General features: G+C 36.1%; 2 pseudogenes; one reads left to right on the top strand and one right to left on the bottom strand.

Annotated features, from left to right (window-relative positions):
• Positions 1–27,622: 27,622 nt before the first annotated feature.
• LOC131625393 (uncharacterized) lies at positions 27,623–29,479 on the top strand (annotated as a pseudogene).
• Positions 29,480–51,503: 22,024 nt separating this feature from the next.
• LOC131625408 (uncharacterized) lies at positions 51,504–55,857 on the bottom strand (annotated as a pseudogene).
• Between the last annotated feature and the right edge of the window lie 16,232 nt (positions 55,858–72,089).

Below are 72,089 nucleotides of genomic sequence, written 5' to 3' on the forward strand. Positions count from 1 at the left end.
CCAAGACCACCACCTGCCTCAGAGATGTGGAGATCCCATTTCCAATACGGAATGCCACCTTCATACTTGACAGGATTAGGAGGAGCGGGGCCTACATACACTACAACTAACCCAACAGCGTTTTCGCCTAATGTTGGTTCGATAGGTCGAAGCGGGCAGAATACGGCTTTCTCTTCCCAAGTACCCCCTTTTACCACAAATAGTCAAGAAGCATTTCGACAAGAAATGGATGCAAGTAACCATGATATGTTAGTAAATCTTGCTAAAGAATTGGGGTCCATTTTGAATCTGTTAGCAACAAACATTGCTAGGACTAACCACGATAATGCGGAAACCTTCCAAAAAATATCATCTCAAATGAATCGAATGGCAGATTTTCTAGGAGTTCCACAAAATAGACGAAGGAACAACCAATCAACTTATCAAGAGGGGCAACCCATTCTAGAACAAGTTAGACCCCCAGTACCGCCACCTAGGCCAACATCAGTCGAACAAAACCAAGTGATAGACTTAGAAGCTTGAAGTCAAATGACTAACGCTGGCCAACAAGCAGTTACCCAGCCACAACCTAATTTAGTGGTGGTAAGAAGAAACGAACATCCTGATGAAGTGGTGCATAGGGTTAGGAGAGACAATTTGGCAACAGAGAACAACCTCACTTCCATGATAGAAAGAATAATGGCTAACAACGGCCTTAATACCGGGCTTCGACGCCCAAACTATACATCCCCAATAGCAGAATATAATATGCAAACGGAATTGCCAAGGGGTACCAAAGTACCAAAATTTACTAAGTTTTCAGGGGACACCAATGAATCTACCGTGGAGCACATAGCCAGATATCTGACGGAAGCAGGGGATCTAGCAGGGAACGAAGACTTAAGGATTAAATACTTCCCTAGTTCGCTAACAAAGAATGCTTTTGTTTGGTTCACTACTTTGCCCCCAAATTCCATAGATGCATGGGTACACTTGGAGAGATTATTCCATGAACAATTCTACATGGGTCAAACCAAGATAAGCTTGAAAGAATTGGCTAGCATCAAGAGGAAGTTCACGGAATCTATAGACGATTACTTAAATAGGTTCCGTTTGTTGAAATCAAGATGCTTCACGACTGTCCCAGAACATGAATTAGTTGAAATGGTTGCAGGTGGCCTAGATTATTCAATTCGAAAGAAACTGGATACTCAATACCTGAGAGATATGGCCCAATTGGCAGACAGGGTTCGACAGGTCGAACGGTTAAAAGCAGAAAAGGCCAGAGCGAGTAAGAGTTATAAGAAGGAGAGAGTAGCATACGTCGAAGCAGACGACGGTGTTGGCGAACCTTTCGAAGATTCATACGACATAGAAGAGGTCGAAATAGATCTTGCTGAGTTAAAAGAAGCGCCACCTTATTCTTGCAAACTGCTTACCCCTTCTAATGGAAAGAATCCAGTAGAGAATGACAAAAGCGATAGATTTCCTAAGAAAACTTATACATTTGATGTCACTAAATGTGACGAAATATTTGATTTATTAGTAAAAGATGGCCAGATGATAGTACCTCCCAATTCAAAAATTCCTCCGTTAGAACAACGGAAGAAGCGAGGTTTTTGCAAGTATCACGGTTTTTTAGGCCATAAAACTTCACAAGGTTTTCTTTTCAGGGATCTAATTCAGAATGCTATCAAGGACGGACGTCTGAAATTTGCTGACAAAACCAAGAACCTTATGAAGGTTGACGCAGACCCCTTGAATGTGGCTGACACTAACTTGTGTGAACCACTTGACGTCAACATGGTGGAAGTATCTGAAATCGATGTTGCCAAGTCGGAGATAATTTCAGGGGGGAAAGCAGGCTACTGAAAGCCTAAATGCCAATTCGATCTTCAATACTGATGTTGAAGGATCCTTTGATGCTGAAATGACTGAAGATCTGAAAGGAAAAACAAGTGAGGCCACTGAAGACCTCACAGTAAAGCTTCAGCAGATACGAATTTCTGAGGTTCCTCCGGCAGGTGTTAACATGGTCAATGTTAGACGCCTTTTATCTGAAATAGAAGAACTAGAAAAATGGCTGATAAGGGAGAAAGGAAACATTGAAATCCCGCCAAGGGGAAACAGTCTGAAGGCCTTGGAGAGGAGGAAACTTGCTGCTGAAAGTATACCCAAGGTCTGAAGAAAGCTTGGTTGGTTTCTTGGTCAGGTGTCACAACGACAACTCTGAAGTTGCACAGTGCCCTAGATGTGGTGCATTCTATGACGAACTGCTAGCAAGATCATTCGAAAGGGTGTATCTTTATATGGGTCGGGAGACTCAGGGACTTCTTCCTAACTTGTATGGGTTCGACAACCGGACCCCATCAAGGAGGCCTGACAGCCCACACCCTAGAGCTCGAAGGGTCACATTCAAAGTTCCTGCAGACATACCCAGGGATAGATGGATGCAAGCTGGTACCAGAACCAACAAATGGCGAAGTTGGGACCAAGGAGGAAGAACTGCAATGGCATATAGGAAGCAATTCCAGACTTCCAATCGAGAGATGTACAGGTTGGAAAACTACAAAGGCAAAAATCCTATGTCCAGATCCCAATGGAGAAGGCACCAGAGGATGAAGAAAGCCCAAAGGGAGTACAAACCAAGGGAGACTGGAGAATCAAGTAGCAATCAGATCCCAATATAGGGGGCAAGGACAAGTAAACCTCCAGTGGAACGTAAGTTGTTCGATTCTGAAAATGAGAAAGAAGAAGAAAAGATGCATTCCAGCCCTTAGAAGGAAGACGATAGGCTGACGAATAACTTCGAATCAGACGGAGTATCGTCTATAAATCTCAATTGCAATGTTGTGTCAGTACTCCCTCATGAGTATAACCAAGAAACAGAAGTCGAAGATTGTGAGGAAGCTGATGAGGAAGAGATGGCAAGACACAGACCTGTGTGTTACTATGTGTTGAACAATGAGGCAGTCGAAGAGCAGAACGCTTTCTTCGAAAGGCCTGATAAAGGTATGAGGAATCATTTGAAACCACTCTACACAAGAGCCAAGATTGAGAATGTTGGCATTAACAAAGTCTTAGTGGATGGGGGAGCAGCAGTGAACCTAATGCCCCAATATATGCTGAAGAGAATTGGTATGTTCGATACTGATATAAGACCACATAATATGGTTCTGTCCAACTATGAAGGCAAGATAGGGCAAACTTTAGGAGTAATTCAAGTGAATTTAACTGTGGGTTCCGTCACCAGGCCAACGATGTTCATGATGATACCAGCAAAAGCTAACTACAATCTTTTGCTAGGAAGAGAGTGGATCCATGGAGTGGCGGCTGTGCCTTCGACGATGCATCAAAGAATAACCATTTGGAGAGAAGATGGCATAGTAGAGAACATCGAAGGATATCAAAGTTACTACATGGCTGAAGTCAATCAGGTCAATAAAACTAGTTTTGACAGGAATCTGGCGAACATAGGACCTTGTCATGCTGCTGAAGACATATACACTCCAAACAGAAATGCTTTGTACTATTTGTCTTTACATCCTAATGGATTCCAATGGAATAGAGAGATAATGGATGGTCCAGAAGATATCCCACCAACGGAGCATTCACCAACAATACGGCCAACAGGCTGGGACGACGACGTTGATCATGTCTGAAGCATCCTTTTTCGAAAAGATTTCGGCTTATATAGCCGAGAATAAAAGAAACACGGCTCTCGAAGCCGAGTTATCACACATGACAATAAGTACGGTTCAAAGAGAAGCAGAAACGAGGGATTCTGGAAGACACCCTACCCCCCAATCCCTCAAAGATCCAGTTCAAGCCAAAGAGATCTCAGGGGAAGAGATAAGTCAAAGACTGGATGCAATCTACGACGAAGAGCCTTTGGGATTCGAGAAAGACCCAATGGGGGCAAATATCAAAATGTTAGCCCAAGATCCACTCGAAGAAGTAAATCTCGGAGATGGAGATCAGAAGAGGGTAACATACATCAGTGCGAAACTGGCGCCAACGCTGAAGGCAAAAGTCATTGCGTTGTTGAAGGAGAACAAAGATTGTTTTGCATGGGACTACGACGAGATGCCTGGTTTGGGGCGAGATTTGGTCGAATTAAAGCTGCCCATAAAGGAAGGAAAAAAGCCCATCAAGCAAACTCCTAGGAGATTCGCACCAGAAATTCATTCGAAGATCAAAGCCGAGGTCGAAAGACTTCTACGATGCAAGTTCATCAGAACCACGAGGTATGACGAATGGATTGCTAATATTGTACCGGTTATTAAAAAGAACGGTTCATTAAGAGTATGTATAGATTTTCGTGATCTTAACGCAGCAACGCCTAAAGATGAATATCCCATGCCTGTGGCAGAAATGTTAGTGGATTCAGCCGCAGGCTTCGAGTATCTAAGCATGTTGGATAGATATTCTGGGTATAACCAAATCTTCATTGCAGAAGAATATGTGTCTAAAATAGCTTTTCGCTGCCCAGGGGCCATAGGCACCTATGAATGGGTTGTAATGCCTTTTGGTCTAAAAAATGCTGGGGCAAATTATCAAAGAGCAATGAATTCTATATTCCATGATTTCATAGAAACTTTTATGCAAGTATACATAGATGACATTATGGTGAAATCTGTTTCGGATAACAGTCATCTTGACCATCTGAGCCAATCGTTCGAAAGAATGAGAAAACATGGCTTGAAGATGAACACCCTTAAATGTGCTTTCTTTGTGCAGGCTGGAGATTTCCTAGGTTTCGTGGTCCACAAAAAGGGAATAGAAATTAATCAAAATAAAACAAAGGCTATTATGGAAACAAAGCCTCCATCCACGAAGAAAGAATTACAGTCTTTACTGGGGAAGATAAACTTCTTGAGAAGATTCATTTCCAACTTGAGTGGACGCACGCAAGCATTCTCTCCCCTACTTCGAATGAAGCAAGGAAAGTTCGAATGGAGTGCTGAACATCAAGAAGCTTTCGAGAAGATAAAGCAATACTTGATGCATCCACCAATCTTATCTCCCCCAAATGGGAAGAAACACATGCGCCTGTATATTTCAGCGTCAGATAATACAATAGGTAGCATGTTAGCTCAAGAAGATGATAATGGCATCGAAAGAGCCATTTATTACTTAAGTAGGGTACTCAATGATGCAGAGACTAGGTATAGTGCAATAGAAAAACTCTGCCTTTGTCTATATTTCTCTTGTATCAAACTAAAGTATTATATAAAGCCAGTTGATGTTTATGTTTCGTCTCATTGTGATGTGATTAAACACATGCTATCAAAGCCTATATTGCATAGTCGAATTGGCAAATGGGCGTTGGCCCTTACTGAGTACTCTTTGATATTTCAACCCCTTAAAGCAATGAAAGGTCAAATCGTATCGGATTTCATTGTTGACCATGCAGTGGTTGAAAGCCCTCAACAATACGTAGAATTGAAGCCTTGGAAGCTATACTTCGATGGTTCAACCCATAAAGAAGGAACTGGCGTTGGAATACTAATAATTTCTCCTGATGGAATTCCAACAAAGCTCAAGTATAAGATCGAAGGTCCCTTATGCTCCAACAACGAAGCTGAATACGAAGCACTGATTGCTGGACTTGAGGCTTTGTTAGAATTGGGGGCAACTAGAGTCGAAATTAAAGGAGACTCTGAACTAGTGATTAAGCAGTTGAAGAAAGAATACAAGTGTATCAAAGAAAATCTGATCATGTATTTTGTCATATCAAATAGGCTGCTCAAAAAATTCGAGTACGTGGATCTAAATCACGTTTCCAGGTTGAAAAATCAAGAAGCGAATGATTTGGCATAGTTAGCTTCAGGATACAGGGTATCAAAAGAGAAACTAGAAGAACTGATCGAAGTAAGAGGCAAGGCAATGGCTACCAGGCTCTCCCCAAGTGACTTGGAGAACTCACAATTAGGTTTTGCCAACAAACAAGAGTTTGAAGTTTTGAATGTAGACTCCTTGGCAGAAACAGACTGGAGAAGTCCAATTGTGAATTATTTGAAAGATCCTTCGACAGATACGGATAGAAAGGTAAAATATCGAGCCTTATCATACTTCTTAATGGGAAATGAATTGTTTAAGAAAACCCCCGAAAGAGTTTTATTAAAATGTCTGGGCGAAGCGGAAGCGTATTTGGCTCTTTCAAATGTGCATAGCGGTGCATGTGGTGCACACCAAGCAGGGCACAAAATGAAATGGCTTTTATTTCGTTATGGAATGTATTGGCCCTCTATGTTGAAAGATTGCATAGAGTTTGCAAAAGGTTGTCAAGAATGTCAAGAGCATGCAGGTATTCAACATGCCCCTGCAAATGAGTTAAGTTCAATAATAAAACCATGGCCTTTCAGAGGTTGGGCATTAGACTTAATTGGAGAAATTCACCCCAAGTCTTCTAGAGGTCAAAGGTACATTTTGGTAGGAATAGACTACTTCACAAAATGGGTCGAAGCGATACCACTTGCGAATGTGGATCAGGAGGCTGTAATTGAGTTTATTCAAAAACACATCATATACAGATTCGGAATCCCAGAAAGTATAACCACAGATCAAGGATCAGTGTTCATTGGGCGAAAGATGCAAGACTTCGCCAAAGAAATGGGGTTCAAATTATTTACCTCTACACCTTACTATGCTCAGGCAAATGGACAAGTCGAAGCAGCAAATAAAATAATAATTGGTCTCATAAAGAAACATGTAGGGAAAAAACCCAAGAACTGGCATAAGACTTTGGACCAAGCGCTTTGGGCTTGTCGAACATCGCCAAAAGAAGCTACAAACACAACGCCTTTCCAATTGACGTTTGGACATGATGCAGTACTCCCAGTCGAAATATACTTGCAATCAGTCAGAATCCAAAGGCAAGCAGAAATTCCTCCAAACACTTACTGGGAATTGATGATGAATGAATTAGTAGATTTGGACGAAGACAGACTTCGAGCATTGGAGATGATAAAAAGACAAAAAGAAAGAGTGTCCAGAGCATACAATAAAAAGGTGAAAGGTAAAACGTTTATTAGTAATGACTTAGTTTGGAAAGCTATTTTACCTATAGATCGAAAGAATCAAGCACTTGGTAAATGGTCCCCACATTGGGAGGGACCCTTTCGAATCTTGAAAGTGTTTTCAAATAACGCTTATGAAATAGAAGAATTGGCAGAAGATCGTAGGATTTTAAGGGTAAATGGGAAGTATCTGAAAAGATACAAACCAAGCATGCATGAAGTAAAGATTCTTGCAAAAACGTAGATATTCGAAGTACGTAACGTAGGCCAAAATGGTGGAACTAACACCAAAATGGTTGTATGTTCAAACAAACATGCATGGTAAGTACAGTGAGAAGACTAAAGAAACGTCAAAATATTTTTTCATTAATACCAAAGGAATACATGCGTTACAGAGAAGTTGGTTCCCAAAAACATTGAAGATTACAAAATGCAAAACATAAAGCCTAAAACAACCCAGATCCTAGTTGATCCTTTGATCTAAACCCTCTAGAGACAGCAGGGGCAAGCTTTCCGCCTCGAACATGTCCTAAGATCCAGAGCTGCGCATCCTTCTCACTATCCCTTTTTTAAGGAACATGTAAGATAAGAGGCTTCCATATGGAAGGCATGTTACTACGCCTTGTCGAGCAGCAGCCATGGAAACTGCTTCAACAAGTCCTTTAAAGATCATTAGAGGAAAGTTAAACTTCTTCCCACGGAGGGCATAGAGTATAAACTCCAAATCCTCCACCATGATGCTATTTTGATCATGGTTTAGTGGACGAAAGTTGCCCACGAGGAGTTGGTGCCAAACCCTGATGACGTTGGCGCTGAAAGGATCATTATCCATAAGAGTCCTCAACATAAGATGAGTGGTCATGTTGAAGGTATTGTCGTCAAAAGTCTCCCCAGAATTGTTGCATCTCAGCAGGTTGGAGATGGTGGAAGGAGTGATAGTGATATGGGCCCTTCGAACCTCAGAGACGATAGTGGTTCTGCCTTTTGGATCTATGCGCAGAGACACAAACATCCAAAAGTCCGCTAACATATTGGGATAAACAGATCCCTCCAGCATTTCATAGTAAGACTCAAGATCTTGGTTAGCAAAGAGAGCACTAAGACTTATGAAGTTTTCATCAAGCTCTTCTTCAGAAAGTTTGAATTCTTTCTTGATGCAAGCCCTGATGTTAGCATGAGTTAGGGGTAGTGCCATTTGGAGAAGAAGAGTTGGAAAAGGTTTTGTCTAGTTCTGTGTTTGAGATAATGCAAGGAGGAACGAAGTTTTGGGGCAAAGAGTTTGAAGAAAGTGTGAAGGAAGAAGTGGAATGCCAACCCTTTATATAGAATAAGTTGGCAGTAGAGGAACGGTTTGTTTTAATGATTGATTGGACTGCGTTTGGTATTCCAAAGAGAAGTTATGGCTTCCGCCGTTTCCCGCCCTTGGAAGTTGAAATATAATCATGATGAGAACTGATGCACGCACGTCTCAAATAGACGTTTTGGAAAAGGTGACGTCAGCTTTCAATGATGGTTACGGCTAAGGGTAATAGAAACGTCAAGTCTAGGCTCAAAGGGCTGCGAAGGATAATCATGTCACGTGGTTACATTTATTAAAATTACTGTGACAGTGGAAAAAGTATATTTTGGCAAATTTTAGAGAATTGCTAAGACATTACTTATGATAATTGCAAAATAAAATATGTGGGGAGATTGAAAGATAAAGTTGCACACACACACACATATATATATATATATATATATATATATATATATATATATATATATATATATATATATATATATATATATATATTCTTGTAGAAATTTGATTACAGAACAAGATAAGTACGCAACACAAAAAGAGTACAAGGTTCGAAGTAACTAATTAAAATCTTTGGGAAGGTTATCTTTTATCTTCAAGTACTGGATCTCCCATAAGGACATATGACGTTCGATCAATGCCTGTTGTCTTTTCAGTTCTTCGATCTCTGGCACTAGCTGCTGTGCCGTCTCGAAGTGTCGAATCCCTGACTGTGCCACTTCAGTTAATTCATCTTGATTGGTTTTTTGGATTTCTACCTGACGAGACTGGGCACCCTTTATATTCCCTTTGAGTTGCTCAATTTCTTTCTTCCAGGCTTTGATATTATTCTCACACTCTTCATATTCCCGTTGGCTCTTTGAACGCTCGAGCTTAAGGGTTTCAACCTTGTTCATTGCATCGTTAGCAGCTTCCCATGAAGAACTGTGAGAAGTCATTTTTGCTGTGAGCTGTCTGTCAATATCCCGCTTTCGAAGGAGATTAGATTGGAGTTGCTCAATTAGAGAAATCAATAAGACAATTACTTCTGAGATTTCCACAGGAACAAGAAGTAAATCCACTTTCTTCAAAAGGTTGTTTAGACCATAATATTTGGTGGAATCCTTGCTGAGAGCTTCGACGAGGTTGGTTTCAAAGAACTTCTCTCTTATCTGACGAAGGAGTTTAGGAATATCATCCTTGTCACCAGCACCTGCCAAGATAGTCGAAGAAGTCCCAAGAGACGAAGCGCTATCGATACTCATCATGGTCTTGAGGAAGCTCACATGATCAGTCTTCTTGAGTTGCTCTAGTTCTGAGGGAGTAGGCACCGCAGGAGCTTGCTTCGAAGTAGTCACAGGACTGACCGTAGTTCCAAGGTTCGAAATTTCATTAGAACCAAGTGTAGCCAGTTTGGAAGTTTCTTCTGCAATGTCCTGTTTAGATATAGTGTCTTCGCTGCCAGTTGGTTATCCAGCTACGTTACCACTATTCGAACATTGCGGATTTTCCTCCATAGTTTCATCTTGATGAGTGGGTGGAGATTCATCATTTGAATGGCTTTCTTCAGCAGATGCAGTCGGAATGATGGTTGCAAGAGGTTGATTGTCTTCGAGGACGGGAGAAAGCACATGAGATTTGTGTTGAGAAACACCTGTGATGGACAGTCAGGATCGATTAAAATGAAAAGGCAGAAAATTCATTTGTCATTCGAAAGAGAAGACATTTACCTCGAAGTTTGTCAAGGTCGATGTGTAAACTTGAGGCTTTGAGATCAGAAGTAGCGGTACCAGCATCATCCTACAATTACAAGGTAAAAATGTGAGCTTAATCATTAGAATTAGAATGTCAAGAAATGATTAAATGATGAAACCCAAAATACCTTGGTCGGAATGTTGTCTGGACTAGAGTTATGACTCTCCATAATGGGGATAGTGCTAGCGGCCTTCAAGGGTGAGTCCTCGGAAGACACCTTGTCACTCGAAGAGGTGAGCTTCGAAGTCCCAGATCCCTTTCATTTGGCTGAAGGGGTAGCAGCTTTTTGCTTTTTCTTTATCGTTTGTCTGGTGCGAGGAGAAGATTTATCTTCATCGTCTGAGTCGGCTGTTGGAGGAGTTTTTCGTTTCGAATGCGCTGGAGGCTTCGAGCTCTGAAGTGCATATTAAAACCAAGTGAGTGACATTCATTAAATTTTATAGGCTAAAATATAAGGTATCCATGTACCGTAGGTTTTTTGCTAGTGGTGACAGAATCACTCCCACTCACCCTGGTATTCCTCGAAGCCCCAGAACTCTTTTGTACAGGGGCCTCCTTGATTTGTCTCTTTCGAGCAACAGCTGCGAACAAAATATCAATCAGTATTTCAATGAAAAAAGGGGGAATTAGTCGAAGGATTATCTAAACCCCAACCTTCAGGCATTGGAGTCAAAACGCGAACATGCTCAATATCTATATGAAGATGTCCTTTGAAAGTATCCAAGGTATGCTTAGTCGGGACCACTCGTTCAGCGCGTTTTTTAGTTTGTTCTTGAAGAATTTTCATAGGATTTCCACACACAAACCAGTCTGGAAAAGGAGGACTTAAAGCCACACCAAAATTAGCACTTGGCAGTGGAGGAAATTTTGGAGGATTAAGTTTGAAAGCCACTTCATAACGCAGTTCTGGTCGAACAGACGGGGGCAGTTTCAACTTATCCAGTTTAGCAGAAAACTTTTCATGTAAAGTAACCGCAGCCTCGCGTACGGTCCGACTAAGGTCATCAGGCCTGCACATAGTTTCAAAGAACTTTTGAAATGCTTGAATTTCTTTAATATGAGTCGAAGTACCTTTCTGGAAATTCTCCTGCACATCAGCAAAAGCTGCAGTTAGTTCCCGAGTAAGGCTGTCAGCATCGAAGATTTGCGTAGAATAATATTCTGTCCACCATTGATGGAAATCTATAGTGGAATAAAAAGCAGGCTCGAAGGAAATAGGAGACAAAGTGGTGATGCCAACATATCGGGAGATTTTTGATTCATATTTATCTTCTGTCAGATGCGAAGTGTGTAGACACATGTGATTCCTTTTGTCATACAAACACTTCGGTTTGAGTTGAACCAGCCCAAATTGTCTTGAAACCAGATTCGGTTGATAGCAGAGGAGACAGCAATGACTTTTTGGAGATCGAAGTCGGTGATATAACAGCTTTGGGGTGAGGAAAGCCTCCAAGATGGTCATAGATTCAGCTTGTTGATCAGGAGAAGTGGCTGGAAATTCTCGAGTAAACCATTCGGGACCCGCCTTACGTTGTACGAATGGAGCCATCGAAGGAGTGAATTGATAACGTTCAGCGAACATCATCATGAATGCCAGGAAAGTTTCACGAAGTTTGCCACTTTCTTCCTTTGGAGTTAGGTAAGCCAACCTGGTTCCTTCTACTGTTCGATCCTTTATGGTTTCACTTTCTTCATCAACGACATTTTTATATGGGAGGTAAGCCTCGAAAGTGGCATTAAGCCATAGTTGCAACAGCCAAAAAGGACCAGCGAAAAGAAGAGTTCTTGTTTTGTAGTTCTTAACAAGGTCCGTTGCCTCACCAAGATTTTCATAAAGAAATCCTAGGATTAACTGGCCTAGGTTTAACTTCATCCCAACATTTAGCTGGTTAGCCATGCAAAGATATCTTTTTGCTACTTGTATGGACCTAGAGCAAAAGACACATCTCGAGAGCCAAAGTGCTAGAAACGCTATGTGTTCTTCGTCAGAAACGTTTGGGTCCGTTTCATTATGGTATTGTTGAATGAAGGCAGTATAGGTGACTGTGGCTTCGTTAAAATTAATGGTGTCAGTATCCATGAAATTAGGGTCGAAGGTTTCCCTAGTTGGTCGAAGCCCTGTAATGGCAGCTACATCGAAGAGGGTGGGGGTAACCATCCCGCATGGAAGGTGAAAAGCATTGTGAGAAGCATCCCAGAAGTAAACTGACGCTACTAACATGGTTTGGTTATATTCCAAACCTGTTTTAGATAATAGGATTAAATCGTAAATCCCTAGCTGTTTCCAGAAAGGCGCTTTTTGCTTTTCTACCTTCGTTAGCCAAGCGTAATACAGGTCAGGATCCTTTGCTAACGGGATTGACCTAAAGACTTTCACAAAATTGGTTACATAGTTTAACCTAATTTTTTCTAAGGCCAAAGGAGTTTCAATTGAGGTCTCTGTTGGGTTATCAGGGTTTGCTGAGACTGGGTGGCCTTCATCGTCTATCTTATCCTTACTAACTAAAGGCCTAGTCTTGTAATAAGCAGGAAAGAATTTATTCAAAGCGGAGTTATTTTCTCCTGGTAAAGGACCCATGAAGGCATGAGTTTTTCCAGAAAGTTCAAAGGGAATGATTACCTGAGAAGCATAGATGGCGCCCGCCTCTGCAGTATTTGGATTTGGTATGTGTTCTTGATCCCCTGTCTGCATAGGATTTTGAAGTTTTAGAACAGGTTGAAGAACATTTGAAGAAGACGCCATGGGGAAATTTGATTTGGAAAATAGGTTTGAATGTAACTGAAGACGTTCTTTTCTGTGAAGAGAGTGAGGAGATAGAAGTGAAAGTTATATAAAGGTGGAAGTTCAAGTATTCAAAGGTTTAACGGAAACCCTTTTCAAATCTTTTGGGTAAAAGCCAAGAGACACGCGGCAGGCGTTGATTTAATCCAATGGCGGTCGAATAATTATTAGCTTTACTCCTAGTATATAGGAGTAATGATCATGAAGTAAGACCAGAACATGGGAATGTAAGTTATGAGAAGACATCTTTGAAAATGACAAGACGTTTTGGAAACAGAGTCATAAATGATTATGACGTCAGTCAATAGTCTTGGAACTCTAAAACGAAATCTTATTATAACAAGAAACGTCTATTTCTCTTGTTTTCGAAACAGGCATTTATTGGGGGCAATTTGTTAGCTGAAGATTTCGTTTGGGAAGAATATCTTTCGAAGTTTGAAATTCGAAGGAAGATGGTTACTGATGACCATCTGTTGGGATCAAAAATGGCTACTGATGGCCATGTTTGAAAATGTTGGTTTAAGTTGGAATGGAGATAGTTCGTATTGAAGCTAAGTTCGAAAAGAATTATCTTTGGGGACTTAAACGTTTCACGAGATATGCAAAGTACTGAAGCTTAGCGTATTTTCGTGGTATTATTGATTCTGATTACTTTGCCACGCGTCGAAAGAGGATTCAGGCGGGATGATTTGAATTTCGAAGTAGTTTTATGTAACCGCACGAAGACAGATGGCATCCCTGGATTTTCTGCGGGCAACGTGGCATTAGATTAGTGTAGGACCGTTAGGGTCGAAACTAGTATAAATAAGGATCTTAATGTTAGGATTCTGTGTGTTCATTTTGTATAAATCACTCACATATTGCTCAAGTATCAAGTGTTAAGAGAACGAGTTTAGCTGAGAAATGTACGTATGACACCACCATCAATTTAAATACATTTGTATTTTCCTTTATTCAAGTATCTTTTGATATTATTGCATTTCGTTTACTTCCTGCCATTTACATTCCTGCACTCTTTATTTTCGTCCTATTTAGTTTCGAAGCATTTAAGTTTCTGTACTTTAAGATTCTTGCACTTTACAGTTTTGTCTTATATTTTATCTTTATTTTTTCTTTCGCTGATGTTGTATTTACGTGTATAACAAGGTGATTGTTAATCTTTATTTCTTTGATTAAGCATTTCTTATTTCGAGACAAGCCAACCATAGACATGATTTGAACTATCATGAATAACAACCTTTTTGACTATGTCCTAGGATCAATCTAGTCGATCCTGCGAGTAACCAAATCATATTTATTATAGTTTGGAAGACTAGCGGTTGTTTACCGGAAATCACCGTAAACACAAACACAATATAGATTATTTGCCAAAGAACACATCGAAACACTAGAAACTACTTTTCTCTACTATTTTTTTAATGGCTAATCTTAACTTGATTTTTTTATGATTTAATGGCTAATGGTAGTTTCACTTTTGTTTAGTGGATAATGATAGGAAGTTTCCTATCAAAACTATGAAATTAAGGTTTCAACAATAAAAGAGAAAGACATTAAAAAACAAACTAAGAAAAGAGAGATAAAAAGATAGCTTTGATTTCATTGATAATTTTGCCATCTCTCAATGAGTACATATATAGTAGTAGTGGATAGTAACTAAAGGCCCAAAACTAATTAAAATTCACCCCAATAATATTTTAATGTCCTAAGAACATTCTAAAAAGCATTACAAATTAAATAACAATAATATAAATTTTACTTCTAATTAATCATAATCGTTACTCAATCATTGCCGCCGAGTTCACTTGAACCTTGTCCTCAAGGTTCTAAAATTACTTCCAGATCCCATTGCTTAAACTGAATAATCATAACAGGAACTTTATCTTGAGTCACTGGTGGAAGGTTTTGTGGCTTCATATTCCTATGCACAATACCAGTGGAGTAAAGACCATCTAATGCAAATAAGAGTTGTCTTATGATTATTTGAATAATTCTATTTTCTCTTTCCAATCCCTTAGGCAAATCTTGTACCTCACCAAGAATCAATGTTTCAACTTTGTAAGGAAATCTCTACTCTGCAATAGATCAGCTAAGGTGGTATCTCCTTCAAACTGCCATATAAGCCAATATTCAGGAGTCTTATTTGTATAACTCTCAAGAAATCCATAAACAAAATTTGCACAACTGTGTGCACAATCTCTTCGTACTCCCTCATTCATTACCAATAAGAGTTTCTCAATACAACTAGCAGCATAAGAATGAACAACAGTTAATTACAGCAAGGAAACAAACCAAATATGGTAAAAAAATTCAATGCAACATGTTCTGATATTTGAGTCTGGAAGTGCACCAGCCTTAAGCATTGAATAACCATTCACATTCTGACTTTGCAGCTCATGGACAATAACAGATTAAAAGAAATTTGAACATTTACAAGATTTGGAGAGACATAACTAGTTCCAACATTCTTGGTTGAAATAGAGACTACCAAGTATATTGCACAATCCTTGGATAGGTTGTCTTTAAGTTTTATTTTCTCTTTCCAACATATCAGTGTAAATGTATTGTTAATGTTTTTTAAGGTTTATATTTTATTCAGTTCATCTGGTGATGATGGCGTTGCTGTGAAGGAGACAATTAAGAGGTCATCTGATAATGATGTCGTTGCTGCCAAGAACACCATGAAAAGTCCATCTGATCATGATATCATAGCTACCAAGGAGATGATGATTAGGTTTTCCTAGAGGTGTGAAAATTTCATTTGAGGAATGAGGGAACGTTTACGAAATCGGGGGAAAAAAAGAAAAACATGTGTTATCGTGTAAATAAGACTGGTGAAGTTGGTTCTATTGTGAATAATGTCCACGAAAGTGGGATTGTAGGAAAGAACAACTTGTTTTTGGGAGTGTACGATAACAAAGTCGAAAACAACTGCAACCAATGTGATGGTAGAATCTGTATCACTCTTACTGACATCATCTATTTTGTGAATTTTTATTGTATTTGTTAATACATGACTGCATTGTTACTATTTATATTTTGCAGCACTTTCTCAATTGTGTAAGCAAAAAATGCCTCAGGCGTAGGACGAAGGAGGTTAAATTGATTGATGTAGACGATGATCAATGTTATAGCTACAATATATATATAGCTACAAGAAACAATCAAGAAATGGATAAGAATGAAATGTATATTGGAAGGGTTGGTATGAATTTGCGGGGAAAAAAAAAGCTTCGCAGTGGGGATATGTTGACTTTCAGAATGTGTCGGTTCCAAGGTTCACGTTTCTTTATTTGAATAGTAAATGATGTTTGTTGTTGGAAAGTTTCTATGTGTTCCTGCTATAATGGATTGTTTTTTATGTTTTAGCATGTTTGTTTGGGTATCATGTTTATCATTCTCTAAATTATTCATAAATTTTTCATTTTGTTTTTTTGTGTTAATCTTGGACACCTTATCAATTATGTTAGGATTTATGTAATTTAATATAACTTGATATGTAATTAACTTATTACATAATTTGTTTTCTATAGTATTTCAATTTTTCTATTTTCTATATGTGCCTTTACGTTTTTCTTAGCTTAATTGTATAGAAAAAATATATAATTGAGTTCTCTACGATGAAAATAAAATAGAGATTACCTCAATTGAATGTTGTCATATAGATAAAAAAAATATCATTCAACAGCAAAATTTTGAGACTTTATAAAATGTTGTAGAAATTAATTGGTGCCTTTTATGCTTTGTGGGCATATTTTCTTCGGTGCTAGGTCACTATAACACAGGAAAGATAGCCAAAAATAGCATTAGGTATGTTTTTAATATTGAATATGAAACAATGAAGCTATCTTTTTTCAACTGCATTACAATTATATTTGAATAAAACATCTTTCTATTAGTGTTGATTAATATTTCCGTTTCCTTTACAACAATTCATGTTTTTAATCAATATATAAACTTTTCTCTATAACATTCCATACAGTGTTCCATTTAACTAGATATATTTAAAAAGAAAATATCATAGCTTAAAATAATGATAAAAAAAATATATAGTGACAATATAAAATATTTTACACTATCAATCAATTAAAATCATGTTAAATGTCAAAATCACATTGGTTTAACATCCTCGCTGGTACTGCCAAATGATCAATTGCCAGGAGAGGCTTTAGGGATATTACGTGCCACTCTTGATCTTCTGGTTGCATGAAAATATGTCCAAAAAGTTTAATGAACATGTGAAGACCCTCTCAGATTGATTCTGCTGTTGATTTTAGGAAAATATTTGACTGATCTTTTTCGAATAATACTAAAGCAAGTGAGTCTTCCTTATTAGAGTGTACTGTTATATTATATTTGTTAGAAAACATTTGATTTAGATGTGCCAATGGCTGGCTCAATTAAGGATATAATGCTTTTACGAGTCGCACATGTTAGCTGAGCTTTTATATATTAATTTGCAGATTCTGGGAGAATGAGAAGGTCCGATTGGATTAACGGCCGGTGCATTTGAATACATTGGATGATGAGGTTGAGTCATTCCCTTCTAAAGCTCGTGTGTATTAATTAATATAATATTAATAGATGGCTCAGGCATATTGTTTCCACTTGTGCACAAGTGAAAAAAGATGCAATAAAAATGTCTTGAGATCTATGATTTTGATTTGATGGAAATTGTTGCATTCATCATCGATTTTAACTAATGTTCACAACGTCTCCAAATAATACTCTTTGTATTTGCAGAAGAGAAAGCAAAACAATAATTTCATTGTTTTGTATGTTGTTTAGTTGTTACTTGTACTTATGTACTCTGTATGTTATGTTGTGCAAAGAGAGTAATTATGTTGTAAGCTTTTGTAAGTAATTATTTAAATAAAATTTTGCTTAAGGGTAAGGAAGCAAGGATCAATGCTGATAGAAGTTCTTATCATTGTTACTCTTCTTTTAAAAGAAATTGATGGTAAGGAAGCAAGGATCTATGCAATGTGATGTGCTATATTGATGATATAACATAAACATCAATAGTGTATAGCCTTCTAAAAATAAGTGTGTACTATAATTATTTTTTTAATCATAATTTTTTAATCCTCCTATTATTTGAATAAAATATAAGATGTTTGGAACAATTTATAGCCTAATATGTATTATACAATACAATTTATTATTTCATATTTTATAATTATATTTAAGTAAATTATATACCAATTAAAATTAAAAACTACTCATCGAAGAAGTTTTCACGGGACACTATCACCACAATACGTTTTTTTATTTTATTTTAATCAATAAAATATTATAAATATTTATAATTAGCGTAAACTCACTATTTTCACGAGACATTATCACTATAATACCTTTTTATTTAATCAATAAAATATTATAAATATTTATAATTAGCGTAAACTCACTAATTTCACGGGACACTATCACCACTACCTTTTTTATTTAAACAACAAAATATATTATAAATTTTTAACCTTATCAATGATATTTGTAAATATTTATATTTATTAGTCATACTTGTAAATACTTATAGTTATTAGACATATTAAATTTAACATTCCTCATTCAAATTTTTAAATTAACATTCATCATTCGGGTTTTAAATTAATATTTCTCATTCGAATTTTTAAACTTTTTTTCTTACGTTTGTAATAAATTATTCATCTTAAGATATGAATTACCCGTGCGGACGCACGGGTCTTCTAATAGTTTAAAAAAAGTTAGATAACATCTTTAACCTCCGTAAAAAATTATAAATTTATTACTCCGAGTGACTAGTACAGAGAAAACATGGCTTATTAAATTCTAGCAAATATTAGGAATCAGGATTCCCAATGATCACCACACAAATTACTTCCACCACTAATCATATAAACCACTAATCATATAACTTTTTATGACAAAATGAAGAGAGAGGAAGTGTTTTAAGCTCTACCTTCTCTCTAGTCTTTTTTCCTTTCTTTTACCTGTTTGTTCATGTTGGCTATGGCGTGGTAGCATGCACACAAGAGGAGTTCCAGGAACACTTCAACTAGATGGGATGCTTTTCCTTACGGTGGGATGCAGGCGAGGGTTGGAGAGAAAATCTCTTCGTTCTATTTCTCTGAATTTCCTGACAGATGTAGGGCGGTGGATATTTTTAACTTGTTTGTTTGTGTGGGGGAAATCTTGGAGGTGGTGATACCTCCAAGGCGTAACAAATTCGGGAAACGCTTTGGGTTTTCTAGATTCAAGGAGGTGAAGGATGAGAGATTGTTGGCGGTGAAGTTGGATAACATTCAAATTGATGGTAGAAAAATTCACGCTAATCAACCTAGGTTCATTAGGAATGAAGGGAAAGAGGACCCGGTTAAATCTCAGAATCGTGCTGGAGGCAGGAGGGAACCGGCTCAGGTGAGGGATTCGGCTCAGGTGAGGATTCATAGGTGGGTGGACAATTCTAAGTCTTTTGCTGCAATTGTCCAAGGGGGAGGAGAGAAGAATGTTAACCATAATCATAAGATGAATCAGAACCATAAGACTGTTTTCTCTTACTATTCTCAATCTGCGTTGAGGGATCGATGGAGTAAGGCGTTTATTGGGGAAGTGTTATTCGCAGGAGAATCGTATAATATCCAAACACATATGGAGATTGATGGGTTCTTTTCTATAAAAGTTCATCCTCTTGGTGTAAATCTATGTTTATTAGAGGAAATAGAGGAAGAAATTATTCAAGAACTCATTAATGAAGGAGAATGGTGGTGGAAACAATGGTTTAAATCGATCAGGCCAAGGAATCCGGTGGATGTTGACTGTGAAAGGGTGGTTTGGGTGAGAGTTTATGGTGTTCCCTGCCATGTTTGGGGTACTGATTTCTTTGAATCTCTGGCAAATCAGATTGGTTCTTTTATCTGTGTGGATGATAACACTTTATCGGGTGTTAATATGGATATAGCAAGAATCATGATGAGGGTACCTTTTAACTTTGTTCTAAAAAACTATATGGAGGTTTCCATTGATGGGGAGTCGTTTAGCTTGGTTTTCCGTGAAGACACTTATGGCCCGGTTAGAATTGCTGCGAAGAAGGTTTCTACGCCGAGTTTACATTCTAATTCTTCCTCAAACTCTAATTCTGTTTCTTTGGCCGAGAACCATGGGAGTGGGGAGGAGAGAGATGATGAAGATGGTGAAGTGAATTACACAACGGTTAAAGATGCAGAGCTCCTCGGCAGAAAACGTGAGGGATCTGATCCAATCTTACACGTTTCTCCACGTGATGTTGTAGGATGTCAGCAGAATAGGGATAACTCTTTGGGTGATGAATCAAAAAGAAGGGAGGTGGGCGCTACTTTTGATAATGCAATCTAGAATATCTTAGAGAAGAAAAGGAACATTCTTGGAACATGTTCTCAATTTTCTGCTTCTTCTTCTGATCGTACGTTATCAGGGCTGCCTTTTTCAAAGGCTAAAACCTTTCCACCTTCTGTTCGTTGTGGGGCCACGTTTTATTTAGAAGTCGGTGATTCACTATATTCCAGGGTTGGGGGAGTACCGAGGAAAAAAAGGAAAAAGAAAAAAGTATCTCTTAATTCTCTTACTTTTTAGGTGGGCCCAGGGAGTTTCTAAAGGAAAGCCCATTAGGAAGATTGTCAAAAAGGCTGGTTTTTTGGCCACCGGTGGTGAAGAGGATATAGAAGGCCCAACACAAGTTTTCCCTCTTAAGTGTTTTCCTTCTGTTTCTTTACTCTCTTTCGGTAACAGTGGCAACGATGCGCGTGGCTCTTTTGTTAACAAACCTGGAGATTCTGATATAGAGAGGTGTAATTTCAGAACTCTTTCAAATTTTGGCATTTCTTGTGATGGTAAATTGAACGAAGCTATCTCTAAGCTGGGTGTGGTTCCCAGCCTGAACTTGAAGGATTCTCTGAACTGTTTCCCAGCATCTCATTCTTCTGAGCCAGTAGGGATGGAAGGTAAGAAGGCGATTTTAAATTGTTTTAAATGATTATTGGGAGTTTTAATATAAGGGGTGGTGGTAGTTTGATTAAACGAAAAAGAATTAGAAGATTTATTGGCACGGATAGGGCGGATTTTTTTCTAATTCAAGAAACTAAATTGGTAGAAGTGTCTGAATCCATTGTTAACAGTATGTGGGGTTTGAATGAAGTGGGTTTTTCTTATTCTGGTTCGGAGGGTACGGCAGGGGGTCTTTTGTTGATGTGGAATCCTAATACTGTTTCTGTATTGACTGGTTTTCGTGGCTCGGGTTTTCTCGGATCGAAAGTGGTTTGGAAGGGTGATGTCTATTATATTGTGAACGTTTATTCTCCTTGTTCTTTGACTTTAAAACGTCAATTATGGGCTCGCCTTTTGGAATTGAAAAATTCTAACCAAGATGGGGAGTGGATTATAGGCGGGGATTTCAATGCCGTGAATAAGCGGAGTGAGAGATTTGGGCTTTCTTTAAGAAGTGGCAACGTGGAGTGGGAAAAATTCTCGGATTTTATTGTTGATAGTGATTTAGTTGATGTTCCTTGCAAAGGCAAGAAGTTCAGTTGGTTTAGTGGGGATGGTAAATCTAAAACTAGAATTGATAGATTTCTTGTCTCCGATATTATTATCGCAAAGTGGGGTGTGGTTGGTCAATGGATTGGATCGAGGGATGTTTCCGATCATTGTCCGGTGTGGTTGTTGGTTGATAAAGAAGACTGGGGTCCTAAACCGTTCAAATTCAATAATGAATGGTTTAGTCATAAGTCTTTCTTTTCTTTTGTTGAGGAAGAGTGGAAGAGCTTAGATGTGCAAGGGAGAGGAGATTATGTTTTGAAAGAGAAGTTTTGATTAAAGATAGGTTGAAGTGGTGGGAAAAGAATGTTTTTGGCAAAATTGATTTGGATGTTGAGGAGGGGGTTAGAGTGTTGAATGATAATGATGATAGGGAGTATTGGGAGGAAGAGACTCACTTAAATAAGATTAAAGCTTCAAAGAGTATTTGGTTTAATCTCAAGTTAAAGGAGAACATGCTTATTCAAAAAGCAAGATTAAAGTGGATTAATGATGAGGACTCTAATAGTCGTTATTTCCATAGAACTATGAAAGAAAGGAGGAGGAGAAATCACATTAGCTCTTTAAATTCTAATGAGGGGGTAGTGAACTCGATCAAAGATATGAAGAAGGTTGTGAGAGATCACTTCGAAGCCAAATTTAAGGATGAGCATCGTGTTAGACCTTTGTTGGATGGTATTGGTTTTAAATCTTTGAGCGAGGAAGAAAGTCTATCTCTTGAGGTTCCTTTTTTGATTGAGGAGATAAAAGAGGCGGTGTGGAGTTGTGACGGCTCTAAAAGCATGGGTCCGGACGAGATTTCTCTTCTTTTTATTAAGAAGTGTTGATCTTTTTTAAAAGAAGATGTTCTATCTTGTTTTAATGATTTCTTTTCCGGTGCGGTTCTTTCCAAATGTATTACTTCCTCGTTCCTCTCTCTAATCCCGAAGAATGATAATCCGTTAGGCCTTGATGATTATTGTAACACCCTTCTAAACCCCCGCAGAAATATAATAAAAATCAGAGTAAATACACAGCAAGGATGCTACAATTAATAAAAGAAATAGAATACCAAGTCGTTTGTCATGCTTTATTAGCAATAATCCAAAAATATCAAAATACATGTTCAACACAGCGGAAGCTCATTCAACAATGTTATAAAACATTTCTGATAAAATCAACGGTACATTATACAATAATGGCAAAATAGTGTATCACAAGTAAACTCTAAGACTATCGTCCCCCAGTGTTACAAGATCAGAGCATGACCGACACGACCCAACATAACCGGATAAACTCTACGAGTCATCCTCACCGATTGCTTAGGCCGCTACTTCAATCTGAAATCATTAAAGTAAGGGTGAGACTACATCATAATTAAATAGCATTATAAATCGTCCGATATAGAATTCATAAGCAATTATCCACCCTACTTAGCATATTCAGATTTATCAATTCATACCAATCACAAACACAAGTCGAAAGTATGCACCAATAACACAACACAATCATAACACCGGAATTCATCCTGACATGTCACAATTTATACAAAGACCATGCAGACTTTTATGCATGTGGTACCATACATGGGATACACCCATCCAACTGATCTTTTTCATCACCGAGATACAGTTTAACCAGCACAAATTCCACACAATGGGAATTATGCCCACCATTTTGATCCATTTCATCACCGGGATCCATCACCAAAAATGCGTATGAATGAATGCACACATATGACATACTTACAACATCACCAATCCGATGAGCAACATCGTCTCACATAACTCAACATAGTTATCACCAATAAGTATGTACATGTATCATGCATCATTCAAAACAAATCAATCATCATTATGCGATCACAACAATCACCACATGATCAAAATGAACAATGTCATTACCAATAACTCACCAAAAGCAACACCAAATAATATATTCGATTTCAGCACCATCTACAATTATATCATATATAATTCACACCACATATAACGTCAAATCACAGTTATATCATTATAACGTCACCACATTGTCACATTAACCAAATCATGCACACAATGTACAAAACACGCCACAAACGAAATAAATCAAGATTTCCAAAATAAAATCAAGTTATTGTTGTTTCCTTTACTTTATATTATAGAGTTTTTAATTTAAGAAACAACGTCCAAAACGGCGTCTAAAACGGACTTACGGTTTGAAAATTAGGGCTGTTTGAAGTTAGAACAGTTTTCAAAACGTGCTGCTGGAATTTGTACTGGAACCCGGTTCGTCCCACATGGGAACCGGTTCCTGGACCCAAAAATGCTATTTTTAACGTTCTAACACAGTGGAACCCGGTTCCTCCCACATGGGAACCGGTTCCCACGAACCCAGAAGCTGAAAAACATGATTTTTAAGGCTTTTATGCATCCCAAACACATACCAACTCATACCATTACGAAATTGATCACCAATAACATCAAAATACTCCATATACATTATTCTAATGCACAAACAACATACCATAACACCATGTAACAATACTACATCATCAATTGCAGTCAATTCATCAAATCATACATGTCGGTGTTGGTATTTCACAAAACCTAACATCCCAAATAGAGATTCTAATTCCTTAATTCAATCCTATCATCATCAAAATCATAATACCATATAATTAGAGTAATCACCCCTTACCTTGGTCAAGGATTCTTGATTGGTCTTCTTCCTCTTTGTTCCTCTTCACGTATCAACTTCCCAATCTCTCGTCTCTTCTGTTCTGCTTTTCACGTTCCTTTTTCCTTTCCTCCAGCTCCTTATTATTTTATAAAAATAACATTAAATTAGTAATGGGCTTTACTAACTTAACACCTCCTTCTTACTAACATCACACAGGGTCCAATAACTATTTTCCAATATTTCTCAATGTTCCTCATAAAATCAATTATTCCAATTAAATAATTTTCCTATTTAAATTAAATAATTAGAAATAATTTTCGGGGTGTTACAATTATCGTCCCATTTTCCTTATGGGATGCATTTACAAGATTATTGCGAAGCTTTTGGCTAGTAGGATAAAAAAAAATTAATCTTCGATTATTTCCAATTGTCAAAACGCTTTCGTCCCGGGGAGACAAATGATTGATGGTGTGCTTATTGCTAATGAGGTGGTGGATTATGCTAGTAAGGAAGATAAGGAGTGTCTTCTCTTTAAGGTTGATTTTGAAAAAGCTTACGACAAAGTGAGTTGGATTTTCCTTAGGTATATGTTGCGGAGGTTGGGGTTTGGGAAAGTGTGGATGTCTTGGATGAAGGTGTTTACGGTTATTTCCGGTAAACAACCGCTAGTCCTCCAAACTATAAAATATACTTTGGTTACTCGCAGGATCGACTAGATTGATCCTAGGACATAGTCAAACAATTGTCTTTTGATATGATTTGGTTCATGTTTGTTTGTTCTGGCTTCGAAAAACTCGTTTGTAATATGATCGTATGACAATTCATGTGAAACAACACTCGTTATACATGTTAATATAACTTTCGACAAAGAAAACATAAATAAAAGCGTGTAGATTGCAGAAATGTAAAGTGCAAGAATATAACGTGCTAGAATGTTAAATGCAGAAATGTAAAAATGCTTCGAAATGAAAGGTAAATGAAAAAGATAAAGAAATTGAAAAGATACTTGAATAAAGAAAGATACAAATGTATTTAAAATGGTGTTGGTGTCATACGTACATTTCTCAGCGAACTCGTTCTCTTAACACTTGATACTTGAGTGATTTGTGAGTGATTTGTGAGTGATTTGTACAAAATGAACACACGGAATCCTAACATTAAGACCCTTATTTATACTAATTTCGACCCTAACGGTCCTACACTAATCTAATGCCACGTTGCTCACAAGAATCCCTGGGATGCCATCTGTCCTTGTTCGGTTACACAGAATACTTCGAAATTCAAATCCTCCCGCCTGAATCCTCTTTCGATACGTGGCAACGTGATCAGAACCGAGAATGCCACGAAAACACGTTAAGCTTCAGTACCCTTCGTATTTCGCAAAATGTTTAAGTCTTAAAGATAATTCACTTCGAATTAGCTCTGATTCTAACCATCTTCACTCCAACTTAAACAAAATCCTCGAAACATGGCCATCAGTAGCCATTTTTAATCTCAGAAATGGTCATCAGTAACCATCTTTCTTCGAATTCTAACCCTTCAAAGAATATTTTCTCTAAACGAAATCTCCAGCCAACAGGAGGCGGTGGTTTTCTCGAGTAAAATGTCGATTCTTGTTAACGGTAGCCCAACTAAGGAGTTTGTCGTGGAAAGGGGAATTCGTCAAGGAGATCCGATTTCTCCTTTTCTTTTTGTTATAGTAGCGGAAGGTTTAAAGGCTATGGTGGGAAGAGCGGTGGAAAACGGTGATTATGTAGGTATTAATGTGAACGGTAGATGCTTTATAGATATGCTCCAATTTGCGGATGACACTTTGTTAATAGGGGATGGGAGTTGGAAGCATCTATGGGCTATAAAGTCGGTTTTGAGGGGTTTTGAAATGGTGTCGGGATTGGGTATTAACTACCATAAGAGTAAGTTGATTGGTATTAACATTAATCCTCACTTTATGGGAGTTGCTACGAATTTCCTTTCTTGTAGGACGGAGGATAAAAAGTTCAAATTCCTCGGGATTTATATTGGTTCAAATCCTAGGAGGGTTTCTTCTTGGAAACCTCTTTTGGATAATGTTAGGAGGAGATTGAACTCTTCGAAAGGCCGGTGGATTAGTTTAGGAGGGAGGAACACACTTCTTAAATCGGTGTTGAGTAGTTTGTCCATTTTCACCTTCTCTTTTTACAAAGCTCCTAAGAAAGTGATCGGAGAATTGAATAAACTGCAAAGTAACTTTTTGTGGGGTGGAACAGAGGAGAAGAGGAAGGTGCATTGGGTGAGTTGGAACGACTTGTGTCTTCCAATGGATAAAGGGGGGCTTGGTTTTAGAAGGTTGGAGGAGTTTAACAAAGTCCTTCTTTTGAAATGGAATTGGAGGATTTTTGGTGCTTCTAATGAGTTGTGGTTTCGGGTTTTAAAGGCGCGGTATGTGGATGTGAAATTAAGGGCAAGCGGTGGAATAAATTATTGTGTGAAGCATAAAGCTTCTTCGGTGTGGTGGGCGGATTTATCTTCGTTGGGTATTAAGTTACCAAACGATTTTTTTACTAACAATTTTATTTTTCAGGTTGGAAATGGTTTTTGTACTTCTTTTTGGCATGCTAATTGGTTGAACGGAGGAATTTTAAAGAATCTCTTCCCGGATCTATTTAATGTATCTCTTTGACAAGGTGCTTCTATCGGTGCCATGGGTGGTTGGAGTGAGGGGAGGTGGCTCTGGGGGGATTTTGGTATTCCGGCAGCCTCTTTGATTCACCCGAATGCTGAGTTGATTCGGTTGTGTATGATGCTGGATGCTGAAGCTGTTTTGCGGCCCGACAGCCCCGACACGGTTAGGTGGCAGCATTGTGAGGATGGGATTTTTGTTGTATCTTCTTGTTATAATTGGTTGAATTTGCAGCATATTCCTCTTGGCCCGGAAAATCGCTTTCAATCGGCTTTTAGTGCTTTATGGAAGGTGGATGTGCCTTTAAAAGTTAAGGCGTTTGGTTGGAGGTGTTTCCTCAATAAGCTACCGACGAAAGACTCGCTTTTGTGTAAAGGTATTCTTAATTCTTCCTCGAATTTAGAATGTTCTTTTTGTGGTGATTGTCATGAATCGTTATTGCATTATTTCTTATCTTGTCGGAATTCTGGTATTGTTTGGAGGGAGTTGTCAGTTTGGATAGGAATGAATTATCAAAGCTTTTCGAATTTTAAGGATGTCATTGGAGTTCTTTTTGCCGATATAAGAAAGTTAAAAGAGGAAAGGAGGGAATCATTTGGTTGGCTATTATTTGGAGTCTTTGGCTTCGTAGGAATGATATAGTCTTCAACAATACTTCTTGGAACTCGAGGGACGTGGTTTGGAGTTGTAAGGCCCTAATTTGGAGGTGGTCGTTCATTGGGAAAATTACACATTCCAATTGTATTTTTTATGAATTTAGCAATAACCCATTGTTTTACTTATCTTAAAGTTCCAATCGGTTTGTAATTTTCTTTGTTTTTGGTTTTGTAACTTTGTACTTGTTGGTGGTTGATCTATAATATATTTGTCTGTTGCTTTAAAAAAAAATGGCTTATTAAAGTTGAATATTTTGGTTATTTGGGTAAAAATTCCCAAAATCTTTATTTGATGGTCTCTCTTTTTTAATCCATTAAAAACACCTTAGACCAAAATTTGGCATTTCAATCTTTCTAACCTAACCCATAAAATCTGCCATCGTCACAAATGGCGTGACCACCATTGAAGTAGCCAAGTAGCCGGAAAACATAATGGCGGCAGAAGCATATCTTCATTTAATGGCGTGACCACCACTGAAGTAGTCGAGTAGCCGGAAACCATAATGGCGGGAGCAGCAAATCTTCATTTACCTGAAGAGTGTTGGGAATGCATCTTGAAATTCCTCAACGACGACGAAGACGATAAACACAACCACTACTTCAAGTCTCTCTCCCTAGTTTCCAAGCAGTTCCTCTCCATCACCAACCGTCTCCGATCCTTCATCGCTATCCACAACACAACACTCCCTTTCATCCCTCTCCTATTTCAAAGATTCCCCAACATCACACATCTCAACCTCAACCCTAGCTTCCGTGCTGATTGCAACGCGTTTCTCCACCAAATCTCTCGTTTCTCATTGAAACTAACTTCTCAAAATATTACAACTCTGACATCTCTCAATTGTTCCAATATGGATTCTATCAAGACCACTGACTTGTTACTAATTGTCGATTGCTTTCCTTTCCTCGAAGAACTTGAACTCGGCAGAATTGAAATGTTCTTCCGTCAGACTAGCTTCATTGATGCCATAAAGACTCTCTCTTTTAAACTTTCCAAACTCCGCAAGTTTAATCTCTCTACTCATCCTTACATGAACCATCAATTGCTTTTCCATTTGTTCTGCAACTGTAAGTTTCTTGAAGAGGCCATCATATTTGACTGTTTTAACCTAACCATCGACGGAATCCTATCTGCTATTCGGGAGAGACCGAAATTCAGGTCTTTACACTTTACTAATAAAACAGACAATTGTTCAAATTTGTTTGTACTCCTTAGAAACTGTCCTTCACTTAGCTCTATCAGAATGGAATACCCTCAATTGGATGATTCATATATGCGGGAAGAGAGTGTGGATAATTCTATTTCTTTAATGATTGTAAGTCCTCAATTGAAGTCTCTATGTTTGGTTGGAATACATGGTTAAGTGATGAAAGCATCATACTCTTTGCTTCCATTTTCCCCAGTTTACAACTACTTGATTTAAGTCATTGCAATCAGATATCTCAAGGAATTTGTGAAGTTTTAAGGAGATGTGTTAAAATTAGGCATTTGAACCTAGCCCATTGTTCAAAAGTGAATCTGCTTGGAATGAGCTTTGAGGCTCCTAAATTGGAGGTGTTGAACTTGTCACACACAGGAGTTAATAACGCAGAACTCCGTGTGATCTCAAAGAGTTGTCCCGGGCTTTTCCATATGTTACTCACAAATTGTATTAATGTCTCAAATACGGGAGTGTGGCATGTGGTGGAAAACTGCACACGACTAAGAGATATTAATTTGAGAGAATGCTATAAAGTGCGTCCTAAGGTTATTTCCTCAATGATATTATCAAGGCCATCATTAAGAAAAATAGTTGTTCCACTGTGTTATCGCTTCAACGACGGAGAGAGGGAACTCTTGAGTCATGGATGCCTTCTCTGCTAGTATTATGAAACAATGTTGTTAAAGTTTGAGCTCTCAAATGTAAGGTGTTTTTGTTTTCAGATTTACTTTTGTGGAATAACTTCAAAAAAAATTGTGTATGTTTGTTCAAATTATTATGTAATGCAAGCAGTTGGATGTTATATGCAGTTTTGAATTGTATAGTTTTTCATTGCTTTGTTTTGACTTATATATTACGTGGACAAGATTCTTGTGTTGTACTCAATAGGTTTATTCTCATTGAAGCAAAACTTTGCATGATTATTGCTTGAAACAAATGGGGTTGTTAGTATGAGGTTCTAAATCTTTTATAATTTATGTTGCAAAAACTCCACATCTCTATTTTCTATTAGCACGTAGAGCTAATAATTCCAACTCAATTATGGTTGGTGGGTAGTCCTAACAATATGTTCACAAGTTGAGGGTAATTTGATCTACTTTGCATTGCTGCAATTTATATTCTGATTATTTTTTTTCTGGAATTCATTCTTGATTGTTGAGGTATCTCATTTATGCTATTGTTGTTGTTATACAATGCCTTCTAGTGGTGAAGTTAAAAAATGCTGCTCATTGAAGATTGGTGCAATCTTGTTCATATTATGATGTGGACTGGTCGAAATCCAATTTGTTCAACTCATTTTGGAGATTTTCATAATCTTTACTAAGAACTGAATTGAAGTTTGTGAGTTGTGACTCCTATTACCCGGGGCAGGAATTCAAATATCTTGTTCAGCATTCTGAAACTTTCATCAATAGAAAACTAAAATATATTGTTTCATCTAAACGTTGTTTGGTATACAACCATGCTTACTCGCCATTGTTGAAACAAGCAGGACAACTCTATAATGCTTATTCATTTTCAAAATGAGTTTGATTAGAGTTCTGCTGCATATATTGTTTCTTAAAATGATATATTGTTTCTTAAAATGAAACAGATCAAACAATCAAATAATTTTAGTTTCTATTTTTGATAAAGTTGGAGTATGAAGTTATTGGCAATGTAAGTGATAAAAGTGGAATATTTCGGATAAGCATTCATATGTAGTTTTTGCTCAAATTTATTTATATAAAAAAATAAACATAGCATTGGTCATCTGAATAGTTAATATTTTCTACTGCCACCAATGAATTAAGTGTTTGAGATCTTGAAAATACTGCTTATGTTAAATAAATAAAGAAAAAATCATTTATTGAAAACACATCAGATTAACAACATATGAGTTCTGCTTATAGATGTTTATATCATTCCAATTTCAGGTCACCAACAGTGTACCACGGTTCATTATAAGACTCACTTAATGCAATGTGGTCATTTATTCTTTGTAAAAATGCTGCATAATATATTGTAAAATTAATGGCAATTTCTTTTGGGAATTTCTCTTTACACCCTTTAACCTTCTTCCAGATCTCTCGTGAAAAGTTTAAAATGTCTTTCAAAATTTAGAGATATATTTTCGAACACACCATTTTGTAATTGTAACATAAAATTAATTTGGAGATGCATATGCAAATGTATATTTTGGAGATGTATCTCCGAAATTACCTGATATTACAAATCAACAAAAAAACCAGAAACATGACAGTAGCATTGAATTAAAAACGAAACAAACACCAACATCAACTTGACATTAAATTAAAACACTCAACATTACATAGATAGTCATTAAAATAAATTCAATATTACATATTGTTATAACCGGGATGTTGCAACATAATGATTATATCCTAGACGGATCTTTGAATCTCTGCATCCACTTCATTCTGACACTTTGATTCATAACGGGAAAAAACACTCCACGTAAGTTTTAAATCTTCACCCATCTTCAGTTCAAACTTAGTGAAATGTATCTTCCCATTGCTGTCAAATGAGGGTGACCCGATACTCGAGTTTGACAACTCCGCAATTTTCTGAAAAAGCGCAGGAGAGTATTTAGTTTGGATATCAGATATGTGAGGGATGTTTCCTCAGTGATACTAAATGAAAGTGGCAGCTTCTCGCCATTGAAATACAAAAAAACAAGGTGGGGATATGAATTCATTCTCTGGTTTTTGTGTGTTGTGTAGAAAAAATTGATTGAGAGGCACCCTATACGTTTCAGATATGTATCTCCGAATAAATCACAATTTTTTTTACAAAAAGGGCGACTTTAGAGATGAATATCTGAAAATGTTCCTGATTGTTTTTTAATTACATGAGGTTTATTCAGATATGTATATCTGAAACATACCTGCACCATAATCAAATCAGAATCTTAGTATACTAGCACATACAATTTAAATCATAAGCAAACCATAAAATTTAATCAAGAATTACACCATCATTGTTGAAGTTATATATTACTTATTTATTAAATTGTAAAGGCTCGCTCAAGCTCGCTCAATTTGGCGAATTCTTCCATCCTCTCTAGAAATTGATTCGACCAAGTTTTCGCCTCATTTGTTGAATGTTTCGTCCACTCCAACGACGTAGCTAGTATTGGACACTCAGGTTTGAAATAAACCTCAACAAAATATAAAGATTTTGAAAGCCACCTTATGCACATGATGCATCCAGAAGGGTCTTTAGGTGGACCACTCTGAAGTTGAAAAAATGTCTTCGAGAGAAGTGCATCCATTTTGAAAAGGGTGCGGGACGACTAACATAAGGAATAAGTGCATGTTGAATTGAATAAAAAGTATTTTGTCCAGTATAACTTTGTGTAGAATTCCCTATGCATCGTCATCTCTTTAAAAGGGCTATACAGACAAATTGGTGATTCTCTTCTCCTTTACTGAGCAATCCAGATACGGCCCCAAAACTGCAATTACCATCATCCTTAACATTCACTACCCGCATAATGTGTTTGTGCATAAAAAACAACGTTTCTTCAATAAATTGAATCTTCGACATCGATGGTGAAGGAGGTGGTTTGCTGATTCGAGCACCCTTGTGCACACTTTTTGAGATTTCAGAGTTGGAGAATTTGGAAAATGTGAATCAACATGCTCAAAGTATGATGGAGACCGCTTTGTTGAATTGACATCTTGAATCAGTTTTACCTTTTTAGCGGCACCTTTGGTTTTAACCAGTTTCGAAAGAGGTTTCAAATATGTGGTTTCCAAATAGGCAATCTTCCTCAACTACTCATTGTTGTGCAATTTCATGGTGTCATATGTAATTCCCTAGATTGCTTTCTGGATTACTGACTGACCCGATAAACCAACACGGGTCTTTTCAGCATATTTTACCCTCACTCACACGCTTTCCAAGAAACTACCCAAAAGATTACCCATCCAAATACTACTCCAAGTCAAGCACGCTTAACTATAGAGTTCTTATCTATTAGGCTACCGAAAAGAAGATGCATCTTGTTGGTATAGGTAGTGCCAATCAATCGTTATAAGCCTTACTTCAACCATGCAGTCTCATACCTACATAGCCCCAGGATCCCTCTCATTCTGATGTGAATTCGGCGACCAATCCTCGCCCTCTTCAGCCCGGGAGTGTCTCAATGTCATGCCTCGTGCACCGACAACCACTCCCCACCCTCGTTGGCCTTAGGTGTTACATCATTTGTCTTAAAAAATTTATCTTGGATTATTTACCACTCTGTCTCGATAGTTATACATGTTTTACCATCATTTATTCCACCGCCATCATCAAACCAAAGTCTTTTCCAATGACTGTACATTTCATCCATACGTATCAGGGAATTAATCTTGATTTTTTTTTTTGCAATGAGACAAGTACATGGTAGAACTTAATTCTTCCTAGTTGTACATCTATACTTTGCCTTATCCGTACCTGTCTGTTCTGCTCGCATCACTTCATGAAAGATGAAATTCAATCCCGACCGAGAGACACACCTAACCAATAGTGAATAGAGAATGTTGTCTTTGAATCGGTTTTCTTGCACGGTAATGCTCCGACCAAAAGTAGTTTTTATTTCAGTATGTTGGTTTTGGAGCATTTCGTTCACGGCGTTCCACTTTCTAAAAAAATCACCCTTACTATCACCCAACCATTTCTTCAATGCCGAATGTGCAAACTCGACTCTATTGGTTGTTGTGTTGCTGAGGTGTCTAAACTGATCAGTCCAACCATAAACAATATTTTCCTTCACTTGGTCAAGAATAATACTCTCAACGTATTTATGGAAATCTGGATATTTGGAACACACACTCCTCAAATGCATTACAAAGGCAACATACAAGTCTTTAGTGGATGAATTTAATATACTTGTCTATGTACCCATTATCTTTTTCACTACCACACCTAGTTTGACCATTTTTTCGTCTTCAGTCTTGATTTATTTGGTGCCTACCGCGGGTTTGAGCTGACTCCTCACATTTTTTGTTATGTGATATCAATAAAGTAATGCGTACGATGTAGGAAACACCTTTGCAACCGAATTCACTAGTTCCATGTCTCTATCGGTGACAATTACTTTCGATATGTTTCTTGATCCTTCAACAAAGTCTTGCATATTTTCAAGGCCTATGTAATGTTGACCTCTTTTTCAAATTCCAAAAATGCAAATCCCACTGAATAAGTATTCTCTATAGAAGTACCACCAACAATTTCAAGAAGTGGAAGCCTATACTTGTTGGTCTTATTGTTGTAAATAAATGTCACTAGAAAGGGGGGGGTTTGAATAGTGACCTCTTAAAATTTTAGTTTAAGTGTGAGAGAAAGATATAAGGAAATATAAGACTGGTAAAAAAGAACACACAAAGGTTTATACTGGTTCACCAAAACGGTTAGTCCAGTCCCCACACACAGTGAGATTTTCTTATATCTTACACTTTTATCCTTTAAACCAGGGATAAAAATGTTATGCTTTACACAACCTCAAAAGGCTTTTACACACACTAAAGTATCACTTTAGAACTTTCTTTCTCTTTTGTTACAAACAAGATTTTATATCTCTTAAGGATATACAAAGGTGTTTAATGTATGATTTGAAGATGATTCACTATTTGGCAGTGATAAGTATTTCTTCCTCTTCTTATGAATAAGATAAGCTTTTTGACTTTGATTCAAAATGAGATTAGGCTTGGATGAGAAAGTTATGTTTTTCTTAGCAAGAGGTGCTTGTTATATAGGAGCTAGAAGGAATATGACCGTTTGTACTTGCAAGATAATAAAATATATTTTCTTAGCTTGATGTGTACTTTGAGGAGACCAGAAGCCAGTCTTTTGAGTAGATGAACAATCTGTTATAGCCGGCAGTGTACTTTGAGGAGACCAGAAGATAGTCCTTTGAGTAGATGATCATTATCTTTTGAATAGATGCTCGTTGGTTTATTTTGATGTGATGGAATATGCTGTCAGTTGTACTGAATGCTTTTCCCAATGTTTTGATAAGATCAAGTTAAAGCTAAAACATACTATATGAGATCTAACAATACGAGGACCTGCAAGAACACTTGCTATATGGGAACTTGTCGGTGTGTTTAAACTTTGCGTCTGATGCTTGCGTTTGACAAGTGTTAAGGTGATAAAGTTGCGGTAGACTTTATGTTGGACTCGCATAAGTGATTAACGGACATAGTCGATGTGTAAGCGTGTTGAATAAGAACGGTTATTACCGCTAATGTCTGAAGCGAAGTTAAGCAAAACTTGTTGTTGATGATTAAGATGAGATAAAAAGATGTTCGGTATTAAAGATGATTTGAGTACTGATGACTTTTAAGGAAGAGTGAAGTAGTAGCGAAGAAAAAGTCAGACTTAGGGATGATAGAAGTCGTATTTGGGATGCCAAAAGTGGCGGCGTGTATAAAAGAAGGAGTGTATGGAATTTTCTATCGCCAGTTTATCGGGTGGAGGACTTCGGTTGAGACGAAACAAACTGTGTGATGCTACTCATGTTATTGGATTTAAGAGGAAATTCGGAAAGGGCGCTGTTATGATGTAACAACGATTTATACTCCACAATGGTTGTCGAATACTAAATTGACAAATTGGGGAACTGATCACCCTCAATCTATTGTTAATAGTAGACGAAACTCGTGTTGGATGTTATAGATTTGTCTTGTTGTCTTAAAAGTGTGGAAAGAGTATTTATATTTTATCGTGAAGATGGTCGTTCATTGGTTTGTGTAGCTCGATAAGAGGGATGGTTGAGTTAGAATTAGATGAGATTAACAATCGGTGTGGTACGTTTTATGCAAGCAAGTGCCACAAAGTGAAAGATTGGAATTATCAAGTAAACAACGATGTGGAGATGAGTATTGAAGAAAGTTTGTATTGGATCGAGAATTTGTGAACCATATAAGTGGACGGAATTTTATCGAGAATGGTGACTTAAAAGAGAATTATCAGAGTTGAGCAGCGGAAGCCTTAGGTGACACTGTTGTTGTAAGGCTTGAGGGAGTAAGAAACTATATGCCAGAAGTCGGTAAAGATGAGTTATCTTGATATTTGGGTTGATGAACTGTTGAAATAAGTGTGATGCGCCAAAATACTGCATTGAGTCGTTGATTATTGCAAAACTGGTAAGAACTGTAATGTGTTTATGTTCATGAGAATCATTGTTGTGACGAAGAGGTAGTGACCGAAGTGTTACCAAACGCGATTTAGAGATTGATATTTGGATACGAAGTTTGTGTTTGGATGGTGTTGAGCCAATTTTCGAGGACGAAAATATTCTAAGTGGGGGAGAGTTGTAACACCCCGAATTTAATTAAATTGATTAATTAAATTATTGAAGGATTTAAATATTTGATTTAGTTGAATTTGGATTGTCGGTGTTATTTAAGAGCATATTTGGAATTATATAAATTGAAGTCGGATAGTCGGAAAATAATATTAAGAATAATATTATTTATAAGTCGGAATTATTATATTGAAGGAATTATTATAAGTGATATAATTGATTATTTGAGTTATATCTCTTATTGGGCCTAAATTGATTTTGGAGGATATTAAATAAAGAGAGGATTTAAACACTAAGCCCAATTGGTTTTATATTAGGGTTTTAGAGATGAGAAAGAGTAGTTGTCATTTTTGGAGAAAACAAGAATAGAAGAGAAAGAGGCAAGTTTTGGAGAAGATGAACAAAGCTTGAAGATTTCCATCTATGGTGCCAAATTGGAGACCCAACAAGTTGCCTCAAATTGAATAAGGTAAGGGTGGGGTTCTCTTCCTATAATGGGGCTTATGAAATCTTGTATGTGGGGGAATTGGGTGTGTAAATTATTGCATTAACTTGTGTTAATTATTGCTGGAAATTAGGGATTTAGGTTTTGTGGTTGTTGTGTTAAATTGCTCCGGAAAACTGGAATTTATGTGGTTGTCGTATGTTGTTATTTGAGTTGCTGTATTAACAGGCCCATTGAAGGGCGGTAATGCTTGCACAGTCGTCACTCCGGTGCTGCTGTTTGTGTGTTGCTGTTCATGTTCATATACGTGATTCTACATAGAGAAACATATAATATTTTAATTTAATGTTCATATAATATATGTGTTGCTGTTCATGACATTTTCCAATATTAGAGAAACATGTATATACATATCTATCTATCAGTATATTATATTTTGAAATGTAAATGAAGTATATTATATTATGAAATGTAAATGAAATATAAAACAGTCTCGTTTGATCGAAATAGCCGAATTAAGCGGTATAGTTAGTTGTCCGGAATTTGATGAAAATTTACGTGGTAGCTAAATTTAATTAGTAGATTAACATGGTGGTGTTATTTTGTTGAAATTGTGATATTTTACGAATCGACTGAAAATGTGTTTGGTTTAAATATTCTTTATAAATAAATTATAATAATTTATAGGATTGTCAATAGAGTTGTTAGAGTTGTCAATAGAGTTGTTAGAGTTGTCAATAGAGTTGTTAGAGTCGACAACAAGTTGTCAGAGTTGTTTTGAATTATTAAAAGTCATATTTTTATTTGTTTTGAGTAATTCTGACATGTTTAGAGTTGTCAGTATATAACGTCGGTGTTTGTTTTTTTTATTGGAACTTTAACAGTTCATATCTTTTGAACCGTAACTCCGTTTGAGTCTCCGTTCGAGGCGTTAGAAAACTAGCGTGATATTCTTTTCAATAAAAATGGTCTTGAACAATAGAATGCTAGAAATTGGAAATGGAGTAGAAATAGAAGTGAATTAAATTAATATAGTGTGATTATTAATTGGTTGATTAAATTAATAGTTGAATTAATTTCAATGTGTTTAATTGATTAGAATATAATTTGGAATTAGATTAACTATTTGGTTTGTCGGTAAATTACGATATTTTGAGAATTTATCCGTAATTGTGTTTTGACTTGAATATGTATGTTGAGAAATATATATTATTATGTCAATGATGTTGTTTTGATATTGATTCTCTGTGGGTAGTTGGATAGCATTAATTTTAATGATTAATTGCTTGATTTTAAATGTGTATGTTCATATATAATTGGCAAAATGAGAATTAACATGAGATAGTATGGTTACTAGTGTTAATTGGATTTTGTGAATCGTAATTGATTAATTGACCTTTTATATGTGAATGATATGTATGTGTTGTGAATGTTGTGTACAATTGGTGGATAATTCATCGAGTTGAATTATTGTGATATGCTAAATATTAAGATGGTAGAGATGATCTTAATTGCATATGTTTGTCAACATTGTACATGCATTCATGTCATGGTGTGCCTTGAAACAAAGGTGGTTTGCTTTGAAACAAAAGCGGGGCTTGAATTCTAGAGTGAATTCGGAAAGCGGTAAACTATATGTTTACATTTGATGGCTTTGATCTTGTCCGGATCTGAAGCGTGGCTAGATTCTATATGAATCGGAAGCGGTGGAACTTTGGGTCCACATTGGGTACCACATGCATAGAGTCACATGTCTTGCATTGAGTCACATTGAGGTTAAGTGATGTTTGAATATATGCATTTATGTGATTGTCATGTGTACATGAGATGTGATAATTGAAATTGGTGATGTTTTGATATATAATTGGTTAAACGTGTGAATATGTGATAATGATGGATTGTGTTATATTTGGGATAATAGTATTGAATCTTTTGAGTATTATACTATTGAATTTTGTGCTTAATTGAATATGTGAAATTTATTAGATGATACTATTTACATGATTATGACTTGTTGTGTGATGAAAAGTATGTGAGATTAATGAACTGTAGAAGTATGATGTGTATAGTAGCTATTGATACTTGTGATGTGATGATTTTATATGTCTGAATCCTAGCATGCAATTTATCATACGCCCACTTATATGATTTGATATCTCACCCTTTTCTCTTGTTTCGCCGTTGCCTTTATATTGGCAACGTGCAGGTATTCAAGTATGAAGATTTAGTTGCCGTTACTCGAGTCGGTTGTCGCTCTGATACGTAGCACTCTGGGGGGAACGATTTATACTATTATTGATGTTGCTATTTAATTGTTTCATTTTGGTTGGACAAAATGTTAAGTTAACTGAAGATATTTTATTGAATACATTCTTAAGTGATTCCGCTGTGTTTTAATAAAATAAGTTATTCTATTTCAAAGGTGCTATGTATCCGCTTTATGCGACGAGGTGATTTGTTTTGTTTTGATTATGTGACGCCTCATTTGTTTATTGAGAAATTTTGAAAAACTCTGATTTATATATATTTGTCGGGTAGAAATGGGGTGTTACATTAGTGGTATCAGAGCCTGGTTGGTCTGTCCGGCCAAGTTGTCGAGTCTGTTGAGTTGTGCGACAGTTGAATGCTGGCAGTGTTTTAGTCTTTAGTACACGACACGTGTGTGAAACACTGTCGGCACTTGTTTGTTTTGTTGCAGGAATTGGTTTGATTCCAAGTGGGGGAGAAGTGTTGCTTCTCGATGATGTTTCTGTTGTAAGAGAGGGTCTGGTATGCTGTCGATAAGCGACAAATGCAAGTGTTGTTGAGAGTTTTGGATATTAACCACAGTCGAAGACGATGTGAAGTTAAGGATAATTTTGGGGAGACAGAAGTTAAAGAGTGGCGATGTTCAGCACGATTGAGGACTGGGAACTTGTCGGTGTGTTTAACCTTTGCGTCTGATGCTTGCGTTTGACAAGTGTTAAGGTGATAAAGTTGCGGTAGACTTTATGTTGGACTCGCATAAGTGATTAACGGACATAGTCGATGTGTAAGCGTGTTGAATAAGAACGGTTATTACCGCTAATGTCTGAAGCGAAGTTAAGCAAAACTTGTTGTTGATGATTAAGATGAGATAAAAAGATGTTCGGTATTAAAGATGATTTGAGTAATGATGACTTTTAAGGAAGAGTGAAGTAGTAGCGAAGAAAAAGTCAGACTTAGGGATGATAGAAGTCGTATTTGGGATGCCAAAAGTGGCGGCGTGTATAAAAGAAGGAGTGTATGGAATTTTCTATCGCCAGTTTATCGGGAGGAGGACTTCGGTTGAGACGAAACAAACTGTGTGATGCTACTCATGTTATTGGATTTAAGAGGAAATTCGGAAAGGGCGCTGTTATCATGTAACAACGATTTATACTCCACAATGGTTGTCGAATACTAAATTGACAAATTGGGGAACTGATCACCCTCAATCTATTGTTAATAGTAGACGAAACTCGTGTTGGATGTTATAGATTTGTCTTGTTGTCTTAATAGTGTGGAAAGAGTATTTATATTTTATCGTGAAGATGGTCGTTCATTGGTTTGTGTAGCTCGATAAGAGGGATGGTTGAGTTAGAATTAGATGAGATTAACAATCGGTGTGGTACGTTTTATGCAAGCAAGTGCCACAAAGTGAAAGATTGGAATTATCAAGTAAACAACGATGTGGAGATGAGTATTGAAGAAAGTTTGTATTGGATCGAGAATTTGTGAACCATATAAGTGGACGGAATTTTATCGAGAATGGTGACTTAAAAGAGAATTATCAGAGTTAAGCAGCGGAAGCCTTAGGTGACACTGTTGTTGTAAGGCTTGAGGGAGTAAGAAACTATATGCCAGAAGTCGGTAAAGATGAGTTATCTTGATATTTGGGTTGATGAACTGTTGGAATAAGTGTGATGCGCCAAAATACTGCATTGAGTCGTTGATTATTGCAAAACTGGTAAGAACTGTAATGTGTTTATGTTCATGAGAATCATTGTTGTGACGAAGAGGTAGTGACCGAAGTGTTACCAAACGCGATTTAGAGATTGATATTTGGATACGAAGTTTGTGTTTGGATGGTGTTGAGCCAATTTTCGAGGACGAAAATATTCTAAGTGGGGGAGAGTTGTAACACCCCGAATTTAATTAAATTGATTAATTAAATTATTGAAGGATTTAAATATTTGATTTAGTTGAATTTGGATTGTCGGTGTTATTTAAGAGCATATTTGGAATTATATAAATTGAAGTCGGATAGTCGGAAAATAATATTAAGAATAATATTATTTATAAGTCGGAATTATTATATTGAAGGAATTATTATAAGTGATATAATTGATTATTTGAACTATATCTCTTATTGGGCCTAAATTGATTTTGGAGGATATTAAATAAAGAGAGGATTTAAACACTAAGCCCAATTGGTTTTATATTAGGGTTTTAGAGATGAGAAAGAGTAGTTGTCATTTTTGGAGAAAACAAGAATAGAAGAGAAAGAGGCAAGTTTTGGAGAAGATGAACAAAGCTTGAAGATTTCCATCTATGGTGCCAAATTGGAGACCCAACAAGTTGCCTCAAATTGAATAAGGTAAGGGTGGGGTTCTCTTCCTATAATGGGGCTTATGAAATCTTGTATGTGGGGGAATTGGGTGTGTAAATTATTGCATTAACTTGTGTTAATTATTGCTGGAAATTAGGGATTTAGGTTTTGTGGTTGTTGTGTTAAATTGCTCCGAAAAACTGGAATTTATGTGGTTGCCGTATGTTGTTATTTGAGTTGCTGTATTAACAGGCCCATTGAAGGGCGGTAATGCTTGCACAGTCGTCACTCCGGTGCTGCTGTTTGTGTGTTGCTGTTCATGTTCATATACGTGATTCTACATAGAGAAACATATAATATTTTAATTTAATGTTCATATAATATATGTGTTGCTGTTCATGACATTTTCCAATATTAGAGAAACATGTATATACATATCTATCTATCAGTATATTATATTTTGAAATGTAAATGAAGTATATTATATTATGAAATGTAAATGAAATATAAAACAGTCTCGTTTGATCGAAATAGCCGAATTAAGCGGTATAGTTAGTTGTCCGGAATTTGATGAAAATTTACGTGGTAGCTAAATTTAATTAGTAGATTAACATGGTGGTGTTATTTTGTTGAAATTGTGATATTTTACGAATCGACTGAAATTGTGTTTGGTTTAAATATTCTTTATAAATAAATTATAATAATTTAATAGGATTGTCAATAGAGTTGTTAGAGTTGTCAATAGAGTTGTTAGAGTCGACAATAAGTTGTCAGAGTTGTTTTGAATTATTAAAAGTCATATTTTTATTTGTTTTGAGTAATTTTGACATGTTTAGAGTTGTCAGTATATAACGTCGGTGTTTGTTTTTTTTATTGGAACTTTAACAGTTCATATCTTTTGAACCGTAACTCCGTTTGAGTCTCCGTTCGAGGCGTTAGAAAGCTAGCGTGATATTCTTTTCAATAAAAATGGTCTTGAACAATAGAATGCTAGAAATTGGAAATGGAGTAGAAATAGAAGTGAATTAAATTAATATAGTGTGATTATTAATTGGTTGATTAAATTAATAGTTGAATTAATTTCAATGTGTTTAATTGATTAGAATATAATTTGGAATTAGATTAACTATTTGGTTTGTCGGTAAATTACGATATTTTGAGAATTTATCCGTAATTGTGTTTTGACTTGAATATGTATGTTGAGAAATATATATTATTATGTCAATGATGTTGTTTTGATATTGATTCTCTGTGGGTAGTTGGATAGCATTAATTTTAATGATTAATTGCTTGATTTTAAATGTGTATGTTCATATATAATTGGCAAAATGAGAATTAACATGAGATAGTATGGTTACTAGTGTTAATTGGATTTTGTGAATCGTAATTGATTAATTGACCTTTTATATGTGAATGATATGTATGTGTTGTGAATGTTGTGTACAATTGGTGGATAATTCATCGAGTTGAATTATTGTGATATGCTAAATATTAAGATGGTAGAGATGATCTTAATTGCATATGTTTGTCAATATTGTACATGCATTCATGTCATGGTGTGCCTTGAAACAAAGGTGGTTTGCTTTGAAACAAAAGCGGGGCTTGAATTCTAGAGTGAATTCGGAAAGCGGTAAACTATATGTTTACATTTGATGGCTTTGATCTTGTCCGGATCTGAAGCGTGGCTAGATTCTATATGAATCGGAAGCGGTGGAACTTTGGGTCCACATTGGGTACCACATGCATAGAGTCACATGTCTTGCATTGAGTCACATTGAGGTTAAGTGATGTTTGAATATATGCATTTATGTGATTGTCATGTGTACATGAGATGTGATAATTGAAATTGGTGATGTTTTGATATATAATTGGTTAAACGTGTGAATATGTGATAATGATGGATTGTGTATATATTTGGGATAATAGTATTGAATCTTTTGAGTATTATACTATTGAATTTTGTGCTTAATTGAATATGTGAAATTTATTAGATGACACTATTTACATGATTATGACTTGTTGTGTGATGAAAAGTATGTGAGATTAATGAACTGTAGAAGTATGATGTGTATAGTAGCTATTGATACTTGTGATGTGATGATTTTATATGTCTGAATCCTAGCATGCAATTTATCATACGCCCACTTATATGATTTGATATCTCACCCTTTTCTCTTGTTTCGCCGTTGCCTTTATATTGGCAACGTGCAGGTATTCAAGTATGAAGATTTAGTTGCCGTTACTCGAGTCGGTTGTCGCTCTGATACGTAGCACTCTGGGGGGAACGATTTATACTATTATTGATGTTGCTATTTAATTGTTTCATTTTGGTTGGACAAAATGTTAAGTTAACTGAAGATATTTTATTGAATACATTCTTAAGTGATTCCGCTGTGTTTTAATAAAATAAGTTATTCTATTTCAAAGGTGCTATGTATCCGCTTTATGCGACGAGGTGATTTGTTTTGTTTTGATTATGTGACGCCTCATTTGTTTATTGAGAAATTTTGAAAAACTCTGATTTATATATATTTGTCGGGTAGAAATGGGGTGTTACATTAGTGGTATCAGAGCCTGGTTGGTCCGTCCGGCCAAGTTGTCGAGTCTGTTGAGTTGTGCGACAGTTGAATGCTGGCAGTGTTTTAGTCTTTAGTACACGACACGTGTGTGAAACACTGTCGGCACTTGTTTGTTTTGTTGCAGGAATTGGTTTGATTCCAAGTGGGGGAGAAGTTTTGCTTCTCGATGATGTTTCTGTTGTAAGAGAGGGTCTGGTATGCTGTCGATAAGCGACAAATGCAAGTGTTGTTGAGAGTTTTGGATATTAACCACAGTCGAAGACGATGTGAAGTTAAGGATAATTTTGGGGAGACAGAAGTTAAAGAGTGGCGATGTTCAGCACGATTGAGGACTGGGAACTTGTCGGTGTGTTTAACCTTTGCGTCTGATGCTTGCGTTTGACAAGTGTTAAGGTGATAAAGTTGCGGTAGACTTTATGTTGGACTCGCATAAGTGATTAACGGACATAGTCGATGTGTAAGCGTGTTGAATAAGAACGGTTATTACCGCTAATGTCTGAAGCGAAGTTAAGCAAAACTTGTTGTTGATGATTAAGATGAGATAAAAAGATGTTCGGTATTAAAGATGATTTGAGTACTGATGACTTTTAAGGAAGAGTGAAGTAGTAGCGAAGAAAAAGTCAGACTTAGGGATGATAGAAGTCGTATTTGGGATGCCAAAAGTGGCGGCGTGTATAAAAGAAGGAGTGTATGGAATTTTCTATCGCCAGTTTATCGGGAGGAGGACTTCGGTTGAGACGAAACAAACTGTGTGATGCTACTCATGTTATTGGATTTAAGAGGAAATTCGGAAAGGGCGCTGTTATGATGTAACAACGATTTATACTCCACAATGGTTGTCGAATACTAAATTGACAAATTGGGGAACTGATCACCCTCAATCTATTGTTAATAGTAGACGAAACTCGTGTTGGATGTTATAGATTTGTCTTGTTGTCTTAATAGTGTGGAAAGAGTATTTATATTTTATCGTGAAGATGGTCGTTCATTGGTTTGTGTAGCTCGATAAGAGGGATGGTTGAGTTAGAATTAGATGAGATTAACAATCGGTGTGGTACGTTTTATGCAAGCAAGTGCCACAAAGTGAAAGATTGGAATTATCAAGTAAACAACGATGTGGAGATGAGTATTGAAGAAAGTTTGTATTGGATCGAGAATTTGTGAACCATATAAGTGGACGGAATTTTATCGAGAATGGTGACTTAAAAGAGAATTATCAGAGTTGAGCAGCGGAAGCCTTAGGTGACACTGTTGTTGTAAGGCTTGAGGGAGTAAGAAACTATATGCCAGAAGTCGGTAAAGATGAGTTATCGTGATATTTGGGTTGATGAACTGTTGGAATAAGTGTGATGCGCCAAAATACTGCATTGAGTCGTTGATTATTGCAAAACTGGTAAGAACTGTAATGTGTTTATGTTCATGAGAATCATTGTTGTGACGAAGAGGTAGTGACCGAAGTGTTACCAAACGCGATTTAGAGATTGATATTTGGATACGAAGTTTGTGTTTGGATGGTGTTGAGCCAATTTTCGAGGACGAAAATATTCTAAGTGGGGGAGAGTTGTAACACCCCGAATTTAATTAAATTGATTAATTAAATTATTGAAGGATTTAAATATTTGATTTAGTTGAATTTGGATTGTCGGTGTTATTTAAGAGCATATTTGGAATTATATAAATTGAAGTCGGATAGTCGGAAAATAATATTAAGAATAATATTATTTATAAGTCGGAATTATTATATTGAAGGAATTATTATAAGTGATGTAATTGATTATTTGAGTTATATCTCTTATTGGGTCTAAATTGATTTTGGAGGATATTAAATAAAGAGAGGATTTAAACACTAAGCCCAATTGGTTTTATATTAGGGTTTTAGAGATGAGAAAGAGTAGTTGTCATTTTTGGAGAAAACAAGAATAGAAGAGAAAGAGGCAAGTTTTGGAGAAGATGAACAAAGCTTGAAGATTTCCATCTATGGTGCCAAATTGGATACCCAACAAGTTGCCTCAAATTGAATAAGGTAAGGGTGGGGTTCTCTTCCTATAATGGGGCTTATGAAATCTTGTATGTGGGGGAATTGGGTGTGTAAATTATTGCATTAACTTGTGTTAATTATTGCTGGAAATTAGGGATTTAGGTTTTGTGGTTGTTGTGTTAAATTGCTCCGAAAAACTGGAATTTATGTGGTTGCCGTATGTTGTTATTTGAGTTGCTGTATTAACAGGCCCATTGAAGGGCGGTAATGCTTGCACAGTCGTCACTCCGGTGCTGCTGTTTGTGTGTTGCTGTTCATGTTCATATACGTGATTCTACATAGAGAAACATATAATATTTTAATTTAATGTTCATATAATATATGTGTTGCTGTTCATGACATTTTCCAATATTAGAGAAACATGTATATACATATCTATCTATCAGTATATTATATTTTGAAATGTAAATGAAGTATATTATATTATGAAATGTAAATGAAATATAAAACAGTCTCGTTTGATCGAAATAGCCGAATTAAGCGGTATAGTTAGTTGTCCGGAATTTGATGAAAATTTACGTGGTAGCTAAATTTAATTAGTAGATTAACATGGTGGTGTTATTTTGTTGAAATTGTGATATTTTACGAGTCGACTGAAATTGTGTTTGGTTTAAATATTCTTTATAAATAAATTATAATAATTTAATAGGATTGTCAATAGAGTTGTTAGAGTTGTCAATAGAGTTGTTAGAGTCGACAATAAGTTGTCAGAGTTGTTTTGAATTATTAAAAGTCATATTTTTATTTCTTTTGAGTAATTCTGACATGTTTAGAGTTGTCAGTATATAACGTCGGTGTTTGTTTTTTTTATTGGAACTTTAACAGTTCATATCTTTTGAACCGTAACTCCGTTTGAGTCTCCGTTCGAGGCGTTAGAAAGCTAGCGTGATATTCTTTTCAATAAAAATGGTCTTGAACAATAGAATGCTAGAAATTGGAAATGGAGTAGAAATAGAAGTGAATTAAATTAATATAGTGTGATTATTAATTGGTTGATTAAATTAATAGTTGAATTAATTTCAATGTGTTTAATTGATTAGAATATAATTTGGAATTAGATTAACTATTTGGTTTGTCGGTAAATTACGATATTTTGAGAATTTATCCGTAATTGTGTTTTGACTTGAATATGTATGTTGAGAAATATATATTATTATGTCAATGATGTTGTTTTGATATTGATTCTCTGTGGGTAGTTGGATAGCATTAATTTTAATGATTAATTGCTTGATTTTAAATGTGTATGTTCATATATAATTGGCAAAATGAGAATTAACATGAGATAGTATGGTTCCTAGTGTTAATTGGATTTTGTGAATCGTAATTGATTAATTGACCTTTTATATGTGAATGATATGTATGTGTTGTGAATGTTGTGTACAATTGGTGGATAATTCATCGAGTTGAATTATTGTGATATGCTAAATATTAAGATGGTAGAGATGATCTTAATTGCATATGTTTGTCAACATTGTACATGCATTCATGTCATGGTGTGCCTTGAAACAAAGGTGGTTTGCTTTGAAACAAAAGTGGGGCTTGAATTCTAGAGTGAATTCGGAAAGCGGTAAACTATATGTTTACATTTGATGGCTTTGATCTTGTCCGGATCTGAAGCGTGGCTAGATTCTATATGAATCGGAAGCGGTGGAACTTTGGGTCCACATTGGGTACCACATGCATAGAGTCACATGTCTTGCATTGAGTCACATTGAGGTTAAGTGATGTTTGAATATATGCATTTATGTGATTGTCATGTGTACATGAGATGTGATAATTGAAATTGGTGATGTTTTGATATATAATTGGTTAAACGTGTGAATATGTGATAATGATGGATTGTGTATATATTTGGGATAATAGTATTGAATCTTTTGAGTATTATACTATTGAATTTTGTGCTTAATTGAATATGTGAAATTTATTAGATGATACTATTTACATGATTATGACTTGTTGTGTGATGAAAAGTATGTGAGATTAATGAACTGTAGAAGTATGATGTGTATAGTAGCTATTGATACTTGTGATGTGATGATTTTATATGTCTGAATCCTAGCATGCAATTTATCATACGCCCACTTATATGATTTGATATCTCACCCTTTTCTCTTGTTTCGCCGTTGCCTTTATATTGGCAACGAGCAGGTATTCAAGTATGAAGATTTAGTTGCCGTTACTCGAGTCGGTTGTCGCTCTGATACGTAGCACTCTGGGGGGAACGATTTATACTATTATTGATGTTGCTATTTAATTGTTTCATTTTGGTTGGACAAAATGTTAAGTTAACTGAAGATATTTTATTGAATACATTCTTAAGTGATTTCGCTGTGTTTTAATAAAATAAGTTATTCTATTTCAAAGGTGCTATGTATCCGCTTTATGCGACGAGGTGATTTGTTTTGTTTTGATTATGTGACGCCTCATTTGTTTATTGAGAAATTTTGAAAAACTCTGATTTATATATATTTGCCGGGTAGAAATGGGGTGTTACATTAGTGGTATCAGAGCCTGGTTGGTCCGTCCGGCCAAGTTGTCGAGTCTGTTGAGTTGTGCGACAGTTGAATGCTGGCAGTGTTTTAGTCTTTAGTACACGACACGTGTGTGAAACACTGTCGGCACTTGTTTGTTTTGTGGCAGGAATTGGTTTGACTCCACGTGGGGGAGAAGTTTTGCTTCTCGATGATGTTTCTGTTGTAAGAGAGGGTCTGGTATGCTGTCGATAAGCGACAAATGCAAGTGTTGTTGAGAGTTTTGGATATTAACCACAGTCGAAGACGATGTGAAGTTAAGGATAATTTTGGGGAGACAGAAGTTAAAGAGTGGCGATGTTCAGCACGATTGAGGACTGGGAACTTGTCGGTGTGTTTAACCTTTGCGTCTGATGCTTGCGTTTGACAAGTGTTAAGGTGATAAAGTTGCGGTAGACTTTATGTTGGACTCGCATAAGTGATTAACGGACATATTTTATTGAATACATTCTTAAGTGATTCCGCTGTGTTTTAATAAAATAAGTTATTCTATTTCAAAGGTGCTATGTATCCGCTTTATGCGACGAGGTGATTTGTTTTGTTTTGATTATGTGACGCCTCATTTGTTTATTGAGAAATTTTGAAAAACTCTGATTTATATATATTTGCCGGGTAGAAATGGGGTGTTACAGGAGTGCCATTCAAAGAAGGCCTGATTTTGTCTGCCAAGACTAACCACTGCTTTTTGAAGAGCAGACAAGTCATCCTGGGATGAGCTTGAGTTATCCAAGTGATCCTCTTTGAAAGCTTTAAAAGAGTTTGGAGCAGGATCAACAGAGGTGGTATTGAACCACGACAGATTTAGAGAGCCAAAGGTTTCTTGATTTGTTTCTTGTGGAGAACCATACGAGTCATAGATGGGAGCTTGACTTAGGAATTCATTGAAGGTATTTTCTACGGGGGGACTGCTGAGTATAGGTGATGAAGTGGGAGCAAACGGATTTTAAGTGAAGACAAACTCATTGTTGGGGACAACAGTAGGAATGGTTGAGTAGGTGCTTTGAAGGACAGGTGGAATGAGGGAATACAGGGTTTCAGCATTGGGATCAAAGCTGCTAAAGAGAGATAAGCATTGAGATTGATTGAGAATTTGATGCTGAAAGAGTAAGGAATCCAGAGCATCGTCCATAGGAGGAGTAATATTGGAGGCAATGTTGAGATTTAGTTCAGGTGAGTGTACGGGAGAGTGATCAAAAACTAGAACATGTGGGATTTTGGAGGCTTGAGATTCAGAAGCTTGGGAAGAAGTATGGTCAGCCACATTTTTAGGAGGTGAGGAAAACAGGATGTCTTCAGATGGTAGAGATTGCTCAGGAGGAGTTGTGACAGATGGAATTGGTGAATGGATCTCTTGTGGGATATTTGGTTCAGTGGGTTCATGGAAAGGGGAGACGGGTTCCTTGATGGGGGATTCAGTTTTTTCAATTTTTGGAGAAGGATTTTTAGAGGCTTCAGTATTAGTAGGTTTGGACATGAAATGACCAATTTCTGGTTCAGCTTGGTCTTTTGTGGTGAAGGTATTGACCTTTTTCTTGACATCAGCAGTTTTGACCAAACGTTTTCGTTTTTGAAGCACAGGAATTTGAAGTACAGGGAGGTTCATTTTGGAGAGCCTACATCCATGAATGGATCCAGCACCCATGAAAGATGTGGCATCATCAGTAGGGATTTTAAAGTGTCTAAACACTAGTGACAAAAACCTTCCATAGGGAGCAGTTCTACCCTTTCTGCATGTGTGTTTCATAAAGTTTAGGATTAGGTAACCTAGGTGAAGGGGACGATGGTTTAGGAGATGAAAAATCACCAAAATGTCATACTTAGACAGTTTTTCTAGGCTTCCTGCTTGAGGGATGATGTTGTGAATTGACATTTTGTGTAGAATACGGGGGATAGGGTTCAGATTTGAAGACACTAGGGGTTTAGTGGTATCAACAAGTAGCTCCTGGTAAACACTATCCATAGTGGTGTTGTACAATCCAACCCATTCTTTTGCAAAGAGATGAGTGCCAGAATCAAGAATGTTAAGAATTTCACAAATTAGAGATGGAGTTAGGGTTATGGTTATACCTTTGATGGTAGATTTGAGAGTCAAATCGTTGGTGTCTTGATGGATTGCTGCATAGAAGCAACGAACTAGTTTTGGGTAGGTTTCGATTTCTAGGGTTAACATCTTTCTCCAACCTTGAACGAGTATGAGCTCTTCAATGTTGTAGCCACGGGCAGTGAAGCTTTCAAAGTCCATGGGTTTTCCATAAATCACACTTTTGTTCCTCCATTTAGAGTTGAAGAGGTCGATAGCACGCTTGGAGGAGAAGATGACATCCTGAGTTGATTCGACTTCAACATCTTCTGGACAAGTTTCTTCATCAGAATCATCCGAAATTTCAATGGTAGATTTCACAGGTTTGGTTTTTTTAAGACGAGAAGACTTGCGGATTCCAGATGTCTTAGCAGATTTTGCAGGTGATTTGGGATTTTCTGGAAGGATGAAGGAGATTGGTTTCTCGTTTAGGATGTCTTGGTTGGTTTCAGATGAAGACATAGTTGGTTGTTGTTTAGGGTTGATATCTGGTTTAGGGTTGATGTCTGAAAAAGCCATGGTTTTGGAGTTTGCAGAAATATTGAAGAAGATAATTGTTGGGATACGAAAAGCTTGATGAGATGAATGAGAAATTTGGGTGGGTGATAAAGAGTGGAGTGTAGGCGTGGGGGAAGATGAAGAGTACAAGTAATGATGCATGGTTACTATTTGATTTTTTGAAACCTGTGCAAAAAGGGATGGGAAATCGTGAAGTAGGTGAAGCTAGCATGCTTGGAAGGTATCAAAAATGGAAATAAGATTTTTTCAATAAATGCAAAGATATTCCTTTTTCACCTTTTTTCTTAAATGATTAGACATAAATGTGATGTTAATAAGAAAAATTTTAATAAAAAAAATGGAACATTTTTGCCTATGTGTCGCTTCAGACAAAAATGTACTTTTCCTTTTGTCCCCCCCCCCCCCCCCTCTTTTTTTATTAAATGAGGTTTTAAAAGGATTTTTGAAGAATTTTTTTATTTTGAGGATTCAATAGGACAAGCAATGATTTTTAACTTTTGTTTTAAAAAATTGAATCTCTCTTCTATCAATGGTTTGGTAAAGATATCAACTAGTTGATTTTGAGTTTGTACAAAAATTAATTCTACTTCTTCCTTTTGAACATGGTCTCTGATGAAATGATATTTTATTTCAATGTGCTTAGACCTGGAATGTTGTATAGGGTTCTTTGATAAATTTATAGCACTAGTATTATCACAATAAATTGGTACCTTGGAGTAGTTTAGAGAGTAGTCTTCCAATTGATTTTTTATCCAAATGATTTGTGAGCAACAGTTAGCTGCTGACACATATTCAGCTTCAATTGTGGAGAGTGCAATAGTACTTTGTTTTTTACAAGACCAAGTTGTAAGAGTATCTCCTAGGATTTGACATGCACCACTAGTACTCTTTCTTTCTACTTTGTCTCCAGCATAGTCAGCATCACAATATGCTTTTAAGTCAAATTATGAACTTCTTTTGTACCAAAGAACAATGTTAGTTGTACCTATAAGATATCTGAGAATGCGCTTTACAGCAGTAAGATGAGATTCCTTGGGATCTGTTTGGAATCTAGCACAAAGCCCAACTGAGAAAACAATGTCAGGACGACTTGCAGTTAAATAAAGTAAAGATCCAATCATACCACGATATTCCTTTTCAGATGTATTTATTCCTTGTTCATCTTTATCTAGGCTAGAAGAAGGATGCATAGGTGTAGACATTATTTTTGCATTTTTCATACCATATTTTTTTAGAATATCTTTAATGTATTTTTCTTGAAAGATAAAAATGCCTTCTTCTGATTGTTTTATTTGAAGTCCTAGAAAGTATCTCAATTCTCCCATCATGTTCATTTCAAATTCACTTTTCATGAGGTTTGAGAAATCATCACACATTTCTTCATTTGTTGATCCAAAAATGATATCATCCACATAAATTTGAACAATTAAAAGATCTTTCTTATATGATTTTTTAAACAGGGTAGTGTCAATTTTTCCTCTAGAAAAGTTATTTTTAAGTAAGAATAGACTAAGTCTTTCGTACCAAGCTCTAGGGGCTTGTTTTAGAACATAGAGAGCTTTTGTTAATTTAAAAACATGATTTGGAAATTTTGAATCCTCAAATCCAGGAGGTTGTTTAACAAAAACTTCTTCGTTTAAAAAACCATTTAGGAATGCACTTTTTACATCCATTTGAAAGAGTTTTATACCTTTGTGTGCTGCATAAGCAAGAAGGATGCGTATAGCCTCAAGTCTAGCTACTGGAGCATATGTTTCATCATAGTCAATTCCTTCTTGTTGATTATACACTTGAGCAACTAGTCTAGCTTTATTTCTTATGATGTTTCCATCTTCATCTAGCTTATTTCTGAATATCCATCTGGTTCCAATAATAGTTTTATCAAGAGGATTTGGAACGAGATTCCATACCTGATTCTTCTCAAATTGTGAAAGCTCCCCAGTCATGGCTTGAATCCATGAATCATCTTGTATTGCATCGTTTAAATGCTTGGGTTCAATTTGAGATATCATTGCTAGGTTATTGTTTTTGTCTTTGAAGAATTGTCTTGTACGTACTTGATCAGAGGTTTCACCAATAATTACATCATGAGGATGATATGGTACATGTTTCCAACCTTTTGGAGGAGTTGGAAGTGATTCTTCCATAGAGTCTACGTGAATTTCTTTGTTGAGGATTTCCTCCTGTTCATCTAATTCATCATCAAGACTTTCAATGTTTGAAGGTTCATTAGTTTCATTAAATATAACATGCATGCTTTCTTCCACACATTGATTTTTGAGATTGTAAATTCTATATCCTTTTGAAGTTTGAGAGTATCCAATAAATATCCCTTTGTCAGATTTAGAATCAAATTTTCCTAGATTATCTTTGTTGTTTAAGATGAAACAATAACATCCAAACACACGAAAATATGAAATATTAGGAGTTCTATTTTTCCATAACTCATAGGGAGTTTTGTTCAAAATTTTTCTGATGGTAACTCTCTTTATAATGTAACAAGATGTATTAACTGCCTCAGCCCAAAAATATTTTTCTACATTTGATTCATTTATCATAGTTCTAGCCATTTCTTGAAGACTTCTATTTTTTCTTTCTACCACACCATTTTGTTGAGGTGTCCTAGGACAAGAAAAATTGTGAGTAATTCCATTTTCCTCAAAGAATTGTTTAAAAAGAGAGTTTTCAAATTCTCCTCCGTGATCACTTCTTACAGATATGATTTTAGAACTTTTTTCATTTTGGACTTTTGTGCAGAAATTTTTGAAAGCCTCAAAAGAGTCATCTTTGTGTTTTAGAAATAGAACCCAAGTGAATCTGGAGTAATCATCTACAATTACGAACCCGTATCTTTTTCCACTAAGACTTGAAGTTTTGACAGGGCCAAACAAGTCTACGTGAATGAGTTCCAAAGGTTTATTTGAAGACACAATATTTTTTGATTTGAAGCTACTTTTTGCATGTTTTCCTTTGATGCAGGCTTCACACACAACATCTTTATTAAATTTTATTTTAGGAATGCCTCTTACTAGTTCCAGTTTTATCAAGTTTGAGATAGTTCTCATGTTGGTGTGGCCACAACGTTTGTGCCAAATCCATTTTTCATTTTCATGAGATGCAAAGCAGGTTTCAGATGAAATTTCATCTAAGAAAAGAGTATATAGATTTTTGTGTCTGGTTCCACAAAAAAGAGTTTCATTTGTAAGAGGATGTTTCACAATGCAAGTATTTTGTTTAAATATAACTTCATAACCATTATCACATAGCTAACTTATACTTAACAAATTATGTTTTAATCCATCTACAAACTGAACATCTTTAATTAAAGCAGAACCATTCTTACCAATGGTTCCAATACCTTTTATTTTGGCTTTTTCATTGTTGCCAAATGTGACTGATCCTCCATCCTTACTTTCTAGAGATATGAAGCAGTCCTTATCTCCAGTCATATGACGAGAGCAACCGCTGTCTAGGTACCAAACCTTTTTCTTTATTGAGAGAAGGCATTCCTGTAGAAGATGTTAGCATTTTCTTAGGTACCCAGATTTGAGTGGGTCCTTTAGGGTTAGAATTTTCTTTAGAAAGAACAACATGTATGGGTTTGGAAGCTGGTACAACTTTTATGGGTTTGGATAGAGATTTCTCTTTCCATGTAGGAATTATATGGTTTTGTTTTTTAACATGGTTTTGTTTAAATGGTTTTTTAAAATAACATTTTGACTCCTCGTGATTTTTTTTTTTACAGTAGCAACATTTTTTTATTTGTATTAGAGTGGTGTTTCCTGAGTCTGACTTTTTTATATGACGTGTAAAAAACGTTTCATACAATTTTTTGTTTTTTGAGGATTTGAACCCTATTCCTGCTTTATCAAAAATACCTGATTGTGATCCCATTATGTTTTGAAAAGTTTCAGTAGACTTAACAAATTTTGTGATATCCTGAGTTAGATTTTCTATCTTGTTTTCTAAAGTTTTTATTTTTGGAAGATTTGTTTTTTCAAGTAGTACTTTTTGTTTAGAGGAGAGAGAGGAGTGGGCATTGTATAAATTAGTTATTGTGATAGATTGTTTATCAATGGTTTTTTTTAAATCTTCCTTTTCTTTGATTAAGTTTGAAATTTGTTCTTTTTGGAAAAGACATTTTTGAGTCAAAAGGTTTGAATCCTCTAGCAGATTGTCAAACATAAAATTCATTTCATGACAAGTACTACAGGATATAAGAGGACTTACTTCAGTTTCAGAGGTAGTCATAAGGCATAGATTTGCTTCTTCTTCGTCAGTGTCTGAGTTTGAATTTTCAGAGTCATCCCATGAAGCCATCATTGACTTCTTCTTGAATGGAGTTCCTTTGACGAACCTTTTTTGTTGAGGACATTCAGTTTTGAAGTGTCCAACTTTGTTACATCCAAAACATGTGATTTTGCTTTTATCTATCTCAGCCTTTTGAGTATCCCTTCGAAATGGTCGTTTGTTTTGTCCTCTTCGAAATACCATTTGCTGAATGCGTTTAGATATGAGTGCTAAATCATCCTCATCTTCAGAAAGTGATTCATTTGACTCCTCAATTTTTGGTTGAGTTTCTTTTGAGTTTTGAACAGCCTTGAGAGCAATTGATTTTCCTTTCTTTTGTGGTTTATCTTCTAGAATGATACATTCATGAGCACGAAGAGAACCAACAAGTTCCTCAACTGGTAGATTTGTCAGATCTTTAGCTTGAGTTATAACAGTGACCATTGGTCTCCATACTTTAGGAAGACATCTAAGTAATTTTCTTATTCTCTCATGAGGAGAGTAAGTTTTTCCGAGAGATCTTAATTCATTAATAATAATTGTAAAACTGGAGAACATTTTGTCTATGGTTTCATCTTCTTTCATTTCAAATGTTTCAAATTTTCTTACTCCCATATCTATTCTTTCTTCTTTAACATGACTTGTTCCTTCATGGTAAATTTTGAGTTTGTCTCAGATCTCTTTGGCAGTGTTACATTCTTCAATTCTATCATGTTCTTCTCTGCTAAGAGCACATGATAAAATAAATTGAGCTTTTGAGTTTAAGAGTACCTGGTTTTTCTCTTCAGGGGTCCATGACGCTTGAGGTTTAGGGGCAGCAGGAGCAACGTCAGTTGGAGCAGTCACTGGAGTGAAGTTTCCTGTTTCAATGATGGACCACATATTTATATCTTGAGATAAGAGAAAGAGTCTCATTTTACCTTTCCAGTAGTAGTAGTCAATTCCATTAAAGAGTGGAGGTCTGTGGGAAGATCCTCCTTCAGCAATGAATTTTGTTTGGTCAGCCATTCTTTGGGTTGTTGTGATCGTTTTACTCTAACACGGTTAAGTGTAGATTTTTCAGAGCCCGGGATCTGATACCAATTGTTGTAAATAAATGTCACTAGAAAGGGGGGGTTTGAATAGTGACCTCTTAAAATTTTAGTTTAAGTGTGAGAGAAAGATATAAGGAAATATAAGACTAGTAATAAAGAACACACAAAGGTTTATACTGGTTCACCAAAAGGGTTAGTCCAGTCCTCACACACAGTGAGCTTTTCTTATATCTTACACTTTTATCCTTTAAACCAGGGATAAAAATGTTATGCTTTACACAACCTCAAAAGGATTTTACACACACTAAAGTATCACTTTAGAACTTTCTTTCTCTTTTGTTACAAACAAGATTTTATATCTCTTGGGGATATACAAAGGTGTTTAATGTATGATTTGAAGATGATTCACTATTTGGCAGTGATAAGTATTTCTTCCTCTTCTTATGAATAAGATAAGCTTTTTGACTTTGATTCAAAATGAGATTAGGCTTGGATGAGAAAGTTATGTTTTTCTTAGCAAGAGGTGCTTGTTATATAGGAGCTAGAAGGAATATGACCGTTTGTACTTGCAAGATAATAAAATATCTTTTCTTAGCTTGATGTGTACTTTGAGGAGACCAGAAGCCAGTCTTTTGAGTAGATGAGCAATCTGTTATAGCTGGAAGTGTACTTTGAGGAGACCAGAAGATAGTCCTTTGAGTAGATGATCATTATCTTTTGAATAGATGCTCGTTGGTTTATTTTGATGTGATGGAATATGCTGCCAGTTGTACTAAATGCTTTTCCCAATGTTTTGATAAGATCAAGTTAAAGCTAAAACAAAATATATGAGATCTAACAATACGAGGACCTGCAAGAACACTTGTTAGAGGAGTTAGGATGATATGTTGTCCTTAAAACTCAGAAGTGTTTCAACACTTATATGTTGAATCGATAATGAGGACAATGGGAAATACGTTGAACAACTTAATACTTTTGGGATGAGTACAAAATATGTCACAAACTGTGACTTTATCATCACAAACTATGTACCTAGAAACATAGTAGTTTTCATCCAAAAGTTTCAAAAGTGGTTGCATTTCAAATCTTGGAACCCTTATCTCCATGTTGTTTCGATGACGCGCATTGTATATCTACTTGATATTTGAAACACTTTATGGTTGTTTCCGTTTCAAATTTGCAAGTATGTTTCTGGTGCCACTCTAATTAAAGACATGTTCGAAACAATTACCTTAGCCTCCGATTTAAGGCAACATACGATGGGATGATTAACTAGCTCTGTTTACAAGGCATGGTTATGTATTCCAGAAATCAAATTAAATTTCCACATTTCATCCATGTTACAATATTCACGTAATTTAAACGGACAACCATATTTTCTCATTCCGGTGTCATAATGTTTCAAATGATTCAAATTGGAGGAATGTATATGCCACTTATTTTGCATCTCATGTTTACCTATGCTTTCCTTTGTTTAGAACCATTGTCTAACCTTATAATTACAATGCCAAACCTCAAATTCATGGCTACAATGTGGACCCATTGAAGCATAAGTTCGCGAGCAGTTCATAGTTGTTCATTTATGAAACACTGACCAACATCTATCTCGACAAGAACTGGTTTAACATCATTATTCACTTCATTCGTTTTTACATCATACTTCAACTCATCTAATGTAACCAATATGAGGATGAACGATGATGGAAAAAATATCAACCGTTATGATCAAAGCATAATATTTGAGAATATCTCAAAGTTTATGGTCTTTAGTGATCAGTTGAATGAATATGTATGTAATGGACTTATCCATTTTGTGGCTTTTATCAACTTTGACATCCAAATATGTGTAGAGGAGGATACACCATATGATGTTCTCCCTTTTGGAAAAGGAAAATGATTATTAGTAAGAAAGTATGAATGCAAGAAAGGCAAGAATTAAATCTCAACCATTCATTACTACCACTATCTCATGATTCCTATTAAAAAGGAAATTAAATTTAAAATAAATTTAAAATTATCCTCTAAAATAATGACAAGTATATATTCTTGTCTTTCTTGCTCAAATGATTCTTACTATATAGCATTACTCTTTGGAAAATATTTATCAAGAGTTCTTGATAAAAGAGTTACACATTAGTTTAAGGATGCAATAATTAGGAAATTTTGATTAACCCTTTAAAATAATGAATTTAATTTTTTTTCTTATTTAAATAAATCTTATTTCTAACCCCAAAGATTAATGTTCCGGTGTTGTTTCTGTCTCACGATGTGAGGCTTGGAACCAACGAGACTGATATGGTGTGGTTATATCTTTATATTGCGCTCCCTTCTTCCTTACGATATCTCCTTCGGTTGGATGAGACATCAAGGCATCCCGCCTTATTTTTCCCCGCTTGCATATCGTTGGGTGGTTGACTTCATCGAAGACGTAGCTTGAGGACAATTGTTGAAAACTTAGGACCATGGAATTGCCTCTATTAAATGCTCCGGTGGGCATATTCTAATCATTAGGGCGGAAACATCCCTATTCCCTTCCTCTCTTTCTAACCAAACACACACATACACACAACAACAACTTCACCAAAATCTTGAAAATATCTTTCATGAATAATCTTGAAAAGAAATTTTTAGATATGACAAATGAGTTGATTCAAAAGAGAAGTTATTGCTTACACTACAACGCGGAAGGGCTTTAAAAGCGCTTTTTTTGGGCTTTAAGAGCGCTGCCAAAGCCAGCGTTGTCGTAGGCTACGAGAGCGCTTTTGAAAGCGCTCTGGTAGACCCCCCTATAGCAGCGCTTTTTCCAGGCTCTGGTAGGCCCCCCTATAGCAGCGCTTTTTCCAGAAAAGCGCTCTCGTAGCTTGCCCTATAAGAGCGCTTTTTCAGAAGCGCTTTCGTAGGTTGCGCTTTTTTTTATGCTTTTATTATATTAAACAAATAAAAATTAAAAAAAAATTTAATATGAAACATTTTATGAATTGAATATATAAGTATTGCATATATTTATTATCAAAATACAAATAAAACATCACCAATTTTATAAGTGCTCTAGAAGCTAAGTTTACAATCAAATTCTCAAAACACAGAATACAATAGAAATATATATATATATATAATCAAATTCTCAAAACACAGAATACAATACAAATATATATATATATATATATATATATATATATATATATATATATATATATATATATATAAATATATATATATATATATATATATATTGATTTGCTCTCTAAGAAAACTAGTTCTCTACAGTCGAACGTGACTCCTAGATGGTCATAATTAACTTTCCAACAATGCGCAAATCAACTTCTAATTTATCTTCAATTGCCCACGCATGCTAAACCTACATCAGCAAGGGTAAATCAAGTCATAACAGAAAAATTGGAGAGTTTAATTATATACGAAATAGAGAAAAGGGCTACATTTGATTTTACATAACACATAATTGCATAATCAATATTTCATAACTAGCTAATTTACATATAGTGTGCATCTTAATACCGACATTATACATACAATGAGACAAAACACAATTAACACCAAAAGATTTCATAAACTATTAGCTAATAAACCATCTTTACTTTGAATTAGAAAACTAACCGTCAAAAGACTACAAAGATATAAGATTAGGAATTGACACTCCGTTCCATGTACATTCTAGTTTTTACAAAGATGGCAATTACATGTATATTCTAGTTTCTAAAAGGATACAATTTACAACAATAACAACAACAATAGCTTATATTTTCTCATAGTGAAACAAAGATACATGGTTTCTTGTGCATTACCTTTAGGAAGTCAATGTGCTCATATATGAAGGTAATTGGTAGCCATCATTAACTCAAGAGTAGATTTAGGCGCAATGTGAAACTATGTCCTTTCTCCTGGAAAATTCAAGATGCCTATTAAAATATTGTTAAATCTTCTCAAGAATGGTAGAACTAATTCCAGCAAAAGTTACTTCTCCATGCTGAATTTCACAAAAGAAAAATCAAATAAACAAAAGAAAAATCACTAATTGCAATTCCGAACAAATAAAAATAAACACAAAGCAAAGGGAGATAAAGAGAGACTGTGCTTTTAGAGAATGCAAATGGGTGAGATTTTGTTGAAATCCTTGAAATAAATGGCTTAAGAACACATAACGCTATCTAAAAAATCTAACCAATCAATTTAAATCTACTAATACAAGGAAGAAAAAAAATTAGATATTTTAGTAAGTGTTTACGATGATTTCCGGTAAACAACCGCTAGTCTTCCAAACTATAATAAATATGATTTGGTTACTCGCGGGATCGACTAGATTGATCCTAGGACATAGTCAAAAAGGTTGTTATTCATGATAGTTCGAATCATGTCTATGGTTGGCTTGTCTCGAAATAAGAAATTCTTAATCAAAGAAATAAAGATTAACAATCACCTTGTTATACACGTAAATACAACATCAGCGAAAGAAAAAATAAAGATAAAATATAAGACAAAACTGTAAAGTGCAAGAATCTTAAAGTACAGAAACTTAAATGCTTCGAAACTAAATAGGACGAAAATAAAGAGTGCAGGAATGTAAATGGCAGGAAGTAAACGAAATGCAATAATATCAAAAGATACTTGAATAAAGGAAAATACAAATGTATTTAAATTGATGGTGGTGTCATACGTACATTTCTCAGCGAAACTCGTTCTCTTAACACTTGATACTTGAGCAATATGTGAGTGATTTGTACAAAATGAACACACGGAATCCTAACATTAAGATCCTTATTTATACTAGTTTCGACCCTAACGGTCCTACACTAATCTAATGCCACGTTGCCCGCAGAAAATCCAGGGATGCCATCTGTCTTCGTGCGGTTGCATAAAACTACTTCGAAATTCAAATCATCCCGCCTGAATCCTCTTTCGACGCGTGGCAAAGTAATCAGAATCAATAATACCACGAAAATACGCTAAGCTTCAGTACTTTGCATATCTCGTGAAACGTTTAAGTCCCCAAAGATAATTCTTTTCGAACTGAGCTTTAATACGAACTATCTCCATTCCAACTTAAACCAACATTTTCGAACATGGCCATCAGTAGCCATTTTTGATCCCAACAGATGGTCATCAGTAACCATCTTCCTTCGAATTTCAAACTTCGAAAGATATTCTTCCCAAAAGAAATCTTCAGCTAACAAATTGCCCCCAATAAATGCCTGTTTCGAAAACAAGAGAAATAGGCGTTTCTTGTTATAATAAGATTTCGTTTTAGAGTTCCAAGACTATTGACTGACGTCATAATCATTTATGACTCTGTTTCCAAAACGTCTTGTCATTTTCAAAGATGTCTTCTCATAACTTACATTCCCATGTTCTGGTCTTACTTCATGATTATTACTCCTATATACTAGGAGTAAAGCTAATAATTATTCGACCGCCATTGGATTAAATCAACGCCTGCCGCGTGTCTCTTGGCTTTTACCCAAAAGATTTGAAAAGGGTTTCCGTTAAACCTTTAAATACTTGAACTTCCACCTTTATATAACTTTCACTTCTATCTCCTCATTCTCTTCACAGAAAAGAACGTCTTCAGTTACATTCAAACCTATTTCCCAAATCAAATTTCCCCATGGCGTCTTCTTCAAATGTTCTTCAACCTGTTCTAAAACTTCAAAATCCTATGCAGACAGGGGATCAAGAACACATACCAAATCCAAATACTGCAGAGGTGTCATACCCTAATTTTTGACCCCCCTGAGATGACATATCTTCAGGATTTTTCATCAGGTCAAGACAAGTACCCAGAGCAGTCATTTCTCCATCTGGTACCTAATCGAGGATGCTCAAAGACAAGAAAGCTCAGGCAAAGGATCAATCAATACAAAGATTAGTCCCTAATACAATCATGAGGCTCAAAGACTTCACTTTTCTCATCTATGATTGATTAGACATCCAGTCATATGAGTACAGGTTTACTCAGGTCGCCAGACTAGGGTTCTGAGCCTATCAAGGACTGAAATCAGGGATCACATTTGGGAAACCCTAAAAAACCTCAGAGGGTCATTCAAAGACATCAATCATCTTCAAATAACTCATATTACAAGGTCTACTGGACATCACACTTCAATTCAAAGTCTACAGTCATTACTTTCACATGGTCGACAAATTAGGGTTTTGACCTAATTCACCAAGATAGTTGACTTCTGAATCAGGGCATGAATCCAAAACTCAAGACATGATTCAAGGATCTCTACTACCTCCATATAATCCATTTATATCATCCATTTGTGGAGAAGATCTTATTTCTACACAAAAGCCCAAAAATTCACTTTGTCAGGAAAAAGTCAACTGTGAAGGATCATCATTGACTTTTAAGGTTTTTGGTCAAAAAATGACTTTCAAAGATCAATATCATCAATATATGGATGTCAAAGTCATTTGGCCAAAGAAATTCAAAGAAATTCATCAAGGAGCGAAAAGTCGGGAATTAGGGTTTTTGAAGGCATGGTGAGATCTCAAAATTTCACCTACACAACTCAAAAAACTTCCAACATGAAAGTTGTAGATCTTGCAAAATAAAACAACATCTTACAAAGGAACTTTTTTCAAAAGATCAACCATTTATGAAGTTTTGGAAATTTTGAAGTTTAGGTCATAAACACTTAGAAATTTTTCTAAGTATTTTAACCTAGTTTTCATCCAACTTTAGGCTCATTTTTCACAAATTTCCTAAATGATTCTGAAGAAGACATAAACTAATGATTTGAAGTAGATGTTTAGGGCTTTCCAAATTGTGTTCAACCTTCTCCAAATTCAATTTGAGCTAGGAGTTATGCTTGTTCAAAGTTGGCCTCATGAAGTAAAATTATAGGTCATGGACACTTTTGGACTTTGCAAATTTTGTGCAAATAACCTCTCTTATGGATGCTACACGACCCATAACACATCTGAAACCATGCCATGCATTCATTTTCACCATGCCATAAGGATTGAAGAAGATTCTAAAAACAAGAACATGTGATTATGTAATGATTACATTTGTGAATTTATGGCAAATTGATGAATCACCCAAGGAATCTTCTCACCAACCAATTAGAGCTCATTTCTGGCTCAGAATTGTCCCCTAAGATCAAGCAAAATCGAGGGCTAGGGGATTGATCAAATGGAATCAAAATTCTCATCATTGCATAAGAGATATTTGCAAAATTCCTTCATGGCTAAGAAAGCAAATCAACTTCACTAAGGAAGCTCACTCCTCTGCAGCTATACTGATCCATTTGCCTATAAATACAGATGCATTCCTCATTCAAAAACACACCAAAGCAACCATATTACTTGCTTTCTCCTTCTCTCCTCTTGTTCATTGTTTTTCAAAGTTCTTTGGCAAGAAGAATCGATTTCTTCAAACCAAAGCATATCTTTGGGAAGTGAGCATTCTAACATCTCAAGGGAGGTCATTTGAGGTGATCCAAGCACCTGGATCACTTCTGTAGGTGGAGGAACACCATTGTTGCTCTCACTTTGGAGCACTTGCAGTTGGAGGTCCATGGAGTGATTCAGAAGGTTTCAAGGCAAGCCAATCATCCAGACACACTCCTCAGGTCATAGTGAAGCTAACCAGATGGCTGCAGCTCATCTGTAACTCAGGATTCAACAACCTCCATGTCCACTTGAAGCTCAAATCGAGGGAGGTCCATAGAACAATTCAGAAGGATTCAGGCTACAATAAGCATCCAGTTAGCATCATTGAGTCTCAGGGAAGCTATTGAGATCATTCATTCAAACCCAGGTGCTCTCAATCATCCTCACGATCTCCATTTTCAGAGGTAAGTTTCTGAACTTCACCTCTCTAATTTAAGTACCTTTTGTGAAATAGCTCGATTCTATCTTGTTCAGCATCATCAGAGGATTGAAAACCCTCTATCATCATCCATTTATCTTTCAGTATAGTCATTTAATTTGATTTTGAAATTTTAGGGTTCTTCACGATTTCTGATAAATTAGTTAGATGTAGTTAATGATAGTTCATGTTAGTTACATATTTAGAATCGTGAGTGAAATTAGAGCAAGTTTCGTGTTTACATCATGACAAATGGTTGAGAAACGAGTGAGTTCAGAAATCCAAAAATGGAGAGCTTGAGGTTGAAGACGAAGATGGTGGTGGCGCGCAAATTTGAAATCTCAGGGTAGGTTTTATTTTATTTTGAATGGTATGCGTTTTATTAACGACTAAACAACTTGCCCTAGTGGCCACACATGCGCCCTTAGTATCATCATGCCACAAGTCTGGGGTTCGAATCCCCCTCGCCCCAGACTTTTTCATCCTTTTATTTTTTCAGATTTTTCTAACTTGTTTTAAAACAAAACCAAATGCGCGCGTGTTATAGTCACCAACTGGCGTTTGGCTCAGTGGTGTTGTTTTGAGTGTGTGGCTATAAGGGCGTGAGTTCAAGCCTTGCTAGGACCAAAACCTATTTTTTTATCACTTTTCTAACTTAATTCCTTCACAACTTTAACCAATTATTTAACTTATCAAATTAATTCATTTTGACTTCATTTTTTAAACACTTGTTGATTAATATATATATTTTGTAAATAATCAAAAAAATCATAAAAATATTATTTATTTCATGTATTTTAATTAGGTTTAAAATAGTATGTTTTAAATGTTTTCTTAAATACTTTAAAATATATATATTCATTTTGTTTTAACCTAATTACTTTGTGAATAATGTTATGATAAAAACCCTATTTATTTAGGTCTTAATTAGGTATAGATTTCATCTTTGCCTTAATTAAGTTGACTTTTGTCAATCTACAAAATTGTTTTCAATCTCTGATTAAACAGATGATTAAGGTTTTCAAACAACAAAACCTTATATCATTTCAATCTTTTCTTCAACTGTTTTCATAAACAGTAAATCATTTTTAAGTGGGCCTCTAATAGAGTGTAAGTCCCAAAAACCTTCTCTTCTTAGCTTGTTTTCAAAACTGTATTTTCAAAATCTTCTTTCTGTTTTCAAAACATTCTTCTGGTATTTGAAGGGCATTATTCCCGGTGAAACTCTTCAGATACCTATGTGACCTTTGTCCATCTTCACTTCTTCTGTTTTTCAAAAACCATTAACTGTTTATCATATACATTCAACTGTTATCAACAAAAACAACAAAAATTACTGTTGAGGCTCTGTACATACTTCTTCAATGGCCTCCACTCCATCCAGGTTAGGCTTTACAAGCTTTCAATTTACAGTCTTTATTTAAATTACTGTCAAATATAAACTGTGCATATATTAGTTTAGAACTACGTTTGAGTATAAACCTTAGGACAGTTAAACTATATATATATTATAGGAATATGACCTAGGATTGAGAATGTCTTCCCGGTGAAGGCTCTTTCCTAATTAGAGATCTGTAGTTCAAACCCCCAAGATGAATTATTCCCGGTGAAACATCTTGGCAAAAACCTTAGAATCCAAAAGTAATAGGACACATCCACCCAAAGAGGAATTATTCCCGGTGAAACCTCTTACCCATTTGCTTAGAGCCAAAATAAGTTCAAAACTACATAAGCTTTCTCTTGTGCTATAACAAGGACCCTCGATTAGCCTCCTCTTGGGCTTTGTACAAGGACCCACAGGCTTCTTAAAAGCATTTCTAGCCTCCTCTTGGGCTTTGTACAAGGACCCACAGGCTTCTTAAAAGCATTTCCAGCTTCCTCTTGAGCTTGTATACAAGGACCCATCAGGTTTCTTATAAACATAGGAACAGGTCTTTAGTCACCTTTTAGCCTACCCTGGTGAGTTTCTTCCAATTTAAACCAGACTTAAAACAAGCTAAGTTTGTCTCAATTTCACATTGAGTACATTTTTGGAATGAGAGACATGGACAGTCTCTGTCACCCTTATCTTCATCAATCCTCCTTAGTAGAGTCTAGGATCTATGTTTTGGTCATCCTCAGCATTGAGTCAGCCTTCATCTTGGGCTTTAAACAAAGAGTCTCCACTAGATAATCTTTCTGCCATCCACTTTTCATTTCAATAAAAATCCCTGGAAAGGGTTAGCCTCCAAAGTCAATTAAAATCAATCCATCATTTCAATAAAAACCCCTGGAAAGGGTTAGCCTCCAAAGTCAATTAATAAATGTCAAAAAAATAAATAGATTTCATTCTCTTAGGAGATAATTTCCCCAAAAGAGTCAAAACCCCTGGAAAGGGTCAGTCTCCAAAAAAAAACATGATAAAGGTCAGTCTTTTAACAGACAAATTCACCAGCTGAGTCAAATCCCTGGAAAGGGTTAGCTTCCATCAAAAAACAGTCTTTTAATAAATAAAATCTCCTCAGTAGAGTCAAAACCAACAAAAACAGTTAGCCTCAACCTTGGGCTTCATACAAGGCACCCAAACAATAAAACTCCCCTGTCAAGAGTCAGCCTCAACCTTGGGCATTGTACAAGGCAGATAATAGAGTCTCCCCAGTGAGTCCTTCATCACTCAGTAGCCACAACCTTGGGCTTTGTACAAGGCAGATAAACCATATCTTTCATGTGTCAAAGATTCCTAACACTTAGGATCTTTCCCCATATAGTCATCCATACTTAATTCATTTAAGAGTCCGCCACAACCTTGGGCTTTGTACAAGGCACATAAATAGAGTCTCCCTAAGTAGAGTCAGCCTCAATTCTGGGCTTTGTACAGAACACAAAAATACCCTGTAATTAATCCCCAGTGGAGTCATCTCCCAGAGTCAATAATATTAATCAAAAAGCCTCAAGCTTGGGCCTCATACAAGCCAGCTAAAGTCAAATCTTTCATACAGTAGATAGACATAGCTTATCTCTATAAAGAGATATTTTTACTACTCTACCACAGTCAAACAAACAAACATTTCAATTTCAATTTCAATCAAAGTCTCCCATTTAGGACTCTGAAAGACATGCTCTGGCACATCCCCAGACTTGTACACTTTCCCTAATTTGGACGAGCAACTTTCTTTCATTTAAGAGGCATCTGACTGGCATACTTGCACACACAAGTAAGGTCCCCCTCTTGAATGAAATGAATCCAGTTATTCTGTCACTCCTTTAAATGTTTGTGGTAGAATAGTACAAATACCTCTCTGTAGAGATGATTTCATGTCTCTTTACTGTAAACAGAGATTTAATTCCAAGCTTCAACCTTGAGCTTCAAGCAAGGCACCAAAAAACATTAATTTCCCTAGTTAGTTCCCCGAACTACATTAAGCTCTGACTTCCACTAGGGATATGTAGGCATGAGGTTCACAAGGAATCTCAGCGAGCTAATAAAATACCAAAAATAGTCAGTCTGTCTGTCTGTCTGTCTTTTCAAATCAATTCAATTCCTTCTCCTAACACAAAGGAGAAACTTTCCCAATCATAGCAATAAACACAATCACAATGACACAGAGAAGGTTCCTGTAGAGTACTACAGATATGTAGGGTGTTTAAACACTTCCCTATGTATAACCGACCTCCCGGACTCCAGAATTTCTAGTCTAGGTGAAATCCCCACACTTAGCAAACTCCTAGGGTTTAGTTGAGATCTTTTTTTCCCTTTCCTACTCGTAGGACAAATAAGAAAGTTCGTGTGATATCGTAGGAAGAACTGAAATAAAATTCATCCCACCACGGGCGCATTCTCCTTCCAAATTTCGCGTGAAGGGTTTAGCGTGCCGTCCTCCCAAGTGAAACGGGGAGGTAAAAGAAAACGACACCACAAGAGGCGCGCGCCATCTATGCTTCTCAGGTAATCATTCCCTTTGAACTTTCTGGAAAAACTCATGCCTTCATGGGTCCTTTACCAGGAGAAAATAACTCCGCTTTGAATAAATTCTTTCCTGCTTATTACAAGACTAGGCCTTTAGTTAGTAAGAATAAGATAGACGATGAAGGCCACCCAGTCTCAGCAAACCCTGATAACCCAACAGAGACCTCAATTGAAACTCCTTTGGCCTTAGAAAAAATTAGGTTAAACTATGTAACCAATTTTGTGAAAGTCTTTAGGTCAATCCCGTTAGCAAAGGATCCTGACCTGTATTACGCTTGGCTAACGAAGGTAGAAAAGAAAAAAACGCCTTTCTGGAAACAGCTAGGGATTTACGATTTAATCCAATTATCTAAAACAGGTTTAGAATATAACCAAACCATGTTAGTAGCGTCAGTTTACTTCTGGGATGCTTCTCACAATGCTTTTCACCTTCCATGCGGGATGGTTACCCCCACCCTCTTCGATGTAGCTGCCATTACAGAGCTTCGACCAACTGGGGAAATCTTCGACCCTAATTTCATGGATACTGACACCATTAATTTTAACGAAGCCACGGTCACCTATACTGCCTTCATTCAACAATACCATAATGAAACGGACCCAAACGTTTCTGACGAAGAACACATAGCGTTTCTAGCACTTTGGCTCTCGAGATGTGTCTTTTGCTCTAGGTCCATACAAGTAGCAAAAAGATATCTTTGCATGGCTAACCAGCTAAATGCTGGGATGAAGTTAAACCTAGGCCAGTTAATCCTAGGATTTCTTTATGAAAATCTTGGTGAGGCAACGGACCTTGTTAAGAACTACAAAACAAGGTCTCTTCTTTTCGCTGGTCCTTTCTGGCTGTTGCAACTATGGCTTATGTCATACCCCAATTTTTGACCTAAGATACCACCTCATATCATTGCATATGCATCATTTGCATCTCTAACAAATTGCATAGCTTGTGTTTGCTACTTGTGACTCAGCAGGGTTTAATCAAGAAATCACTCATCAGTACAAGTAACAATCAATTAGGGTTTTGTTCTCCCTTCATCTCAAAAGAACTATCTTCATCAATAATCAACATTTGGTCCTCAGAGATTCCACTTCAACAAGCTCAACAGCTTTGAATCGACTGAATTAGGGTTTTGACTGAAGGCAGCACACTCCTGACTTTTGCTCAGAATTTGACCTAATGACTTGGGACATGACCTCAAAACCCCAAGTGCATCATTTTGACCTAATCCATTAGCTCATAACATCTCCTACACAAGGATTGATCAACAGTGAAATTTCAAATCATCAGATTAGGGTTTTGAACTATCAGGGACTGAAATCAGGGATCACATTTGGGAAACCCTAAAAATCCCCAGGAAGTCAATCAAAGGTTTCAATCATTTTCAAATAATCCCTATGACAATATCCAATGAAGATTGTGTCTCAATTCAAGATCCACAGACATCAATTCCATCAGGTCGACAATTAGGGTTTTTGACCTAATTCACTGAACAACTGACTTTTTAATCAGGACATGGTGCCACAACTCAAACCATGGCTCAATATCCTCTAATGCTTCAATGTGATTCATTCATACCATTCATTTGGTGAGGGTAGCCTGTTTCATTTGAAATCTCCAGAAACGCGATTCGACTGAAAAAGTCAACTGTACAAGAACACCATTGACTTTTGAGGAATTTTGGTCAACCATGACTTTTGAAGTTTTAAATCATCAATATATAATATGAGAAGTCATTTGATCAAGAAAAATCAAGAAAATCAATCAAGAATCAAAAAGTCAAAAGTTTGACTTTCATACTTAGAAAATTTTTCTAAGTGTTTTTCATGGTTTTTTCCAAACTTTGGAGGGGAATAACTCAAAATTTCACCTACAAACTGAAAAAAACTTCCAACATGAAAGTTGTAGATTTTGATCCAATAAACAACTTTGACACATATAAATTTTTTCCATAAGATCAACCATTTAAGAGATATGGAGCTTCAAAGTTGGCATCTTTGGAAAATTTCACTTGAAACTTCATTTTTCTCAAAGTTCATGGATCTTTTTCACCCACTTCCTTAAGGATCTTGAAGAAACTCTCAACTAGGGTTTTGAAGTGTGTAACATGAGCTTTCCAAAATGTCCAAGAGCATGAAAAAATATGGAGTGTAGCCATGGTTTTGAATTTTGACATTAGTGAACTTTTCACTTGAAATTACATGCCATTTTCACTAAGTTATGAACCAATTTGCCAAATGATCCAAGTAATGATGCATAGAAGCAATAATTGAATGATATTTTCTGATTTGAGATCAGAATGGAAGAGGATAAGAAGCTTGAGAAATAACCATGGTTAAGTCACTTTTAACCATTTGCATTTAATGTGAAAGATTCCTTTTTATCTCTTAAGCCAAATCATCATTCTTGATCAACTTGCAAGAGCTTTGTATTCAGAAACTTTGGCCTATAAATAGAGGTCCTTACCTCATTCAAAATCACACCAAAACCTCACAATTATAGGTTTTCTCTCTTCTTTCTTGAATTGCAAGTTTCATAGTTTTCAAAGAGGTAGAAAACTCAACCTCCAAATCCTTGAAGTATGGCCAAAGTGATGATTCTAGCAAACCATAAACACCATATGGGATGTGTTTGAATCACTCATACACCCAAAAACACCTCAAAACTCAAAATCACTACCTCACTTCCATATTTGCATATATTGAACCTTATCATGCCAAAATCCATACCAAGCTATATCTGTCCAAACTAACACTTCCAACACCTCATATATATCACATATGAACTATCCCAACACTCATCATCAATAAAAAACTTCAGAATCACCAAGCTCGATTCATACTTGAAGCAACTGCAGATCGGGTTCCACCAACTGATCCAGATGTTTTCAATCCACTCCAAGCATCCAGACACCTTCCATATGGTCCATTGAAGCTATCCAGATCATCAAACAACTTCTGTAACACCTCTATTGCAGAATTCGAATCCCAGCTTGGCCGTTTTTGAAGGTAAGTGCTATGAACTTCAAACTCATACATACATGCATCATAAATGAAAAATTGAGTTGCTATCTTGTTTCTGCACTATCACTGATCAATAGCCCTCAATCAATTTCACAATTCATCAATTATACACAATTTCAGATTGAATCATAAGATTAGGGTTCTTCGTGTTCATCAGAAAACCAATGATCTTAGAGTGAAAATAAATGCAATTAATTGGTACCATTGTGTTCCTCGTCCAAAACCGAGCAAGATAGACTATCTACTTGATCAAAACAATCCAGTTTCAAAGATTTTCAAAAATCAGTTGAAGGTGTGTTCTTGGCGCCATTTTTGTTTCAGAAATTTCAAATCCAAGTTTTAAAATATAATCAGTTTGATGCGTGTTATTAACAAGCCACAAGCGTGGCTCAGTTGGTTGTGTGTTTTGGCTGGTGAGAGAGAGGGCGTGGGTTCAAACCCTGGCAGGACCAAAAGCTTATTTTTTGCCACTTTTCTCATTCATTTTCTTAACAACTTCACTTAATTAATTAACATAGCAAATTAACTCATTTTAACTTCATTTTTTGCATACTCTTTGTTTAATATACATATTTTATGAATACCAAAAAAAATCATCAAAAAATATTTATTTGATACATTTTTAAATAGGTTTAAAATGACTTATTTTTAAGTATTTTTAATACTTTAAATATTGTTTTTTTCATTTAATTTTTAACCTAATCACTTGTAAATATTTTTTGAATAAACCCTAATCATAGGGGTGGAAATAGGCTAGGCTAGGCTAGGCTTTAGGAGGCCTGAGCCTGGCCTACGATAAACTTAAAAGGCCTAAGCCTGGCCTAAGGCCTATCATAGGCTCAGTTTTTTGGCCTGGCCTGGCCTTTTTAAAAGCCTGGCCTGGCCTGAAAGCATATTTAAAAAGCCTGTATCCCATTAAAGTTTTTAATTAATCTATATAAGTGAACCTATTTAGCATTTGATATATATATATATATATATATATATATATATATATATATATATATATATATATATATATATATGGTAGCCTGTTTAGCTTTTTTTTTCTTCTAATATATATGCATACATGAACCAACTTATTTAACATATCTCTAATATATATATATATGAAAATATAGGCCGGCCTATAAGGCTTCATAGGCCTTTTTAATAGCCTAAGCCTGACCTATTTAATAAAATAGGCTTTTAAAAAAGCCTAAGCCTGGACTCTTTATTAAATAGGCCTGGCCTGGCCTAGGCCTATGTAGGCTGGGCCGTAGGCCCCTGTAGGCCGGCCTGGCCTATTCCCACCCCTACCTAATCATCTAAGTGTTAATTGAAGACAATCTTTTTGTTTATCTTGATTAATTTGACTCCTTTCAAAATTCAAATCATTTTAAAACAAGCGATCACGATTCATTTCAAA

This window comes from Vicia villosa, unplaced genomic scaffold, assembly GCF_029867415.1.
Source record: "Vicia villosa cultivar HV-30 ecotype Madison, WI unplaced genomic scaffold, Vvil1.0 ctg.000212F_1_1, whole genome shotgun sequence".
NCBI classification, from domain to species: Eukaryota; Viridiplantae; Streptophyta; class Magnoliopsida; order Fabales; family Fabaceae; genus Vicia; species Vicia villosa.